The sequence below is a fragment of the Sminthopsis crassicaudata genome, chromosome 3 (genome assembly GCF_048593235.1).
Source record: "Sminthopsis crassicaudata isolate SCR6 chromosome 3, ASM4859323v1, whole genome shotgun sequence".
In the NCBI taxonomy this organism is placed as follows: Eukaryota; Metazoa; Chordata; class Mammalia; order Dasyuromorphia; family Dasyuridae; genus Sminthopsis; species Sminthopsis crassicaudata.
In genome coordinates, this window is record NC_133619.1 from 558,795,888 (window position 1) to 558,867,976 (window position 72,089).

The 72,089-nt window shown below is 37.1% G+C and overlaps 1 protein-coding gene across 1 annotated transcript; it reads right to left on the reverse strand.

Moving 5' to 3' along the window:
• Nucleotides 1-16,061: 16,061 nt before the first annotated feature.
• On the reverse strand, nt 16,062-59,656 carry RAB38 (RAB38, member RAS oncogene family). Its single transcript, XM_074304683.1, has 3 exons — nt 59,282-59,656; nt 37,963-38,243; nt 16,062-16,884 (listed from the first exon to the last, which is right to left on the reverse strand). The coding sequence occupies exons 1-3, from the start codon at nt 59,481-59,483 to the stop codon at nt 16,732-16,734; spliced, it is 636 nt and encodes a 211-aa protein (XP_074160784.1). The 5' UTR covers nt 59,484-59,656; the 3' UTR covers nt 16,062-16,731.
• Between the last annotated feature and the right edge of the window lie 12,433 nt (nt 59,657-72,089).

Sequence of the window (72,089 nt, forward strand, 5' to 3'; positions counted from 1 at the left end):
ATTTCCAAGATACATAAGCAATTGATTTTGAAAGGAAAGCTTTGAAGAAAGAAATCCAAGATATCAACAGCCATGTGAAAAGTGTTCTAAGTTGTTCATAATTAGACCTGTTCTACCTCACACTCATCAGATTGACGAAAATAACCAAAAAGGAAAATGATAAAAGCTGGAAGGTCTGCAGGAAAAAACTAGGCATACTTTTGCACTATTGGAGGAATGGTGAACTGGTCTAAGTATTCTGAAAAGGAAATTGGAACAATGCTCAGATAAATTGGAATCAAACTACAGAGGTCATTAAATGTTAGGCTAAATAAAACATGTTGTGTTTTAATCCAGAGCCAATGATAAACAACTGAAGATTTCATTTTTTGTACCAGAGGACCCACATGATTAGATCTTTGATTATAATTTCATCTCTCAAAATGTGGAGGAAGTGATGAGAGGAAGTGCAATTTTATACTTGATTCTACCCAACAAAGAAGACCTGGTTTCTGAACTAGAAGCAGTGAGATTTCTCTTAAGATCTACAGGTATCCCCAAGAGGCTAGGATTTTTAATATTGCTCCTCATGACAATCAATGTGTTTGCCACTGATTATCATTCAGTAACCTCAAGTAGCTCTTGAAAAAAGATTACCCACTCAGGTGGTGTATAGTAAGAACAACTGGTGAAAAAAATATTCTGCTCCCTGCTTCCTTCTGAAAGCCAGCATCTTATTTTCCTGTAAGTAGATACATAAGTCAGAGGGAAAGTGCACTTAGAGTATGATGACAGTGGCTCACTCATTTAAACAACGTGTGTGGCCAAAGAATAAATTCAAAATTCCTGGGTGCCACAAGTCCTTTCTTGAGTCCACAGGACCCATAGCACATTCTTTCCTATTCCAAGCAGTCCTAAGTGCTAAAGCTGCTTCCTCTGCCTCCCTCTTTGTGTTGTTTATATTTGTCCTTGGTGAGTCTCTGCTCTGAGTCAGATGTGTTGTCTCCTTTTGGTTACTTAACTCCAAGGACAGGCTCCACAGAGATGGGGTAAGAGGATGAAAGTGGAGGAGAGAGAAAAAAGGCAGAGAAACAGAGAAGGAAGTGAAAGAGAAAGACAGACATAGAGAGGCAGAGAGACAAATACAGAGACAGAGACAGAGAAATAGACAGAGACAAAGACAGAGAAATCCAGAGAAAGGCAGAGATAGAGACAAAGAGAAATAGAGACAGAGACAGAGATTGACAGAGACAGAGAAAGAGAAATAGAGGAGTAGACAGAGAGACAGAGACAGGGACAAAGAAAGAGAGACAGAGGAACAGATAGAAATAGAAACAAAGAGACTCAGAGAGAGAAAGAGACAGAGACAGAGAAGGAGATAGAGACAGAGATAAAGAAAGAGACACAGAGATAGAGATAGGCAGAGGCAGGCAGAGACAGAGAAAGAGAGACAGAGGAGCAGACAAAAATAGAGACAGAGAAACCCAGAGAAAGAAAGAGACAGAGCGAGTGAGCGAGAGAGAGACAGAGATAGATAAAAAGATTGAGACTCTCTTCCCTCTAGGGACTTTGCTCACAATGGAATTTTCAACTTCAGGATCAAAATCAGTCATTGGACTGGACTCCTCTAAACCAGTTTTATGTACAGAATATAATTTCACATAGACTTCACAGGCATGACTGTTTTTTCTGAACCAATCACATTTCTTTCTTTCTTCACCCAGTCAAGAGCCTGTATAAAGATCACAGAGTATTAACCATCTTATTTGTACACTTAAAACTCCATTATGCCCATTGATTGATTGATTGACTGATTTGGGGGCAGGGAAGAAACTTCACCTTTATATCTGAAAAAGAAGAGGAAAGCTAGAAATCTTTTGATAAATCCTTTAGATTTGGGAAGAGCAAATGTTAATAGATTCAGAAAAAGGTTAGGTAGAATCCTATAACATAAAATTCTACAAGGGAAGTCAGCCCCTGAGAAATGAAATGCTTTTAAGAATGAAATTTGGAAGAAGCAAAGAAAAACAATTCCAATGAAGATTAATGAAGGAATGAACTGGCTTGATGCACAGAGATGCTATCATCCATCTAAGTTTTTTTTTTTTTAAACATGGTATAAACTGAAAAAAATAAAATAAAATAAAAGGGAGAAAAGGCAGAAAAAACTTAAGTTCAAATGTCTGGCCTGGTCCTATGAAAATTGTTCCAAGGAGTACTAATAGAGTTGAGGATAGGGAGAAAAACTAAGAAATAGAAAAAAATATGGGTAGGTTTTGTTTTGTTTTTAGTAGATATAAAGGGGGAAAGAGGTAGGTGAAAAAAATAGAAATGTGGTTACTGCAACAATGGTAACTGATAATAAACAGAAGGCAGAACTGCTTAATTCTTTGGATTCCTCTTTCTCTTCCAAAGGTAATAATCTCTGAACTAGAAAAGGAGAAAACAGAAATAAAGAAGAAGGAACAGAAACTCATGAAAGACACAGAGATACCCGTAATGATTTCAAGCCACTATTGCTAGAGGAACTATGTCCCAGAGAAATTGTTTTTAAATGGCAGATGATTAAAGTCACTACTAGTAGTTTTTAAAAGATCATAAAGAATCAGAAGAATGTCATAAGACGATATAAAGGCAAATATAAAGGCAAATATATCATTAACAAAATAATATTTGTAAAATTTGACAAATTTAACAAAATAATTTACAAAGAGAGAATGATGTTTGCAAACTATAGGACTTTGATCCCTGAAAAATTCAAGAATGTCTTAAAAAGAAAGCCAAGACCTCAAAATCAGCTATCTTCATCAAGAACAAGTTATGAGAAACTAACCAAATTTTCTTTTTGGTTACAATTATTAAACTGGTGGAGAAGGGTAATACCATATTCTGCCTAGATTTTTGGAAAAGGATTTGGAGGAAATGTGGATGCTATGCTATGGACAAGATGGTGACATAAAGGCCAAGCATTATTAGAATTTCTCTGGAATTTGTTTTTTCACCCTATTCTGTTCAATATGTTTATTAATAAATTATTTGGGGTTATAGATTTAATAAATTTCTCAGAAGATGAATGGTAAGAGGGAGAGCTAACAGACAGGATGACATTCATAGGTTTTAATAGTGGATTAAATCTAAAAACATGAAAATTACAGATAAATGTAAAATATTATGCTGAGTTTTTAAAATAATTTCATAATTACTCTGAAGGAGGACTGGCTAAAAACAATTTGAAAAAAAAATTAACCACCTGGGTTTTAATAGAATGCAAGAACAAGATGAACCAATAGTGTAGCATAGTAAATAAAAGGCAATTTACAATACTTTGGGTTTCTTTGGATGAGACTTGTGGTTTTATAATCATAGGGAAATCCCAGTGAGGAACTTCTACCTATACTTAACACCTTCTGTGTAAATTATAGTATTGTTGCCTTAGACACTGATAGGTTAAATAATTTGCTTAAGATCACATGAACTATATGAATCAGAGGAAAGACTCAATTCTAAGCCTTCCTCATCTATTCATGGCTTTCTCTCAATGAAGACCTTAGCTGTTTTAAAGAGATATATGCTATTTAGAATATAGGAAGTGATAGTCCCACGACCATCATTCTGGTCAGACTACAAATGGGGTAACCTATTTTTGGTGCCATATTTTTAGGAAATGCATAACCAATATCCAAATTGTCAAGAAGATAACAACCAAGATAATGAAGGGCCTTTAGACCATGCCATATGAGGAATGATTCAAGGAACTAGTGATGCTTAATCTAGAGATTATATAAATGGACTGAGTGAGTGTCAAAGTAGCAAAAGCAGAGTTTGAAAGTGGCAAGTGAGTTAGATGTCAACTCCTTATGGCTCTATATATGGAGAACATGTAAAAGGAGCAGCTAATAGTGGAGAGGCGGTAAAGGAAAATAGTCAGGGACATAAATAACTATAATACAATTTAGAATATGTGTATAGGAGAAGTGTTAAATCAAGAACTATGAGGCATTTGTGGGTAGTGCTTTGACAGTGAAGAATCATGGAATCAGGAACTTCATAAATAATTTCTTCAACATAAGCCAACATAACAAAGAAAGTAATAGACTGTATATTAATGAACAGAAAATGAAGGATAACTAAGGTGGCAGCCATTCCAATGTATCAAATCATCATTAAAGTGAAGGGAAAAATCAATATTGGATTAGAAGGATAAAGATGAGTAAAAGATATTGACTGTAATTACAACAGCTCCAATCAGTGGCTGACTCTGAAAAATGGGCAATGGATAAAAGTAGACATTAACTCTGATTATCAGCATATCTTAAAGCTGTTTAGTTGATAAGAAACACTTGCAATCAATTTCAGAAAGGAAAATAGTTGAGCTGGACAAGCAGAAAGATATAGCAATGAAAATCATTCCGCATATAAGCTCATTTGTGAACAGCATTGTCTCACAAAATGGCAAAAAGGAGAAAAAAATAATACAGAAACTTGGTGTGGAATTCAATTAAATCATATCAACATGGAACAAGGGAAAATGATGATGATCAACTCAAAAGTTGAATTCAAATCTTATCTCTGAAACTGCCACCTGGGTGACTGCATGGCAGGCACTTTACTTCCTGGTCACACACTTTTTCTTCTGAAAAATGGAGTTTCCTATAAAGTCTAAAATCTATATTTCTTTGATATCAAGACAGAAAAAGCTGAAAGTAGGACAACAAAAAAGATTTAAATAATTAGGTTTGATACCTTTTATGGGATAGGAAGTCTGATCTGCTTTGTTGTACATGAAACACTTAGAGTCATACAAATTAAATGAAGCTTTCTCCAACCTTTGAAGACCACCTTCATAATCCCTGAGGAAAGTGATCAACAGTAAAGTTTGGTCTGAGGAATGCCTTTAGGGAAGACAGCAGCTCCTATATACTCCCTTTGAGAGGTCCTTCCCCTTGAAATGTTTATACATAGGAAGAGATCTTCCCACCAATTTATATTAGCTGTTCCATATTGACTATTTAATAGTGTCAGTGGCTCAGTTCTACATACAATCTACCACTCCATCTATATAACAATCTGTTATTCTCATCAGTGGTAGTGGAATGACCATAAATCCCTCTGTAATTTAGGGCATCTCTGAATTTTATAAAACTTATTCATGAGATACTTCCTCTCATCTTGACGTATCTTTTCTTTTTGAAATATTTCATGGTTATGCTTGCATATTAAAATTCATTTACTGTATAATTCACAATGGGAGCCATAGAAGATCTGCCCAAGATCTTCCTTCCCGCAATGTCAGAAATGAGAAAACATCTGATGTATGGTCCTGCATGAGAACCTTGTAAAAATCATGGCCTTCAGTTGTGCCATTTGAATTGATCTGATGTGGAAGTGACAAAAAACCCAAGCATCCCTTTCCATCCACTAGGAGGAATAATGAAAATTTGGTACATGGATGTATCAAGTATGGAGGATAGTCTCTCACAGAGGAACATTAATGATCTCTATCTTGCTCTGGAGTATCATGGTACCCAAGGTGGCATGGTTACCAAGGAAACTTCCTTTATCAAGTGATTTAATTGTATCCTTTCTCTTAGATCATTCTTTTCTTAACCTAATTCCACATATTCCAGTCCCTGGGAATCAAAGTTAACCGTAATATCTGGATTTTTTGGATCTGTCTTGGGGAATGGGTTTGGGAGAAAAGAAAGAAAGAAATTCCTTTTTCTGCTTTGCCATATTCAGTTACAAGTACTGGTACTCCAAACTGATAGAAGGGGACCCTCCTTTCTCAAAACTTGTTACTTTGGAAAATGGAGTGGCTAAATCTTCAGGTATTCACAGATTATTCCATCAAATTAACTATGGAACTACTTCACATCTACCAAAGAAGTAAAAACATATAAACACTTCTCCATATTTTATTTACAGTGACCCATTAAAATCTGAAAAGCCTGAACCATTTAGTAGATCCAAATTGGCCATTTCCAATGTGGTACTCTTTTATAGACTACTAATAGGTCTCTCATGACATGTATCTCTAAAATTTTCTCACTTTATGAGTTCTGAATTTAATCACACAAGAGTCTGAAAGAGATAAACTTTTGAAATTCTTGTCTGTTTTATTCCTTTTACATCCTATAATTTCATTGATTGATGAAGTTTGAGGGACTTAATCAATACTGTTGCTATTACTATCCATCCTTCAAAGTTCTCAAAGAGGACCAGTGAGATCAGGAAAGTGATATCTTGTCCTGCAAGTAAACTGGATTTAAGGGAGACAGATCTGGGCAAAGTCATCAACCTCACTCTCTCCTCCAGTCATCAGAGTCTAATGGGAGACCTTGGTCTTTTTAAGGTTGTTCCCAGGACTATTTGCCTGAGGAAACACCCAGTTGGTAATTAAAGGAAAAATTGAGGCAAAAGATGACTAAGTTTGGCTTCAAAGAAGAATCTACCTGGAATGGGAAGACCCTCAGAGTTCTTGAATAGAACAGAAATAATTAATATTTACACTATTTCTATGCCATTTGAATTGCACAGAACTCAGGTATCCCACATCAATGAATGAATAAAAGAAAGGTCATTTATTAAATGTCTACTATATGGCAGTCACCATACCAAAAAAAAAAAAAAAAACACTGACAAAAATATATATTTTTGTAATATACAAGTACATATAGTATACCCCATACACATAAACATATAAACAATTCAGCAACTCAGTGGCTTCCCCAGATCAAAATTTCCTTCTGTGGCCATCACTTATCTATACGTATTGTCTACTTCCTCTGTGGGAGCTGAAACTAGCCAAATAATGGGCCCCCTGCTTTCAGCTCTCATTCACCAGTCTGACTCTTAAGAAACCATCTGTATCCTCTCTGCTAAAACAGAGCAGGGACATGCGCTACAAAGGATTTCAAACCACTGGACCTCATTGATTACACATAGAAGACTGTATGACCTTTAATCAATTATATTTATGAGAATAACAGGGGACTCCCCCCAAAAACACCTTGTGATTTTCTATCACAAAGAAAGAGAAATAGCAAAAAGTGGTATATTGGGTGGGGAACAGGAGCAAGCAAAATCATAGTTGCTTTATTAAAACAAGGGTTGAGAAACCAGCAATTACAGACCTATAAATCTATATTCTCATTTCTATCATCATTTTGAGAAGCTATCCATGCATTGATTTATATATTATATAAAAATATGAGCAAAGAGCAAGGGAATGATATATACTCATAATAACTCTCGGAGGTAGATGCTCTTATTATTCCATTTTATAGTTGAGTAAACTGAGACAAAGATTAATTGATTTGCTCAGGTCACACAGCATCTGAGGTCATAATTGAATTGGGTCTTCTTAACTTTGGGCCCAATATTCTATATACTGCACCACTTACCTGTGTCTTGCAAATAGAGAATTTTCCATAGAGAATTTTCAATAGAAGAACACATCGTTAAAGTCACATATCTGACTGAAAAAATAGAGAACACAAAATCCTGCTGTATTTACTGTTTGTTGATAACACACACGTGCCATAACTTTAAAGGCTCTTGTTCAATGTGTATGTTCTCTTGCACATGTCATATTGATTGCAACTTCAGAGATAAATTTGTTTAAGTATCTTGGGATTTTCCACATAAAATACTGATGTGTTTCCCACGATCACTGAAAAATATCCTGGGCAAAGTCCAAAGGAAAGAGTACATATGGATGGTAAGATGCTGTGGATACTCTGGTGTACAAGTAACATGGTGCTAAGTGCACTGTCTTACAAATTACACTGCTAAATCTTCTCCTTACCAGGATAAAACCCCAAGTTCTTTCTATTTAATAATTTACATAATCTCAAAGCCCTAAACTAAAGGCTCTTACCTTTTTTGTGTATCATCAACTCCCTTGGTATTCTGTTGAAATTAATGGACTCCATCTCAGAATAATGTTTTTAAATTAAATGAAATAAAATACATAGAATTACAAAGGAAATTATGATTACAAATACTTATTATAACATTCTGAAAGACAAAAACAAGGTCTTGCACCCAGAGTTCTGAACCACTGAATTATTCTGATCATTTGGATCTTCTGGATGCATACTAGCTTATCAATGTCTTTTTTCAGAAAATGTAGCATCTATTACCGAACATGATATTCTAGGTAAAATTTAAATAAGGCAGTTCAGTGAGTTTGTCACTGTCCTCTTCTTAGGTACTATTTCTTTCAATGAAGCCTGAGTCACATTTTAAATAATAATGTCTTCAGTTTTTTTTTCCCCCAAAAAAGAACTGCTATCTAGTCATGACTTCTCCAGCTTGTATCTATAAAGATGATTTTAATTCAATTGAAATCTTTTAATTTACTTGTCTAAATAGAAGGGAATAATTCTGGCTTATAAGAATTGAGAGTGATTATTTGGTCATGACTTAGGAGAGACAAGAGAGTTGCCTTCAAGTATCTGAACCTTGTCATGAAAAACATGTTTTTTTCTTCTTGATCACATAGAGGAAAAAACTACGAATGGAGTTAAAGTGATAAAAAGGCAAATCTCATCTCAATATAATGTAAGATTTCCTAGGAATTAGTAACTTACAAATATACTAAGCTATCTCAGGAAATAGGAAGTTACCCATCTCTAGAAGTCTTCAACTGGAAGCTGTTTCCTATTTGTTGTGAAGTATGTAGAAGGGATTCATCAGATGCAGATTAATCTGACTAAAGTTTCTCAATGGTGTGATGTGAATCCCAGTTCTTTGAATATAAATTTATTACTCTTTATATTATATCATGCATGACATCTTTATTTGAGCTCAACTGTTAAATATGCTTTCGATATAACAATATTTTCAACCTTTTTTGTGTTACTTCAGTTGTGTCCATATTCATGGACACATGTTCATGATCTCATTTGGAGTTTTCTTGGCACAAAAATGTAGTAGTGGTTTGTCATTTTCTTCTCTAGATTATTTTACATATGAGGAAACTGAGGAAAATAGGGTTAAGTGACTTATTCAGGGTCGGTTAGCCAGTAGTTTTTTTTTTTTTTTAAGTCAGTATCTTGAGGCTAGATTTGAACTCAGGTTCTCTTAATTCCTAACTATTCACTATTCACCATGGCAAGTCTAGAATATATAAAATTTTATATACACATACACATATTATTTAAAGCTAGAAGAGATCCCAGAGATCAACTAGACCAATCTCTTCCTTTTACTGATGGGGAAATCGAGGTTCAAAGGAGAAATGAATAGACTTGTCAAAATAGAGGAAGGATTTGTACTCAGATCATCTGACTCCAAATTTACTACTCAATTTATTAATCAGGGATATGATTCAGCATGACAATTTTATTCACACTTTTTCTTATTCTGTAAATAAATGTTACCACATTACTTCATTTGTTGTGATTTGTTCAAGTAAACATATTCCTTAGTTATTTACTGTTGTTTGTCCCCTGTTGGCTTCAGTTTAAATCAACCTTTTTTTTCCTTTAAACTCTAACAGCATTCATAAAGCATTAAGTAACCCAGTCTGGCCAGTCAAAGGGGAATGTCTATAACTGTGCTCAGTATGTTGGGAAAGGATTTTGATAGATGAGAAACTAAATGTTCCACATGGTGCTTTGCATTCATCTTAAGTTATTTAGGCCTTTAAACTATTATGTGAAATGGAAAACCATCCCTGATACCTTGCCATTTATATATTTTTACTTTATTTGTAACATTATTAATATTTCCATCAAAATCTTTGCATGGACAATTTTAAAAGATCAGTTGCTATTTTGTCTATGATTTGTGACTCAAAGCCAACATATTTCTCTGCCCTTCCACAAGTACACATACCTAATTTCACTGAATCTTACATGCATGAGAAACAGATGTTTGTCTAGTCATCTTCAAATTATGTCAGTTTTTTTATAATAATCCTGATGTAAATTCAACTTGTGGTCTACTATGACTACAAAAGGGAGCATGACTGTATTAAAGAAAATAAAAGTCATACAGCACAAGTAATTCCCCTTTTTTCACAGGGTTACTGGCTTGGTGCATCAGAGAGGTGCTAAAGATATTATTTACCAAGAATTCAGTGAAGCATTTGACAAAGTTGCTCATGCTCTTCTTGTGGCCAGGATGAAGTCATGTGGACTGGATGATAAATGGTACCATTAGATGGTTTCAGAACTGACTGACTGCCTCGACCTAAAGACCAGTCATCTACGGGTCATTGTCAATCAGTAGGGAGGTCTCTCAAGTGCAATGTCTAAGTGACCATCTGTGGCTCTTTTTCAGTTCAATGCTTTTATCAATGACTTGGTTAAAAAGATAGGAATGCACACCTGTCAAATTTATAGATGGTAAAAAGTAATAGTTAACCCATTAGAAGATGAATCTCAAGCCAATGATATCTCAAATGGCTAAAACAAATAAAACAAAATTTAAAAGGAAGAAATGTAAAACAAAACAAAACAAAACAAAACAAAACAAAAAAAACCTCACACAGCATCCAAAAAAAGATGTCTTCAAATTTGTTTGAGCATCCCCCAAATCTAGTTTAGTAGTTTGCTGACTCATAGTAGGTGCTTAAAAAATGTGAAATGAATGAAAGTAGAAGCCAAAGTGTGGGCAGACAATAGTTCTTGTGAAAAAGGTATAGATATGGGATAGCTAGGTGGCGCAGTGGATAAAGCACCAGTCCTGAATTCAGGAGGACCCAAGTTCAAATCTGGTCTTGTACACTTAACACTTCCTAGTTGTGTGACCTCACTGAGCAAGTCACTTAACCCCAGCCTCAGGGGGGGAAAAAAAGGTATAGATATGTACAGGGAAATGTTTCATAAAGTAAAAGTTCAAAAGGAGTCAACAGTACAATATAGAACCAAAAAAAAATTTTTTTTTAATTCATTTTTCCAAATTATCCCCTCCTTCCCTCCACTCCCTCCCCCCCCCGATGGCAGGTAATCCCATACATTTTACATGTGTTACAATATAACCTAGATACAATATATGTGTGTAAATACCTTTTTCTTGTTGCACATTAATTATTAGCTTCCGAAGGTATAAGTAACCTGGGTAGATAGACAGTAGCTAACAATTTACATTCACTTCCCAGTGTTCCTTCTCTGGGTATAGTTATTTCTGTCCATCATTGATCAACTGGAAGTGAGTTGGATCTTCTTTATGTTGAAGATATCCACTTCCATCAGAATACATCTTCATACAGTATCATTGTTGAAGTGTATAGTGATCTTCTGGTTCTGCTCATTTCACTCAGCAACAGTTGATTTAAGTCTCTCCAAGCCTCTCTGTATTCCTCCTGCTGGTCATTTCTTACAGAGTAATAATATTCCATAACCTTCATATACCACAATTTACCCAACCATTCTCCAATTGATGGACATCCATTCAACTTCCAGTTTCTAGCTACAACAAAAAGGGCTGCCACAAACATTTTGGCACATACAGGTCCCTTTCCACTCTTTAGTATTTCTTTGGGATATAATCCCAATAACAGCAATGCTGGGTCAAAGGGTATGCACAGTTTGACAACTTTTTGGGCATAGTTCCAAATTGCTCTCCAGAATGGCTGGATTCTTTCACAACTCCACCAACAATGTATCAGTGTCCCAGTTTTCCCACATCCCCTCCAACATTCATCGTTATTTGTTCCTGTCATCTTAGCCAATCTGACAGGTGTGTAGTGGTATCTCAGAGTTGTCTTAATTTGCATTTCTCTGATCAGTAGTGATTTGGAACACTCTTTCATATGAGTGGATATAGTTTCAATTTCATCATCTGAGAATTGTCTGTATAGAACCAAAAAAATTAAACCACTATTATAATTTTAGGCTGCATAAATAGTATTTTCCTGCTCAGGTGCAGAATGATCTGAATTGTTTCCAGAATCAAAAGTCTGAGATTTTTCTAACAGCCACTCAATTTAATCCATTATTTTAAGTTTACTCCCGTATTCCATCCATCACAATAATATAAGGTTAGTAGAATAAGTATTAATTCTCTAATTATTGAATCCATTTTCCAGAGGAGGCAACTGAATCTTAGATAGGTTACATAATATGTCCACAATTATACCCAACTGGTCAGAGTGTATTTCAAACTCAGGTTTCCTAATTTTAATATTTTTGCATGATGTCTCTACACAACATTCTCTGTCTTACAATTACATATCTTATTCCCACTACAACAAACATATCACCCTGTATTTGTGCCTATTTAGCTGTAATCTGTTGGTTTTATCCTCTTTTTATTTGCTCAGGGGCATGAACCATTTGCTTCTGTTCCAAAAATGCCTCTGTCAACAATGTCCCTTTGTACTCACTATTAAGATAGAGTAGACAGTAAAATAAAACTAGTCTGAATGCATAAAATTTTCATGATAAACATAAAGCTATAAGGACATTGAGAAAAGAGTTGGGATTGCTAAATGTTAGTTTCAGCTTTGCCATTAATTCACTGTGACCTTAAGTAAATCATTTCCTTTTCTGAATCATAATTTCCTGTTATAAAATTAAAAGATAGGATTAGGTGCTCTCTAAAGGGCCCTCTGGTTATAACATTCAGAATCATATGAAATCATGGAGAAGAAAGTGAAAGGACATAATGAAGAATTCCTTCTAGATTATACCATCATTGGTATCAAACTTTGGCTTGAAGACCTACACTAAGGGAAATGTATCACTTCTTACTTTTCCTTTAGAGATTTGTTGATGTTTTGTGTTTATATTATAAATGTTGATATTTACTCTACTTCTTGAGAGATCTCTTGCAACAAAAGAAAACTATGGAGTAAAATTAACCATACAGTGATTAATGAATGTGTATGCAAATAGTTCATATCTGTAGCACTCCCCCCAATTTAAGAAATTAATAGAAATGTTTTCTTTCTCTCATACATCCGCCTGAAAAAAATAAAATATAATTACTTATATATGTAATTTTGAACTTTAAATCTATCAATATTTAAACCCTATAGGAAAAGATAGAAAGCTTATTCCATTTAAAATTACTATAGAATGTGGTCATATTATTAATATGATGGAGGACTAGATGTTTTCTGATCCTCAAAGACCTCTCAAACCCCAGTAAAATAGAAATTTTGTAAGAAAAAATAAAGGAACTTTAGCTGTTTCCATGGTTTAAGACACCAAAAAAAAAAAAGACTAAAAGCAAAGAAAAAACATGAACTGATACCTATCCTGAGCTCACTCAGCATTCCCCCACCTTGTCCATCATCTCACAGACAGGGAGGTTATGCTAGCTGACTCAAAGACCCAATCCAAGACTCTTACAATAAAACTCAATCCCACAACCAAGGTCTTCTTGGAGAAGTACCCTCCCCCAAATAAGGTACTCTTTCCAATTCTGTGAAAATCCAGAGTCCAGGCTGTAGAAGCTTACCAGTGCTTGACAGTGGCAGCATTTTATGTTATAAAAGATCTCTACAGGAGAGCAGAGGAACAGAAGGAAAGAAGCAGTCCATTAGGCACTTAGGAAATTGATTTTTGAACCCTAATTTCTATATTTACTATTGTTAAAATTTTACTTGATTTATTGAGAATTTTTCCAAACATTTAACAGTATGTTATTTTTCCTCCAAATTTTATGTAATTCTTCAATCTAGTAGATTTCATTATCCCTCATTTTGATTGTTTTTCCCTATAGGTTTTATTTCCTCAAGTATAACAGATTCCTGTTGAAGTTAGGAACTCATGATTTCATAATTACTTTGTGCTAGTAGTTAACTATAAGGGTTCTAGCACATGATATGACAGCTAGTGATAATTATACAGCAGTGTTTTAAGATTACAAAGAGCTTTTATTTTTCCCAACCACCCTATAAGGTAGATTCTGTAACTAATATTTCTTTCATTTCACAGCTGATGAAACTAAGCCTCAACGAAGTTTAAGATACTTAGTCAGCCACACAGTTTGGAAGCATCAGGGCCCATATTTAAGCCTTTAGATGGCTGAATCCAAGGACGTCAGCATCACATCTGCTCTAATAAATTTTCTAAAAGTGCAACTCATAAGTCAAAATGGGATGATATACTGCTGATTATGTAATATCAACTCTTTGAAGTACTGCATAGAAAGCCAAGTATGTCCTCCAAAGGTTTCATCACAGCTCTAAGAAAGTTCTATTGTAAGAAAAAAAACATAATTTGTTCCATCTGGAAGTTTTAAATACCAGTAGCTTATTTCCCACATGCAACATTCAGCATGAATCCTAAACTTACTAATATTCCTTATGTGCCTAAAAGTGCAGTAGTTTAAAAAAAAAGGAAAATTTTTATGAATATAAAAACATATTAAATCATCTTGCAAACTCTGGGAACTTCTTTAAGCCCCTCCAAAAGGTCATTAGAGCCAGGGATGTGCTAGAGTTAGCTCAAATTGATTCAGAAAAGCTGATTGTTAATTTTTCATGGAAGAATTTACATCTTGGAAATTAGCAAATGTTACAAATCAGAGCTTGATTGTTTTGTTAATTGTTACAACTTAGGAAAGTGATAGAGAAAATGTTAATGAAGATTAAATTTAAAGTTTATTCTGAATGAATTCTTTCTGACTCCAGATTCAATATTCTATTTGCTGTGTCACCCAGCTACCCCCAAATAAATGAGAACATTAAAAGAAATAAAGAACAAGGATAAGATGAAAATTTAAAGGAAGATAGAAAGGAGTGGGATTCCAGTTCTGCCCTCTATAAAGGCATTGGGAGGTATCTAGCACTTTCCAATCTGAAGGAAAAGAAAGCTAAGTGAGTAGTGTCCATCAAGGCTTGAATTAACAGCACAACAATGAGATCTGGAAGTAGTCTATGTCAAATACTGAGTTGTTCCTAGATGAAGATTATAATTCTGCCTACAAAAACCTTGTTTATATAGTGGACAGAGAACTGACCTGGAACTAGGACCCTCTGTATTCTAGTCCCACTTCTGACAAATACAGAATGGGTATCATTACCCTCTCAAGTATCACTTTCCCTCTAGGGAAAACTATGGTTACAGAAAAGTTAACTAAATTGCTAAGAGGAAATTTCTCACTAAGAAATCCTGCTACAATAAAATTTGTAGTTTGTTCCAATCCAGTCCTTACTCTCTTTGCAAAATAAATAAACTAATTTACCCACAACTTTTCAAGTATATATGCATTATATAAAGCAAGATAAGCTTGTCAATGTTTTGTTGAATTGTACATTTCATTTCTTGATTAAGAGCACAAAATTTTTTCTCTCCTTTCAAAGTGGAATAAACAAAAATGTTTCCTTAGAAGCAATTCACACACGAAATGTTATGATTTCACTAATTACTAGTCATGTGATAATTACAAGTCACCACAACTCACCAAGTTTCTGGTCACTGAGAATGGAGGTGAGGGGGTTGGATTTTATCACTTTTCTGTCACACTCCTGATTTAAAATGTAAGATTTCTATGTAATGGGAACAAACCCAGTTCTATTTAAGGTATTTTCAAAATTTCCACAGAATGAATATTTCCAATGACTTTCCTGAATTAAATCTTTTTTTTTTTTTTTTTTTTTTTTTTTAGCTGAGGCAACTGGGGTGAAATGACTTGTCCAGGTCAGGGAAGTGTTAAATGTCTGAGACCACATTTGAACTCAGATCCTCCTGACTTCAGGACTAGTACTCTATCCACTGTGCCAACTAACTGCCCCAGTTAAATCTTTCAAAATGCAGTGGTGACAAAACTAGGTAAGTCAAGAGCTGAGACCTGGACTCTAGTCCCAGGTGGTAGCTAGTAGAGGGCTAGGCTGAGTTAATAGGCCTGAACTAGAATCTTGATTTAGAAAAGCTGTGTGATCTGGGGTGGCAATTCCCCACTCTTTCCTCATTAGTTTGTCCAAAGTCGCACAACTAGTTGGTTTTGGATAAGCCACTTTCCTCTCTGAAAATTAGTTTTCTCATTTTTAAAAGGCAGTGGGGGCAACAGCTAACTTCCCAGTCTCCTCTGAATGATACAATTGCTTGAGTCAATGAAATAATCCTGAAAAATGTGCCTTATGTGTGTATGAAGAAGAAAATTACACAAAGAAACATACATCATATATTTCCATGTTTTATTTTTTTACTTGAGGAAAAAAAACGACATATAATATATATGTGATATATTATATATATATATATTACAAGTCAATATTAACCCCACAGCTTTAGTTAGAAGCTGGTAGAAAGGCACTAAGAGGGGAAGGTTTGTACATTGGCTTTCAACATTTTAACACAAACTGCTGAGGACAGGCAAGGGAAAGGACTTAAAGACCGACAATTAACTTTTTGTCATTCAACAAGCCATTTGGTATATATTTCTTAAGAACTAAGTCAAAGAAGACCTTATTTCTGCTTGGAGGGAAGATGTCTCTGAATAGCACCATTACTACTTTAAAGATTTATAGAGCAACTGTCATGCATTCCCTCACTTGTCTATAAAAGACAAAAGAACCAAGGAGGGTTCTGATCCCAACCCTCCCCTAACTTGATCGACAATTATGACCAGGAGGTATTGGGATTTTATAAAAGACTCAATTTTCTGAAAACTTGTAAACACTGAGTTGGCGATTTTTGAAAGGGGTTTTTCTCTCTTGTAGGACAGAGGGGGCAAATCTTTGCGCTTAAGAAAGCATATATTTCCCTATTCTGGTATTCAACAGAAACAATAAATAACCAGTCATGGGCTGATGGAGCAACCCTCAAGAGATTCTCAGAATTCACCAGCTTAGGGCTTGGAACAGCTGGAGCAACTGGAGATCCTGGAGGGAGGGAGGTGGGGTTTTATGATGTCAGTTTCCACAGACTGCGTCAGGTCACTCTCATTGGCAAGTATATGCTTCACCAGGCATCTGGAGGCTTCGTCGATGTTTATATTTTCCTAGGGGGGAAGAACAAACAAGATATTTGCTTAAGCAATATGCAGAGATGACCACATATAAGTCATGGTCCCAATGGGATCTACACACAAAAGATTGTGAAGGAAAACAATCATGTTGTACTAATTATCAGATATTAAAAGAATCAATTCACAGACCATAAAGCTAAGAATCCTGATGGTTCCTTTTAGTTCTGAATTGTATGATCCTACATGCAAGATCCTAAAATCATCCCATACTGAATTTATATAGATTAAGCAGTCTTTTTTCTTTCAAATATTGGGCTTACAGGACATTTATAAATAGCATAAAGTTAAAGAGGAATGAACATAGAAAGATCTGTGCAGATCCATTTTCATTCCCTATCAGAAAGTCCCTAAAACTCTAGTCCCCTATTAATTTTGGGTCGTCGTCGTCGTCGTCATCATCATCATCAAGATTCAAAGTAGTACTTTGCAAAAGCCTAGCTGAGTAACAAAAGCAGGCATTTATTAGGCATTTTATGGTTTTGAAAGATGGTTATAGACATCATCTCATCTAAGTCTCACAACAACACAATATGACTATCCCATTTTTCCATAAAGAAAGATCCCCAAGTGTTAGAAAGGGGATATAATTCATAAAAGGTATTAGATGTCAGAAACAAGACTTGAATCTAATTCTTAGGGCTTATGGATGATCATTAATAAATATGGTGCAAATTTACGCTTCCATAGGCCTAAATTGTGTAAAACTGCCCAGCATCTAAACTGGTATTTTCAGTCACATTTATACCTACGAATAGATATTACCACTAACAGCAAGATCTTTATGTATGAACTGCCTACACACACACACACACACACACACACACACACACACACACACACACACTGAGTGACTGAATAAGAATATGGATTATTTATGTTCTTACGGTATGAAGAGATACTGAGAATGCCTAATACTCTAAGCTGTCATCAGTCTGTTCACATGATGTTTTTATGGTTTAATCTTTGCCTCTACTAAGAATGGGAGTTTTCATACACATGGATCCCTTAAAAATAGGTTTTAAAAACCACCCACAAACTGTCCTTAAAAACAGATGTGTTAAAAACCAATAAAGGGCAATGTAGCTTGCTGTTTAATTTTAAATCAAGATTGAACACATTTTCAAATATGTTATTTTTATATAGCACTGTCTACAAGTTCCTATGAAAAGAACATATCTTTATTCAAAGTACATGGGTTCAAACAGTTACTACCTGTCTGACCCTAAGCAAACCTCTCTGGGCCTCAGTTTCCTTTTCAGTAAAATGGGTATAAAAATGTTTGCATTATACATCTAACTCATTGGGCTTCAGTGAAGCTCAACTGAGATAATAGTGCTTAGTATGGGCACTGTGCTAAACACACATACATATATATCTAACGTTTATAGAGTGCTTGCTATATGCTAGGCATTGTGATAAACAGTTTCACAATCATCTCATTTGACCCTCAAGGTGCCATTTTTTCCACTTTAAAGATGGGGAAATTGAGGCAAACAAATGTTAAGTGACTTGCCCACTTTTAAATATTTGGGGCAATATTTAAGCTCAGGTTTTCCTAACTCCAGATCTGGCACTCTGTCCAATGCACCATTTAGTAGTTCCAAAACCAGATACTAAAAATTTGTCAGTCTCTTACTAAGCTCAGGAGCACCCTTTTTCACGGCTCAAATTGCTCTTAAAGTGTGACAAAATCTCAAAGTTGCATGGAATATTAGAGGTCAACCTATTGCAATTATAAACTGATATCTTTAACAAATGATTATCTTAACTCTGCTTGAATTACCTCTAGAGATGAAGAATTTATTTCTTCCCAAAACAGCCTATTCCATGTAAGAGCAGCAATGATTATTAAGAAAGTTCTATTTGAACAGACCCAAAGTTTGCTCTTTGTGACTTCCCATCATGGCTCCCATATCTGATTTTTGGGCCCAAACTAATAATCCCTCTTCCACTTAACAATCCTCAAAAGACTTGAAGACAGCTCCAGTTCTTCAACTCATCTTCATATAATGTTTATGGTCTTCTCACTACCACAGCCAAACTCCTCTAGTAAGTTTCTCGTTTGCCAATTTCTTTTCTAAAATGGGCTTTACACTGAAAATAATCCTGGGCAGTTCTGACTGCTAAATTTCTCTTGCTGGATGTTAAGATCTTTCTAGCTGTACTTTCTAGCTGGCCACGTCACTAGCTAAAACATACTGAATTTGTAATACACTGCCCCCTCCTTCCCTCAAGTTCTTTTTCTTTTTCTTTTTCTGTGAAATAGCCAAGCTCCCCTATCTGGTACTTGTGAAGTTGATTCTTTGAAACCAAGTGCCAAGTTAAACTATTTAGACCTTTAAGCTATTTTGCCAAATGAAAACACAAACAAAAACAAAAACAAAACTCCCTGGCACACATGCAATATTTATGTTTTGTGCTCCCTTCACCATGATACAAGAAAGCTTGGGACAAAACATTTATATTCAGTTAAAAGCTGATATGGGTTCATCTTTCCTTTCTTTTTCCAAATAAACTAGCTGTAAATAAAACATAAACCTTCTATGTGGCTGTGGCTCTAAATTCCTCAGCCCCTTAGCAAGATTTTTCACAGTCCTGTGAAATTTAATTAGCACAAACACTTAGAAAATAGTTCCAATTATAGTTGTACAGAGAATGAAGAATCTTTTCAAATGCCACCACAAACTGATCTTCCTAAAGTACAAGGCTGACCATGTCTCTCCCTCCATTGCCTTCTGGATAAACTACAATGGCAACCTGTTATATTCAGGATCAAACATAAGCCCTTTCTTTGGCCTTTAAAGCTCTTCATGATCTGCCTCCTTATTACCTTTCTGGTCTTCTTACTCCCCTCCATATAGTCAGTAAGGAGTGACAATGGCTTCCTTGCGGTTGCCTGCACAAGATACTCCATTGTCTGCCTGTGTGCTTTTTCTTCTGGCCGTCCCCTGTGCCTGGATTTCTCTCTCTCCCATTACCCTGGATTCCATGACTACTATCTTTCAGAGCTTAGATAAAATCCTATCTTCTGCATAAAATTTCTCCTGATCCACTTAGCCATTCAGCTAGGCATTCTTTCTGAAGTGATCTCCAATTTACCCCAATCATTGAATCTTGTTTCTATACAACTCTTTGCATATTATGTCCCACATAAGACCACAAGCTCCTTGAGAATAAGGCACTGTCATTTTTCCTTTTTATCTTCAGATTTAACTCAGTGGTAGTACATAAAGGATAGTGACTTGATTTTATTCATCCCTCTGAGGCAACCCCTACAACAAAGGATGAACCAAAATCAACCAGTTTTATGGTGCAGAATGATAAACCTGGGGGTAAGGAAAATTGGGGTTCAAAACCCACCTCTTCTCAGTGACTAGCTGTGCGACCATGGACAAATCATTTAAAGTCTCTATATCTGTTTCCTCTTTATAAAATGAGAATGTTGAACACCAACAACTTCAAGTTCCCTACAAACTGTAAATTTATGATAACTTGGAAAAGCTAAATTAATTTTTTCAATACAAAGCTCTTTTTTCACTCCCTGCCTTAATAGAATTTTTTTCCATTTATATGTAAAGTGTTTTCAATATCCACTTTTATTTTTTCCCTTCATCCCCAAGTCTGTAAGCAGTCTGATATAACAGGTTATAAATGTGCAATCATATTAAACATATTTCTATATTAGTCATGTTGTGAAAAATCAGAAAAGGACAAAACCATGAGGAAACAAAAAGGTGAAAATAATAAACTTTGGTCTCCATTCATTCTCCATTGTTAACATATGGTACAGTGCTACTGTTTCTGTGTACAATGTTTTCCTGGTTCTCACTTCACTCAGCATCAGTTCATGTTAGTCTTTCTAGGAGAAAAGCTAAATTTTAAAAATTAATGGATTTTAGGCACCTTCTCATATGCCTTACATACCCAGAAGGAAGTAAAGAGACAATTATCTATTCTTCAATATGTTACTGAAAAATTCAGCAACTAAAATGATTTTATGTGACTCATTTGTTTGAATAACTCCTCCACCAAAATCTTCCTCTGATGTCTCACGTGGGCCTGGAAAATGATTCTGAGTTTTTGAGGACTGGACCAGCAAGCTTTAAAGATCTTAAAAGGAAAGATTTTGATAAGCTTAATGGAAAACTCTGTTTCTACTGCTTGAAGATCGGGAGAAGTTCATGACCAGGTTAGGAGTAGGCAGACAGAACAGTGGGCAGACTACTGAACAGACTTCTGGAAGAGCAGAATTGTGCTTAGATGCTTATTGACTATATTACCTTCAGCAACTCATAATCACAGGCATGTCAGAAGGGAACTTAGAGACAATCCAGCAAAATTTGCCAATTTATACTTGAGGAAACGAGCACAGAAAATTAGAATGATTTGCCTAGATCAAGGAGATACTTCTTAGTGTCTGAGGCAGGATCTGGGGCCACTTCATTTCCTGAAGCATTAGGAACTGTCAAGCTGGATCAGTGAGAAAATGAGGACTCCCCTTTAGGGTAGGTAGACTATGGTCTCTTTCTGAGGGACAGAGGATATGTCACTGAGGAGTTTAGGATTTTTCCTAAGAAGATAATAGGCTCAGTCTGTGACTATATAAATTCACAAGTGCTTCATAAATTCCAGACCAATCCAGGTCAATCAACATTAATCAACAAATATGAAATGTATATCCATGGGACATTTATGAACTCATGAATTTTCGTCATGTTTAGAAAGATGGTTGTAATATTTACACTATCTACTTTCAAAGTACCATTGTGAAGGTACTGAAAACTAAAGTAGCAGGAGCTGAGTTTATTGAGTCCAAAGGTTGATTCTCTGGGCTCCACTGGTATTATCTTCAACTTCTCTCTCCCAAATTTATTTGACCAAGCCTATATTTATGCACTAAGAATCAGAGAAGTAGAGGGCTGTGATTCTGTTCACACCTTAGTTCTCAATCCTATGAAGTATTTTTCTTGGCAGTTATTAGCATGTCAATTTTTTTTACAACATATGCAATAACCACAAACACAATTTATCACTTAAGCAGGTTTAACAGGCTTATTTTGATTCTAGCAGAGCTTGATGAAAAGAGAAGTCATTAAGTGAAATAAACAGATACCATTAGATTGAGCATGTAAATTTCAACATGGTCTAAGCAAGTAATTTCATTGTTTATGGAATCAGCTCAGAAGTAGTTTACTTTTCCCTTCTGTTGCGAGTTCAATGTTTTCACTGTAACTCTAAACACCATCCAGGCCTAACGCTGCCCAGATATCTCAGATGGTTAATAAGCTCCTAAAATTATAACTGATCCCAGTAGTTCTCTTATGTATAGCTCCCAACAGTGGACTTCAGGGGATCAGATGCTGCTAAATGTTAAATGATGATTATCCTTGGAAGCAGAAATATAACCAAAGATGAAACTACAAAATAATGGATCATGAGAACTGAGAAAGATCTCAGACATCCTCTTCTTCAAAACTACCAGGAAAAATACAGATGAGTGGGTTCAAGATAAAATATTAAGTGAGGTAGTAGAAAAATGTTGGATTTAGATTCAAAGAACCAGGATTTAAATGTGAGTTCTACTGCTTACTTGCTGTGTGGCCTGAGGAAATTTATTGAAGTGGCTGTTAGTTATATGGGTAGGAATCACCTGTGTCATTCATACCTCTATAATTCTGAGCAAGTCGCGTATATTGACTCTTTACTCCTCAGTTCTCTTACTATAAAATGAAGGGCTGAACCTTAAGACTCTTAAGTATCTTTCATCATGGTTTCCTGACAATCCTAATATCCATTCCTCCCAATTGATTAAGTGAAAAGAATAGTATAATAAGTATGCATACACACACACACACACACACACACACACACACACACACACACACACATACACACACACATACGTATGTATGTATAACATTTGTAATAGTTTAGATAAGAGAAAGAATATTTTGTTACCCAGGGCTTTTAGGCTCTGGGCAGAGGGTGAAGGGGAAGAAATGATTTATCAGTGACAATGGCAAAAACTCTCCCACTAAAGAGAATGAAGAGCCTGCTAGCCTTCAAATAGGATAATAAATTAGACCAAACTCATTAGATTTGCCCCCATTCTAGCGCTTTCAAAATATAACATAATATTTTACAACCAGAAAAGAGCTTCAAGATTACTTTGTCTAATCCCTTCATTTTACATAACAGGGAATTGAAATTGAAAATCGTGTAATAAAATTTTCAAGGTCAACAGACTCCAAGGCTGGCACTGGATTAAAATTCATAGCTCTACTACCCAAGAGGTAGCCAGATGGCACAGTGGCTAGGGTACCAGGACTAGATTCAGGAAGGCCTCAGTTCAAATGGGGTCTCAGACACTAATTTTGAGACACTGAACAACTCCCTTAACTCTGTTCAGTTTTTTCATTTGTAAAGTGAGTTGGAGAATGATATGGCAAAACATTTTAATATCTTTGCCTTGAAAATCCCAAAGCAAGTCACAAAGACACATGACTAAAAAGTGTCTGGTAACTACTATCAGCTTCTTGTAAGTGCTTCTCTTAAGGCTTCTCTCTGATATAACTTTACAGGTTCTCTTCTTTTATACACTATAGCACTAAGATCTTGTGCTAGTTTGCCAATTGGCAACCTACCACTTAGGGGATTACTGGATGATCTATAGGGTAAACATATCCATGTATTATCCTCAAGGAGAAAGGAAGCTCCCATAATTTTGGAAATGGCTCCTCGGTTCTGGGGCAGAGACTACCCAACTTCCCTGATGATACAATTTTTAATTCTTTAGCCATACAAATCACATTTAAACTACAGCAGAATGGCCATCTATATTTCATATAGAATTTTCTACTCATTTGTCAGTAATATGGACTCCAATCTTCTCTGGGCAAACATGATTTGTGCAGTCATGATATTCTGAGAACCATTTGACAGCACAGATTAAGTCTAAGGTGAACCAAAAGCTGCAGGAGGAGCAATGTATTTATCATGAAACCCATACAATGGCTCATTGAGATTGTAATGTCTGTGTTAGGTGTTGAAAAGTCAACAGCCTAATGCACATCAACCTTTGTCTAGAGAAGAGTAAGAAATCAATTTAAATTGTTTTGGAGCACTACTTCCAAGCAGTTTCTTTCCTCAGGATGACCTATTTTAATACAATTTTACTCATTAATCCATTCATTCATTCACAACAGGTGCATTAAATGCCAACTGTGTAGAGAGTGTTGAGTATACAAAGGTACAGACTCTGCTGTCAAGAAGTATAGACTACAATAAAAGGAAGATGTGCACAGATACCAATTCTATAAGGAAGACTGGTAGCTCGGCATACATAGGTTGGTCTGTCTAAAACAAAACTCCAGGTTTTTTAGCTCGGAAGGGAGAGCAGGCAAGAACTGCTGGGGCTGGCCACTTGATGAGCATTGGCCAGCCCTATGGGCAATCTCTGCTCACTCCTGGCCATCTCCAACCAGACAGCACAGACCTTGCTGAAGTGAGATGGAGGAAGCTGACCAGGATCTGCTGGTATTCGGTTGTCACAGGCTAGAGTTTTCTTGGTAATACGGTACATCCATTGGTTACCCATGCCTTAGGGGGGCTAGTGCCTTTACTTCCCGACCACAATCCAAACTCAGAGCATGGCTAAGGGAGGATATGAGCAGTGATAAATCATCCTGCAGCCCCAGCTGGCCTTGGAGCTGCATATCTGACCCTCTGTGACCAAACATTCATCAAGAGGGGAGACTTCCCAGGGATGTGTTATCTGTGAGAGAGGCTGGATAACCTCTGAGACCCTATGTCAAGAGGCATAGGAGGATGATTTCTGTGGATTCCCCCCCCAACATTTTATATTAAAGCTGGACACCACTGTTTAATTCAGATGGTGTAGGTACCTTTTTTTCTGGATTTCTAGAGCATCTTTCCTTTGGTATTATGGGAAGCCCAAGATGAAGTATATTAGTTCTTCAAATACTAGTCAGTTCCTGTTATATGCCATTTAGAGGTTTTATTATACCTGTTCACAGAGCATTTTACTTTGACTTCTGGAAACTCTTGAGTGAAATACAGCAACTTTCCCCAATCCCTAGGTAATTCTTCAAGGTATTCATTTGAGTCCAAAAAAGGTAGCATGCTTGCCACAGTTATAGGCATTTTGCCTATAGGAAACCTACTATAGGAAAACCTATGGGAATTTTTCCAAGTTCTCAAACTTGTAGGTTAGTCTGTTGGGCCTCTCAAAGTAAACTAAATAAACCAAAGCCTTATATTATTACCTATCACACTTAAAATTCAACATAAACACAAGAGGACCCTTTTAGGCCTGTGCTTGGCAGGGCTTATTAAATTTTTTCCACTCATGATCCTTTTTTCTTCTGAGTTTATGTAGACTCTGGGTATACAAGTACATAAAACAGGTATATAAATCAAATATTTAACTGATAATAAATCATGATTTTGTAATACTCCCCCACATTAGTTACTCAAATTCTATATGGAATCAAAACCCACGATTTAAGAAGCTTTGTTCTAAGGTACAGAGGCAGGAGGTTTAGTGTTATTATATATGAAGAACATCATGGAGATGATTTCACAAATGAGAAACCTAGGTCCATAAAAATGACCCACGTGGGACACAAAATTAGGTTTTTATCTATAAGTACACTCCAAAACAGACTAAATCATCTAAAGAAAACCTTTTTTAAATTTCAAGAATGGAGGTATCTGAGCTGGGTTTTGAATTCAGGTCTTCCTAATTTCAGGTTCAGTACTATATCCATTGTATCACCTGGTCACTTCTAATTACAATGGAGCTGCTCTTCCTTGAAAGGTTATCATATAGCAGAGTGATTTTTTTAATTTTTAAAAATAATTTTTAAAATTAATTTTATAATTATAATTTTTTGACATTACATATGCATGGGTAATTTTTTTTTATAGCATTATCCCTTGTACTCACTTCTTTTCCGAATTTTCCCTTCCCTCCCTCTAACCCATCCCCTAAATGACAGGCAATCCCATACATGGTACATGTGTTACAGTATATCCTAGATACAATATATGTGTGTAAAACCGAATTTCTTGTTGCACAGTAAGAATTGGATTCAGAAGGTAAAAGTAACCTGGGTAGAAAGACGATAATGCAAACAGCTTACACTCAATTCCCAGTGTTCCTTTACTGGGTGTAGCTGATTCTGTCCATCATTGATCAACTGGAACTGAATTATATCTTCACTATGTTGAAGATATCCACTTCCATCAGAATATATCCTCATACAGTATTATTGTTGAAGTGTATAATGATCTCCTGGTTCTGCTCATTTCACTCAGCATCAGTCCATGTAAGTCGCAGAGTGGTTTTTAGAGATTGCTCACTGTAATTTATAGTGACTTGTGATTCCCTGTGTCATTAAGGTAGAGTTCTATGTTCATTTCTAGAATGCTTATGAGGGATGAAACTGGTATAGTAGAAACAGCACTGACAAGGAGTCAGAAGGCTTAGCCCAATCACTGTAATCATACTGATAGTAACTTGCATTTTTGAAAATGAATATAGTAATAGCACCTTCCTTACAGAAGTGTTGAGAGGATCAAATGAGATAAATGTACAGCACTAAAAAAAATATGAATATTCTTATGACTATGATCATGTCAAACAGATGAGTACATATTTTAGGCCAAAGGAAGCCACTAAAAATTCTTCAAAGAGGGAGTGACACAGCCATAACCTATTCTTTAGGAATATTGTTTTCTTGGGGGTAATAATAGTAATAATAATAGTTTTACCTTAAGTGTAACACAGAGTTATATACTAAATCTTATGAATAATGAGTCAATTATAAGATGAGAATTGAATATTTTTGCTTACCTTCTAGAATTAAAAAAAAAGTTCTCTGCAGATGATTTGGGCAGCAGCCTATTATGAAATATAAAGCTCACAGAATTTATAGATATAAATTTCAGTTTGAGTACCAGATGGGCCACTTACTATAGGTTCAGCTTCCTCATGGGTAAAATGGTGGTGGCAATACCCAAAGTATCCACTTCAAAAGAGTGGTCATGGTGATTCAATAAGACAGTGCATATAAGTGTTTTATAAATGTGCTATCATTCTGTATCCTTGTACTCATGACCCAAGAGGTGACCTCAAAGTTAATATATTAAATATCTATACAAGCAGAAATCATGAAATGGAAAACCTTTGCTAATGAAATTAACTTTTGTAACACCCAACCTGGATTGATGTCACACATCTATGTTAGGGATAGTGACGGGAAACCACTACAACAATAATTATTAAGGATTTTATTTCTTACTCAAAAGACTATGTCCAAAAAAAAGCCACTGATTTGAATAAAAACATAATATATTAAAATTGTAAAATTATAGGCTGATAATAGAAAGCTAGGATTCTAAGAAACTTTAGATATTACCTAAAATTGTTGTTTCAAGGAAAAAGTTTTTTGTAATTATTATAAGTATTAAGCATTTGTAAGTATTATCCAAATAGCACTAAGAATCATAGTTGACATTAAGATAGCACTTTAAAGTTTGCAAAATGTTGTCCAGACAGTAAATATCTCATGTTGATTCTCACAAACCTTTCAAGAAGATACCATAGTAGTCTTATTCCTTTTGGGTGTTAAGGAAACTAAGGCTGAATGACATTAAAGGACTGACCCATAATCATGTGGTTAGTCCCGGCAGGAATCAAACTAAGGTGTCCCTGACAGGTGAGTTGCTCTTATTATTCACAGAGCTATTCTTATTGAAACTCTACTGTTGTGGGTGGCTCCAAGAACCCAGAGGACTTAGGGACTAAACCAATTCTGAGTGTCAAGCACACAGGGATGAAGGGTTTCAGGGTAATATCAGCAGTAAATATCTGGGTCAGAATTTGAATGTAGGTTATCATCATCAGTATGACTGCAGTGAGAGAACCAGGCCTTCTGATTCCTTACTACTATACCAGTTTCATCCCTTATGAAAATTCTCAAAGTGAATAGAGATACTCTATATGCCTTAATGACATAGGGGACCACAAGACACTATAAACTGTACAGTAAACACATAGCCACTTAATCCTGCTCCATAAAGAACCTTTAAAAAAAAAGGAAGGCCAATTTTAATCAGAGGCAACTAGGTGGTATAATGTATAGAGCCCAAGATTGGGAGCAAGTGAGTTGGGAGGTCAAAACCTGCCTCAGACACCTAGATAGCTGTCTACCTCTGAGTTAGTCACTTAAACTCTCTCAGCCTTAGTTTCCTGATCTGTAAAATAAGAGTAATAGTACTACCTTCCAAAATTATTTTTGGATTAAATGAGATAATACATAAAAAGCATTTCACAAACCTTAAAAAGCTAGTTGTTATTATGGACTATTATAACGTGGCAACATTTTGTTAATGAGGACTTTACTTTGCATGTATATAAACGATACTTAAAATAAGTATAGAGAAAACATTAGTAAATCTTCAAACAAATAATGACTTGCTTGAAAAGTTAAATAAAATGAGTGTTCCAAATCACTATTGATCAGAGAAATGCAAATTAAGACAACTCCGAGATACCACTACACACCTGTCAGATTGGCAAAGATGACAGGAAAAGATAATGATGAATGTTGGAAGGGATGCAGGAAAACTGGGACACTGATGCATTGTTGGTGGAGTGGTGAACAAATCCAGCCATTCTGGAGAGCAATCTGGAATTATGCCCCAAAAGACATCAAACTGTGCATACCCTTTGACCCAGCATTGCTGTTATTGGGATTATATCCCAAAGAAATACTAAAGAAGGGAAAGGAACCTGTATGTGCCAAAATGTTTGTGGCAGCCCTTTTTGTAGTGGCTAGAAACTGGAAAACGAATGGATGCCCATCAATTGGAGAATGGTTGGGTAAATTGTGGTATATGAATGTTTTGGAATATTATTGCTTTGTAAGAAATGACCAACAGCATGAACACAGAGAGGCTTGGAGAAACTTACATGAACTGATGCTGAGTGAAGTGAGCAGAACCAGGAGATCATTATACACTTCAACAACAATACTGTATGAGGATGTATTCTGATGGAAGTGGAAATCTTCAACAAAGAGAAGATCTAATTGATCAATGATGGACAGAATCAGCTAAACCCAGAAAAGGGAAATGAGTGTAAACTGTTTGCATTTTTGTTTTTCTTCCCAGGTTATTTTTAACTTCCGAATCCAATTTTCTCTGTGCAACAAGAGAACTGTTTGGTTCTGCACATATATTGTATCTAGGATATACAATAACATATTTAACATGTATGGGACTGCCTGCCATCTAGGGGAGGAGGTGGAGGGAGGGAAGGGACATAAGTGAGTGTAAGGGATAATGTTGTAAAAAATTACCCAGCCATATGTTCTGTCAATAAAAAAGTTATAATTAAAAAAAGAAAGTAGATTCAAAATTAAAAATCATATGTAACTAAGGGAAAAAAAAGGAAAAAAAAGAAAAGTTAGATACATTTTTCTGTAGTTAGCAGACTGGTTCCTCTTATCCACAAATTTCCATAGCAACTTCTTTTAGTGGTCCTGAAATTGGAGGTGAAAGTCAAGGTTGTCCTAATCCCAAATGTGATATTTGATAAAGCTCTCTGATTTTGGCCAAGACAATAAATAGGAAAGATGTGATTGAGATTATGCTTCACTTGCATTTCCTACAACAAATCTGTCCAACAGGTAATGCCAGTATGATTCCCATTTTATAGATGAAGAAAGCAAAGCTCACAGAGATCAGTTTGTGATTATTTAGGAAGGGAAGCTGTGATCACAAAGCACTAACATTGCTTCATCAACTATGCAAGATGGAACTTATTTCTTTTTTTGATGGTGTTGTTAGACTGGTAAATCAAGAGACTACTCTCGCAATGCTGTTATTGAGATGTTTCAGTCAGACTTTTCTTGCTCCCATTTGGAATTTCTTAACAGAGATGGTTTGCCACTTCCTTTTCCAACTCATTTTACATATGAGAAAACTGAGGCAGAAAATGACCAAATGATGTGTCTTGGATCACAGAGCTATTAATTGTCTAAGGGAGGATTTGAACTGAGGATTTCCTCACACTGAGCCAAGTACTCTATCCACCATGCTACTTCCTCTAAAGTGGTTTGTAAATGCTAAACTCCCATTATTCTTTCCCCAGGTCCTCAGATTGTTTTTGTCCCACAGGGATGTGCTTCTGCCAATACCTTCAGAATCCCCGATCCCTGTGGAGAAGGGAATCCGGGTGGAAGAAATCACCTTCTTTTTCATCCACAACTGTTCTGCCATCTAGAGAAGTATTGATTTCTTAGAAGAGCACACCAGGGGGAAAATCAATATTCCATTAGACATAGCTGAGGACTAGCCTAGTAATGCATCAGCAGCCTGTCTACTGTCCTAATATTAGGTCAGTATCCAGAAATTGAGTTAGATTGAAGAGTTCAAGGATATTTGGGACTAATTATATTATCTATACAATCTCATATCTGGAAAGCAATGGATAAAAAAAAAAGCCAAGAAATTGTAAATCCCCTTTCACTGAATTAAATCCTAATAATTTATACTTATGTGAAAGTAGCTTTACAGCTCACAAAACATTCCTCCCAACAGCCTCTGTGTGGTTGACAGTAACATATATAACATTTACCAACTTATAGGTATGGAAACTGATATACCCAGAGAGGTGAACAAAGGAAAAATAAGCCTACGGTGACATAACTAAAAAAAGGAGCTATGTCCTGATTAGTGCAAGTATGAAATGAATGAATCATTTGAATCAAAACAACATATTTTCATGGGGCTGGACCATAATCATAAATTCAAATAGTGCAAAATTCAATAGCAAGACCACTTCATGAGATTCCTTGTTCACATTGATGGACCTAGCTGAGCTGGGAATCTTAGGGGGTTCTTATGACCCAAAGTCTGTAATTCCTGTGACAAAACAGGGCCGTACAGTAAAAATTAAAAGCAGTGCCTGAGCACTCAAAGGAAAGTCCTATTGTTGGGACCCTGGATATCTTAGAATCAGCAGGAGTCAGATAAGCAAAAGTCTTTATTCTTGGTCTTCTGCAGTCATGGTCAGGGGATTAGATCTAGCAATCTTCACACCTCCTTCCTCTCTCTTCACCCCCACAAGAATGACCCTCCTCCTCCTACTGCACCTACTGATATCACTTTCCCTTCTTTGTCCACACCCACAGATCAAACAAGCAAAGATTTGAGTATGTTCATCTTCCAAACATGCTAATAGAGAATTGTCCAATTGGTAATTAGCCTCACCTGCTGGGTTATCCAAGTGCATCTGCTCAGTTTTAGCCCTTTACATCCTATCAGTTGGAGACTTTTACAACTCCTTGTAATACTAAGCTTGGGCATCATGCTTTAGTGAAAGAAAAAACCTCTAGACTTGGTGCCGAGAAATCAACTCCTTTGTAATATATTTCCTCTGTAGGTTTGGACAAATTATTTTATCATATCTCTGTGCCTCAATGTTCTCATCTCTAAAATGGGGAAAGTAACCTACCTTAAAATAAGTATGGAGAAAATATTAGTGCTATACCATACAAATGTAAATAGTGACTATCATAAGTATATTGTAAATCCAAACCTAAAGCTCTTTCCAAGATACTATTGTGTTACTCACAAATCCAGGAATATTCAAATGCACCAACCTCCAATAAAAAGACAAACCCCTCTCTGTCTCTCTCTCTCTCTCTATCTGTCTCACTGTCTCTGTCTGTCTCTCTGCCTGTCTCTCTCTATCTCTATCTGTCTCTCTTTATCTCTGTCTCTCTTTCTCTCTCTCTGTTTCTGTCTGTCTGTCTCTCTACCCCCCCTCACACACACACCCCACATGTAGATTCCTCTCTACCTTTCTACATATTTTGATTAACAAAAAATTTAAAAGAAAAAAAAAACCTTTCCCTTGATCCCCTGATGCTATCATCTTAAACACTTCAACCTCTTAATGAATAAATTCCTAGAGAATGTCATTTTTTAAACTTTTTATATACATGCATTACTCACTCTTCTGCCCCTTCTATTCTTGCAAACAACTACCCATAAGAGGCACTGGGTCACGGACTGTCACGAGGAGTAGGGTGTAGAAGACTAGAAAGAGTTCAGGTTAGAAAGCACTTGGAACGCCTGGCTCTCTGGGTTCTCCATGACCTCCCTCTGCAGCCCTGGATTCTGCTGAGGCCCTCTTCTGAATGTTCTCTCTTCCCCTGGATTTCCTGACACTGTTGTGTCTTGGCTCTACTCCTACCTGTGTTCACGTTCCTTCTTTGGCTCATCTACTTATTGGGGACTTGGTTAGTCACCTTTTCAAGCCTTAATCTATTTGTCTAGGTAAAAGTGTTTTTGTTTTGCTCATTTCCCTAGAGCACCTGGTCTAGCGTTCCTACATTCTTTAATGTTTATTACTTATTTGGGCACATTATTCCTTTTATAGATTAGGGCTTCACTCGTGACCTGATTTTTTTTGCCTGATAAATTTATGACTATGGCTATATAGGTTTATTAAAAAGGTACATAAATCAAACATTTACTGATAATAAGTCCTAATTTTGCAACATCTATAGTCAGTTACATGACCCTTATGGAATTGCAACCTTCAGTTTAAAAAGCTTTGTTAGATTATAAATTTAGAATATAAACTTCTGAGGATAGGAACTATATAAGTTCTTTTCACTGTAGCCCACAAATAAAATTAATACATGTGTGTTGAATATAAACATTTTAATTTTGTTTGTTTTATTATAGTCCAACCATATTATTTCTCTCAATAAACTTCAGTGGCTCTTATTACAACTAGAAAAACAATAGTATGTTGTTGAGTTCTCTTATAAGCCTCACTAAAGGTAAACAGAGCTAGTGCAATGAAGGAAAAGGAGTTTTAAACAAGCATAACAAATATGATGCTCGTGATAGATTTTAGGAGAATAACTATTACATGTAAACTATATTAGCACTGATAATCAGACTAATCATTCTAACATTAGTGAAGACAAAATATGGGCATTATAATAACTGCAGGTATTAGAAGCAGTCTCCCTCAGCTTGGCCATAAAAGTCAAAATAATAGTAGGGGTCTCTGAAACCTAATTCTGTTGTGAGACTTACCATGGCTCCCTTGAGGTTGGGGTGGGTAATTCAAGGCACCAAATAAGACATGAACATCTAGCTATATATTTCTGGGAGAGCAGGGTCTAGAAAACAGTGTGCTCGTTCATCTTGGCCTTGTTGGAACAGCTTAAAAGTCAAGTCAGCAAGCACTTATTAAGCAAAGGAAAGACAAAACCAGGCCCTGCTCTCAAAGAGCTTACAATCTAACTGAGGAATGACAGGTAAACAGATAGGTAGAAACCACATCTATAAAGTAAAAATTAATGATAATCTTGGAGAGGAGGTACTAGTGTTTAGGGGAAATGGAAAAGACCATGCAGAATTTGGAAAGAAGAAGACAACTATGTCCAAGGAGCTATGAAACTGAGCACACCCTTTGATCCAGCATGTCTCTACTAGATCTGTATCCAAAAAGATATTAAATGATTTACCCAAGTTCATACAACTTTTAAGTGACAATGCTTGGATTTAAAACAAGATCCTCTGACTCCAAAATACAACTTACTTTTTCACTGCCTTTAAAACGGCTTTCAAATTAAGTTATAGTCTAAAAGCATACCTAAAAAGACTTTGGATGCTAATTAGCTAAAGATGGTGGCCTGTGCTAGGGGTGGGGACGCTAGGATGGGGCCTTGCTGTGCTACAGACTGCTCACTTTCCTAGGAGGCTTCTGGCTTGCAGAAGGGCCTCACTGGTGGATTGCCCCTGGCTTTGAGCTTGCCTAGGCTCCCTGCTGTGAGGTTGGAGCCAGCAAAGTGGCTACTATCACTGCTGTTCTTGGACCTTTTCCCCTCCTACACGAGAGAAGCAGACTTTTCCTGTCTGTCTGTTAAGCTCCTGGATCAATTCTGAGGTTTCCTAGTTGTTAAGAGGGGAATTTGGGAGAGCTTCAGTGTTCCTTCCTCAGTCTGTCACCCTGGCACTTTGTCAGGGCAATGTTAAAATACTAATGAACAAGGAGGGGCAAAGTGGTCCAGATATTCACAGAAATGTTGAGAAAAACAACCCTGACTTATATCACCCAAAGGGCATTCCAAATATAGCCCGTCATTGCCTCGGAGACTGAAAGCAGAAGTTGCATTTGATTGTTCATTATTTGCTATCTATCTCTCATGACCCAGAGCTCATAACCCATCCCTAGTTTCCATGACTATTGCAGCTCAAGAGATACCTCTTTTCCCAGACCACTGACTAGTAGTACACTATGTGCTACATTGGCTCTTGTCTTCAATGGCCCCTTAAATCTCACAAAATTCCTGAAGTTATCACAAGTTTAAGTTTTCTCCAAGTATCATATGTGCTTTACAGGGACAGACACTGTCTCATTATTTTTTGGATCCTTTCCCATGCCTCAACACTCTGCTCAAAGATTATATAAAATTGGCAATCAACACCAGACCACATACCGTCCTGGATGGTGAATTAGCCCAAGCCAAAAAGGATGACCAAGGAAATTATGGCCATCTATTACTACAAAACTAATATGGGTATCTGACCTTGAATAAAACATTCCGTCTTCTGACTCTGAACATTTTCACTGGCTGGCCTAGAATTTTCACTCCCTGGCCTAGAATTTTTGTCCCCTCCCATCTCTGCCTCCTGGTTTCCTTCAAATCCCAGCTAAAATCCCACCTTCTACAGGAAGCCTTTTCCAGTATGTCTTCCCCTATTATCACCAACCTAGCTTGTGTAATTCTTATTTGTATATAATTATTTGCAAGTTATCTTCCCCTTAGACTGAGCTTTTGAAATCAGGGACTATTTTTTGCCTTTCTTTGTATGGTTAGCAAAGTGCCTGGCAGATGTAAGACATGATAAATATTTACTGACTGGCTGACTGACTGAATTTCATGTTGGAAGAGATTCAGTGGCCAGAGAATCCAATCCATACCTGACAAACAAATTTCATTACTACATGCCCAAGATCATCCACAATATGTCCAAACACCTCTGATGAGAGGGATTATGATACAACAGTCTTCGGGAAGTCCCAGGAAAAAAGGAGAAACATCAAACCTAAATTTTCTTCACAATTTCTCTATGTTGTTTCAAGCCCTCCTCTCTGGGACCAAGCATTCTCCCTTTTTTTTCTCAAACAGTATTTTATTTTTCCAAATACGTATAAAGGTAGTTTTCAACATTCATTTTTATAAGATTTTGTGTTCCAAAATTTTCCTCCCCCTGATTTCTTCCCTCCACAGAAAGCAAATTGACATAGGTTATATATAAACAATCATTTTAAACATATTTCCACATGTGTCAATACAAAAAAAAAATACAATAAAAGAAAAAAAATAACTATAAGAAAGAAAAAGCAAACAAACAAATGGGGGTAAAAAAGTGAAAATACTATATTTCTACTCAGTCTCTATAGCTCTCTCTGGATGCGCATAGCATTTTTTTTTCAAGTCTATTAGTTTTATCTTGGGATTACCACATTGATGAAAAGAGCTAAGTTTATCATCACATGATCTAGGTGTTATTGTGTACAATGATCTGGTGCTTCACTCAGCTCATGTCAGTCTCCCCAGACCTCTCCCCAGACCTGCTGCTGGTCAGTTTTTACAGAACAACAATATTCCATAACATTCATATACCACAATTTATTCAGCCATTCTTCATAGACATTTATTCAGTTTCCAGTTTCTACAAAAAGAGCTACAAAACATTTTTGCTCATGTGGGTCCCTTTCTTTTCTTTAAGCGTTCTTTGGGATACAGACCCAGTAGAAATACTGCTGGGTCAAAGGGTATGCAGTTTTATAGCCCTTTAGGCATAGTCCCAAATTGTTCTCTAGAATGATTGGATAGTTTTACAACTCCACCAATGGGACCAAGCACCTTCTAATTTCTTTATAATATGACAACTCTTGAGGACAGCCACCATATCCTTCCTTAATATTTTCTTCCTTGGACTAAAAAGACCCAGTTTCTTCAACCAATTGTTATATGGCATAGATTCAAGGCTTTTCACTATACTAATGATCTAGTTTACCAATAGTACCCAGAACTGAATCAAACTCCTTATATAAAATCTAATTTTATATGTAATCTAACATATACAATACACACACACACATTTGTAAAATCTTCATATATAATCTACCATGTCAGAATGTAACATTTTCTTACTCTCAAAAGCCAAACCTCTACTTAAATAATTCAAGACTGCAGTAGGTTTTTGTTTTTGTTTTTGTTTTTTTAGTTTTTAATAATGTGTTATCATGTGTTCACTTTATAGTCAACGGCTATATGCTAAATTTTCAAATATTTTTCTAGAAAAATCTCAATCTAATCTTTCCTTTCTCATCTTTGTGCTCATAAAGTTAATTTCTGGAAGCTAAGACTAATACTTTACATAGATCCCTATTAAACTGTATTCTATTTAATTAGGGCAAATTTTCTATTTGGCAGAAATCTTAACCTTTTCTCACAGTCTATTAGCCAATGTTTCCCAACATGTGTCCCTTCTTTGCCTTTAACCAAATCAATGATAAAAATAAATAAGGCAGAAAAGAGACCATTCGAATACAGACTTCCTTCTAATTTGGCATAGAAAAATTAAGGACTCTTCTTTAATTCTGGAAACTCAAACACTTCTGGACACATCTCACAATACTCATAAAGGAATACCAAAAGCAATTTTACCATGTACTTCCAAAAATCTAAGTAAACTCTATGCTTTAGTCTACCAGTTTAGTGACCCTATCAAAAACTAAAGAACTTACATTATTCTTGGCCTGCACTGTTCTTGATAAAGCTGTGATGGTTCTTTATGATAATTGTATCTATAGGTTAACTAATCATCCCTTTAACAGCTAGATTGTCCATTTTACTAGAAATAAAAAATAAAGCTCAGGAGCCTTTAATCTGCACATTTAATTTTTTCCCTTATTTTGAAAATTGGGACATTTGTCCTTTTCTGGACATAACACATAACAATTTTCTTATCTTCCAGAATCTTTTGAATTTCATAAAATAGGGTCAGCAATTTAAAAAAGAATCTACAAGTATTAATTAAGAGTCCCTAATAGGGGGGCAGCTAGGTGGTGCAATGGATAGAGCACCAGCCCTGAAGTCAGGAGGACTTGAGTTCAAATCTGGCCTCAGACACTTTCTAGCTGTGTAACCTGGGCAAGTCACTTAACCCTAATTGCCTCAGCAAAAAAAAACAAAAAAACAAAACTACAATATGCAATGTACTAGCATGCACTAGCAATGTATTTAGCATGCTAAATGCTGGGAATACAGAAAAAAATTAAATGTTACTGCCCTCAAAAATAATCTGCCATCCATCACTTCTGCCAATTTTTTCAGTACCTAAAAATGTAGTTCATTTGGCCAAAAGATCTTACTTTATCTGGGGTGTTGTAAGCTTTTAAAATTTGTAATGTGTGTCTATAATGTATAAAGACATTTGGGCTTGAAGTCAGAAAGACTCATCTTCTTTTGTTCAAATCTGACCTCTGACACTTTCTAACCTGGCAAGTCACTTAATCCTATTTGCCTCAGTTTCCTTATCTGTAAAAAGAACTGGAGAAGGAAACAGCAAACTGTTCCAGTATCTTTGCCAAGAAAACCCCAAACAGGGTCATGAAAATTCAGGCAAAACTGAGGCAACACAACAATTATTTTTAAAAATGCATCATACATACCTATATATTTATATATGTACATTGGAGAACCCTAAAAATAACTGTTCCACAATGATTATATAGGATATTTTCAAAATAGCTACTTCCTGAAAAGTCAATGCCTACTTGCTATTCTAATGGCTTTCCTCTGTATTTTATTCTTCTATATGCTATAGCTGCTTTTTCTATGTGAAGATTGCAAAGCTTCACCATAGAAACTGGGAAATGTGACCTTTTTTGGCATCTGATAGTATGGGTTAAAGCTTTACCTTTGCTGATGTTTCAAACCATCCCACAAAGCCATTTTCCTTGCAAAACTGGTCCATCTTGAGTCCATTGTTGAGGAGCACATCTTTCCCCTGGTCGCACTTATTGGCTAAGAGAACTGCTGACACGGGCTTGCCATTAGGGAGAGTTAATTTGGAGTCCAAGTCACTTTTCCACTTTGTCACTGCCTCAAAAGTGGCTGGTCTGGTGACATCGAAGACTATAAATGCTCCCATGGCTTCTCGGTAATAGACCCTTGTCATATTTCCAAATCTTTCTTGGCCTGTCAGAAAAAGCAGAGAGTACACATTGGTAATTTTATTAGAACTCTCTAACTCCCAGGTTGTAGACCAGCAGGTTTTCAAGGAGTGTTCTACATATCAAATCTAGAAGTGTACTTTTAAACACATGATTTGGAAATAAACAGATAATTTGTCTGATGGTCAACGTCAATAAGCATTTATTAAGCACCAACTATATGCCAGATTATGTGCTAAGCACTGGTTATACAAAGAAAGGTAAAAGACAAGCTCCATCCTTAAGAAGCTCACGATGGGGGACAAAACAGATAATTACTTACAAGGTATATACAGGATAGATGGAATCTCAGAAAGAAGGCACAGGCAGTAAGGGGATCTTGTAAAAAGGTGGTGTTTTAGCCAAAATATGAAGGCTGAGGAGAAGAGCATCCCAGGAAGGGGGAGACAGCTGGTGAAAATGTAGCCTGTGATGATGACATAGGAGGAATGGCACTGTACCACCGGATCAGAGTACCCATGAGGTATGTGAGAACAGGAAAGAAACAAGTTAGAAAGAGCTTTAAAAGCCCAACAGAGGCTGAAGCAGAGACATGGGAGAGAGACTCCACCAGCAGGAATCCAGGTGTGAGGATATGGGAACATACAACAGGTTGGTAGCAATGTCAGAAGAGCTAGGGCCATGTACCAGAGATTTCTGATAAAGATAAAATGGACGGAAGTAATAGGTTAGATATGGGGAGGTAAGAATAAGGAGTGAAGAATGATTCCTAGCTTCAAGACCTCCAGTCTTATTCTTTGAGGGCAGGTGTGTATATGTGTGTGTGTGTGTGTGTGTGTGTGTGTGTGTGTATGTATGTATATATATATATATATTATATATTATATATCTTTTCTCTAGATATGTATTATCTTTCTTAAATATATATATATAATGTATATACATATATATACACACACACAATTTCTCACATCTTTTATATTTAGATATATTATTGCATAGATTTTATATCTAGATATATTATCTCTCTTAATTCTATCTCATATTATTTATTATTCATTTCTTCATATCTGTTTTATCTCCATCACTGATCTTTATAATCTATCTCTATTGTTTTTCATAGCTATCTATTATCTCTCTAATATTTGTTTTTTCTCTCATCATTCTCTCATATCTATTATCTCATATTCACCACTAATATCTCTATCACCAATCTTTTATCAATCAATCAATTAATCAATCTATCTATGTACATATATGTATATAGGGGAGAAGGATCTTCTATTAGCTTTTCCATCAAGCTTCTGTTTCAGTGCATATTTATGATTCAACCTAGAGAAAAGAATGGAACTCCAGACTGCTTACGAATTCATATGACTTTCCTAAAATGTTAAACTAGAACTTCCAAGTCAATTCACAAAAGCAAGCGTTTAGTATATTTAAGACACCACAGTCACAAATCATGAGATTTCAGAGAGAGAGAACAAGCATTAAAATATCTTGTCCCATCTCCTCATGATAAAGATGCTGAACTTGATTGGCAAATGATGCTGCCGAGGACCATCTGGGTAGCAATTAGTAGAACTGGGCTTCTAAAATCTGTGGCTCCAATTGGAATTATTTTTCCGTAATACCATGCTGTTTATTACCTCTTGGACTAAGTGAGATCTATAGTTTGTGCTATAATCAAACACCATAAATCTAAGCAGTCTAGTAAAGAGTGAAGAGGACTTGCTAATTATTTACTACTTGTATATAATTCTCCCACCTGTGTGTCTTTGTACATGTGACTTCCTCACTCTTAGAATTCACTCCTTCCTCATCTCTGCTACTTAGAATGCCTAGCTTCCTTCAAAGAATAGCACAAGGACCACTTCCTGCACAAAAGCTTTTTACTGATAATAGTCATTATTTTTTAAATTCACTTTGTATTGGTGGTTATATTAACCTATCTGTATACAAGCTATATAATCTCTTAGAAGAATCAATCCATAAACTTTTATGAAGCACCTACTATGTACCACACATTGTAGGACTCCCTGAATATAAAGATCACAACATTGTTTTCTCTCATATTCTCGGTCGGTCACTTTTTTTGTTGGTTGGTCATTTTCAGTTGTATAAGACTTTTTGTGACCCCATTTGGGTAGTTACTGGAGTGGTTTGCCATTTTTCTTTTCCAGCTCATTTATAAGTGAGGAAACTGAGGCAGACAGGATTAAGTGACTTGCCCAGTCACACAGCTAGTAAGTGTTTGATGCCAAATTTGTGCTCAGGTAGAATTTCTATCAATTGCTTCACCTACACATATATTGTCAATACCTAGCATAATATCCTGCACACTCTAGGTGAATAATAAATGCATACAAAATATGATGAACTGAAGGCTATCCAATGTACCAATATATTACACTTAACAAGCATGCTTCAAAAAATTCAGAAAATTGTGAAATGGGCACAGGATAGTCCTGGCAACACTTATTGCAAAGCCTGTAACACAAAAGTAATATTTTTATTTCTGTATTTTTTAGGGCAGTCAATGGAATGATGTACAGGGCAAGGAGTTGGATAAGAATCCATTCATATGACACATTATCCCTGGAATGAACTTCGACTTTTTCCAAGTTAGGCTGGGGCTTGTATGTCTGAGTGTGAGTGTGTATGTACTGAGGATACACTGGTTTCCTTTGATAAAGCTCATCACAGTTGTGACATTTCAGGAAAAACATACAGTCATTCAGAACTCTAATTGCTTCTGGGTTTTTTAATGGTCTTATGATCCATTTCCGTGAACTAATCAGATGAGGGACTAAGTCATGTGCTACTCAATAAGCTCCTTGTGAGGAGGTTTTTTCACTTTAAAGTAAGGTGGCCTTTGAGAAGAAAGATTGTGTTTCATAGCATAAGTTTTATAATTTCTTTTTTTCAGATTGTGAGAATCAAATGCACATCTCTGTACTTATATTCATGTACATGCAGGGGGGAAAGGATGTGGGGGGATGGGAAGAGTCAAAATATAAATAACTGGTTTTAAGGAGGGAAACTGATTGCTGTGTATTTAGGTCACTGGGCTGGCTGCTTGTGAAGTTTGTCTTTTAAGTTTTTTTAGTAAAGAGGTCACCCTCAGACTACAGACAGCATGGATTCTCAAATTTGGCATCAGAGGTTTGGAATAGGAAAGGCTCTCAGAAGTCATTTGATCCATCCTTTACATTTTATATTTGAGCAAGCTAAAGTTCAGGTGAAATGATTATCCTAAGGTCAAAGACCTAGTTAACAGCAAAAACAAAAGCATTTAAACTCAGTTTTAAAAAAAATCTGTTTTATACTGCACTCTACTTTGTCCATTCCTCTATCATTTCACTTCAACAATTTAGTCATAAAAACATAAGCATAAGATAAACAAAAAAATAAACATAAGTGCCTATATAGTGTGATAGCACCAATATTTGCAAGCTATGATTCCAGATTCTGGTAGAAAAGATAGATGAAAAAAATTACCATCTTCAAAGAGCTTATGTTAGGTTTTCTATGAAAACTTAAGTTAACATAAAAAGGACAATACGGCCCCTCTTTGTTATTTATTTTCTATGTGCAGGTAAAGATTTGAAGTATGCTGATTATTTGTGAGATAGACCTTTACTAGATTTAATTTAGTGATTAACCTGGGTGATTAAATTATCAAAAAGCATTGCGTAATGGTCCACTCTTCTATGTAGATACAATCTATGTCTGTCTACTACACCATCACAAACGACCAAACAATGAAAATATTGGTTTCAGATTTTGTTCCATGAAGGTGAAATATATACTTTAAAAGCACACTTTTAAGATTGATTATTTGCTTTTAAATAGTGAGCTTATTCTCATTTCTCTTCATTCCTTTTGGATTTAAATATATAAACCAACTCATAGTAAGAATCCAAGTTAAAAAGCTAATTCTTTCAAAAGAATTCAAATAAGTTTGTAATTTTTAATTAGAGTATGAAGTTAATTGTTTTGACAGTTTATAATTGTGTTTTTAAACGCTTTTTATCTTTCACCTAAGCATCTCAGAGTACTTTAATAATTAATGCTTATTCCACTGAGAGAGGATTCTCTCCTTCTTCCATACCAGGAGACATAGGAGAGTTGTGATTTTTTTTAAAAGGTACATGCCTAATTAGTGACAAAGGTGATATTAGAATTCTGGATGCTAAATGCCTATTTCTAGTTCACAGACACTGACCAAAAATTAAAACAATGAATAATTTAACTCACTTGTGAGCTACCTTAGGACAGGAAGCCTCTTTATAGTCTCTTAATAATAAATATATAATCCACTTAATAAAAATCTTTACTCCCCAATATTTTTAGTCCCCAATATGTAGTGACTGGCACATAGTAGGCCCTTAATAAATGCTTAATGACTGACTGACCCTTCTCATTTTACAGAAACCGAATCCCAGAAAAATAAAGCGATAAAAAACAATAGCTAGCATTTCTGCAATGCAATATATCAACTCAGTGAGCTATGGTCAACGGTTTACTAATGTCTCGGCTGGATTGGAAAGCCAAAAGTTCTAATCCCTTATTTTAGCTCAATGTTCTTTCCACTGTGCTACTTTGTGAAACTGTTTTGTAAAATTTGGGTTGACTTAGCTATTAAGAAGAGATAGCATAGGTTACTTATATTAATAAATTTAGTTGTGCATTGAAAACATCCTGAAGAATTGCCTCCCCTCTATATAAAACAGACTTGTCTCGACATCAAGTTTCATTCTGAAAGCAACAAAATTGGACTTCACCACAGGAAAAGGATGGACACAGGAACATAATAGCCTTTTTCTCACATATAGCAGTGGGATACTGTGGAAAACAATCTGGCTTTGGGGTCACAGCAAGTGGATTCACCTTCTGCCTGTGTAACTAGAGAAGTTATTCAATCTCGAAGCAACAATTTTTTATCTGAAAAATGAGTTTAGAACCACGGAACCTCGAGTCCCAACCAGTACCAGATTTGTGATCCTGTAACCCAAACAATAATCTTTTGGTAAAAGAGATAAAGGGGCAGCTAAACTGGACTGGATTGGTCTGGAAGGCATGAGAGTAGGGTCTGAGTTCCTGTCCTAGCAATTCCTGGCAAGTAAATAATCTCTTTGGGTCTTCATTTCCTCAGATTAACTATAAAATGTGGGGTTGGGGATCCTTCCATTATAGAACAGGTTTACTGTGAGAAAAACAAATTGTATAACACTTGGTCATTGTGAAACATTATCTTGGAACAAGATTCACTGCATTGAAGGAGGCCTTTGGGATCTCTTTATTTTCCTTACTCAAATCATCAAAGCATCTTAGATATCAATCAACAAGCCTTTATAAAGTGCTTACTATGTGCTGAACAACAGGGATGCAAATAAAGAGAAAATTAAATTGTTTTAGAGATGTAGTGAAAAGCTGGTATCCATTAATAATAGTTTAAAAATATACTGAATAGTATGAGATTGTATGAACTTTAACACAAAAGGTGAGGTTTCCATTAATAGTAATCTTAAAAATGTATTATCAGATTTCAAAATGGATTTTAAAAGATTTTAAACAAATACACATACACCCTTTTAGCTTAAAAGAAGTAGGGATGGCATATTAGATAATATGATGGCTTTGGAGCCAGGGAAGGCTGCCCTGCCTCTTGTATTTCTTAGCTACATGACCTTAGAAAGGTCACATTTTTCTGTGCCTTGAGAAACTTTCTATGACTCAACTATTAAGTCACAGAGGACTAGCAAACTAATTCTGAGTTGGTGTATGGTTGTAAAATATTTGATCTTTGTGAAAATTATTCTGGACCATGATGTACTGAACTGGAATACAGCCATTAGGATTTCTCCATCCCCTCCAAAGTCAAAGGATCCTTGGTTTCAATAATCAATAAGTATTTATAAAGTGCCATGTACAAAGCTGAATAATGGGGATGCAGATGAAGTTAAATAAATAGATTTAGAAGTGTAGTAAGTTTCTGAAGCTTCCCTAAAACTAATAAAATCACAGATCGTAATATAGTTTTACATTATTGAATTCAACAAGCATTTATTATATTTCAAAATGTAGCAGTCATGGTGCTAAGTATTAAGAATATAAAAGCAAAAACCAAATCGTCCCTGACTTTGAGAAACTTAGATTAATAGGAGAAAATAGTACATATTAAAAAAAACAAACACCCTTAAGCAAAAGGCATAAAAAATTAATGGATTTCTTTTTCATAAAACCGATCCTACTTTTCTTGTTCTTACATATTGGAAGTAATGAAATTATAGACAGAAACTGACCTAGATTTTTCCAGTCTGATTAACTGTGTGGTGACTATTCTGAATGGTAATGGGGAGATAGTTGAGATTTGGATGAAAATCCAAGAAAAGAAGACTGATAAAAGAATATTCAGAGAGAAAGGAGGAAATATGACAAAATAATGTCACAAAATCCTGTGAAAGAGAGATTATGAGAAGAACAGGAGACAAGTCAAGAAGGATGAGGACTGAGAAAAGATGATCAGATTTGGCAATTAAGAGATTTCTGGTAACTTTGGAAAGAGCAGTTTGTGTTGAATGATGAGGTTGGAAGCCAGAATGTGAAGGTGTTGGTGAGTGGGAGGTGAGAAAATGAACACTGACTGTAGAAAAAATTGTCTCGAACTTGGGACTGTGAAAGAAAAGAAAGATGTAGTTCCCAGAAATGGTAGGGTCCAGTGAAGATTTACTGAGGATTTTGTTAGCAGTAGGAAGGAGGCAGGGGATAAGGAGAGATCGACAATTAGGAAAACACAGTGAATCTTCCTGAGACTGAGCCTAGTGCTCAACCCACTGTGCCAAATAGCTGCCCCACTTACATATCAATATGTATATACAGATATAGGTGATTTTGAAGATAAGGCAGGAGGAGCTCTCACAACCAGGACAGACTTCATGTAGTGCTTTGAACTAACCTTACATGAATCCGGAAAGATGAAGGCAATATATTTTATTCTAGGTATAAGAGGTCACCAATGCATGAAAATCCAAGTGTCATTTTTGATGAAACAAGTTCAATTTGTCTGGGCCACAGTGTATATAAAGGGGGGCAATATGTAAGAAAACTGAGAAGGAAGGAAGTACCATGTTGTAAAAGGCTGTAAATGCCAACCAGGAGTTTATATTTGATTCTAGAAGCAATAAGATGTCTCTGTGTTTATCAAAAAAAATGAGGGTAATGAGAAAGGGCCTGATCTAGGGTGCTGACAGTGTGAGACAAGAAAAGGGGCAGATGAAAGACATGGCAGAGCTTAATAACTAGCTGGATTTGGGGGTGGAGAGAGGTGAGTAAAAGGAAGAACCAAGTGTGAACCCAGGTCACAAGGAATATGGATTGTCCTGTGCCTGCTGCAAATACAGAGTGTGGGGGAGAGGCAAGTTTGCAAGGAAGGACAATGGAGATTGAAACTTCTGGACAAACAGCTTGAAATGTGCAGTAGGCCCTTGATGATGATGGCCTAGAGTTCAGCAAGGAAACTTTGAATCTCCTTGAATATGCTGTCCTTCCATTCTCCATTGAATCCTAGATATCTCAGTTTCTTAAATTGGTTGTAATCCCGTATGGGGTCTCATAACTGAATGTGGCTGGTGGGGGGGGGGTTGAGAAACTTGGATTTATTATCAGTAAATAATTTGTATAGCTATATACACAGAGTCACATAATTTCCCAGCAGAGTCAAGCGTGGAAAAAATTTAAGCCCTGCAGTGTATAATACAACTTCCAAGTTCCCTAAGTCATTTATACAATAAAGCTGCGTCTTCTTAGCATAAATCAGTAAAAGTAATTCATTTATGCCTAGGAGCTATGCCTACAAAGAAGCATTTCTCACTCACTGTGCATTCTAAACCCATGCATTTAGTATCTTAATTTGCTCTTTCACTCACTAACAAAAACAGAAAAGAAAGAGAAAGAGAACAAAAGAAAAAGAGAAGGAAGGAAGGAAGGAAGGAAGGAAAGAAGGAAGGAAGGAAGGAAGGAAGGAAGGAAGGAAGGAAGGAAGGAAGGAAGGAAGGAAGGAAGGAAGGAAGGAAGGAAGGAAGGAAGGAAGGAAGGAAGGGAGGGAGGGAGGGAGGGAGGGAGGGAGGGAGGGAGGGAGGGAGGGAGGGAAGGAAGGAGGGAGGGAAGGAACAGGGAGGGAGGGAAGGAAGGAAGGGAGGGAGGGAGGGAGGGAGCAGGGAGGGAGGGAGGGAACAGGGAAGGAGGGAGGGAGGGAGGGAGGGAGGGAGCAGGGAGGGAGGGAGAGAGGGAGGGCAGGGAGGGAGGGAGGGAGGGAGGGAGGGCAGGGAGGGAGGGGAGGGCAGGGAAGGGAGGAGGGAGGGAGAAGGGGGAGAGAGGGAGGGGAGGGAGGGAGGGAGGGAGGGAGGGAAGGAAGGAAGGAAGGAAGGAAGGAAGGAAGGAAGGAAGGAAGGAAGGAAGGAAGGAAGGAAGGAAGGAAGGAAGGAAGGAAGGAAGGAAGGAAGGAAGGAAGGAAGGAAGGAAGGAAGGAAGGAAGGAAGGAAGGAAGGAAGGAAGGAGGGAGGAAGGGAGGGAGCAGGGAAGGAAGGAGGGAGGGAGGGAGGGAGAGAGGGAGGGAGGGAGGGAGAGAGGGAGGGGGGGAGGGAGGGAGGGAGGGAGGGAGGGAGGGAGGGAGGAAGGAAGGAAGGAAGGAAGGGGAAACCATTAACCTGAAAATGTGCATTTTCTATTGATCTGATCTAATGAAAAAAGCCCTGAGAAATCAGGAGACTTGGATTCTAGTTCTGGCTTTGACCCTAACTACCAGAGTGTCCTTAAGTTAGTCACATAATACCACTGTTTTGTCATCTGGAAAATAAAGAGGTAGAATCATATGATGTCTCTCTAAAATTCCTTGCATGCTTCTAAGTCAAGGATGTTAGCCTCTTGGGGCAGTATTCTATCAGTCTCATTCTTTCAGGAATTTAATTGGTTACCAAAAATAAGTAGACATTCTAAGAATATTTTTTAAAGTATTCAGAAATAGAATACTTCATTTGTAGCATAAAAATGAGGAAGGATATTATAGGTTTGCTAAATAATTAGAATTAGACTATGATTTTCAAAAATCATATACACTCTTATACATTGCATCTTACCTGATGCTCCCATTTTAGTCCAAAGAAGATTTAAGACAATAATCACTCTTTCCTTTGCAAGTAGTTATTATACCTATTATAAAGATTGTAAACACTGAGGCTGTTAGATAATTTTCCCATGGATTACAGTTATCAAGACTTGAACCCTGGACTCCTGGTTTTAAGTCCAGTGCCTTTTCAACAACATAACTTCTTCTCTATGGGGGATTAATTAAGTTTCTAGCTGCAAAGCCCTTTTGATGATAATCTGAGCTAATTGGGTCAATAAGCATTTATTAAGAGCTTACTATACTGTTCATCTTTGAGTCTTCTGGCTCTGTCTGATGCTCATGCTCTGGATTAGCAGCTCTGGCTGTCACTGCCACCAAACAACTGGGCAGAATGGAATGTGATGAAGTTTAATAGAGATAATTAATGTCTCGTATTTGAGTTTAAAAAATCAAGTAACTAGGCAGAAGTTCATATGAAAAATACCTTGTAGTTCTAGTCAACTTAAAGTTCAATATTAACAATGTGATATGGCAGTCAGAAAAAGCTAATGAGATCTTGGGCTACATGATTTGTTCAGTCGTTTTAGTCTTGTCTGACTTTTCATGGTTCCATTTGGGGTTTCTTGGTGGAGATACTGGAGTGGTGTACCATTTCCTTTTTTTTCTCCTTTTACAGATGAAGAAACTGATGTAGAGTCAAGTCAGACTCTTTGTGACCTCATTTGGGCTTTTCTTGGCAAAGATACTGGATTTGCAATTTCTTTTTCCTGTTCATTTAAGAGGCAGTTAAGTGATGTGCCCTGGGTCACTAATAAGTATCTGAGGCCACATTTGAAGTCAGGAAGATGAGTCTTCCTGACTCTAAGCCCAGAACTTGATCCACTGCACTACCTAGCTGGCCCATGATAATTTACAGTTATTTACATGCTCTTTCCTCCTTTAGAGTACAAGCTCCTTGAGATTTGGGATTGTTTTTTTCTTCTTTGGATTCCCAGTGCTTTGTACAGTACCTGACAGTCACAATGACTTAATAATAAATGTTTGCGGACTGACTGTCCAGTCCTATATGTCAAAATTAAAGCAATGGGAAGAAGCTAAAAATTTAGGTTTAATTTAAGGAAAAGCTTCTTAACAGAGAGCTCTCCAAAACAAGAATAAGCTACATCAGGAGGCTCTGGGATGTGATCTTAGTGAAAGGTTTCAGGAGAAGTGTGTATCTTTTGTCAGGTATGTGGACATTAAGGTTCTTTCCATTCCTAAGATGCTGTAAATCTATAAATTCTTCATTCCATTCCCTTGGTTGTGACTCCACCAAATTATTTTTCTGTTTCTCAGGGGAAGCTTTTCTGTTTCAGTGAATAAAACTGATTCTATCAAAGATGCATATCATCACAGTAGAAACCACTGTCTGAAACAATAGATTTCTTATTAAACTATTTTTCTTTTGCATAATGCAAAGAGTTTGAAAAGGGCTTCTAACAAATCATTGGTTTCTTAAGGTCAGGACACGCAACTGGATTCAAAATTCATCTGTAAGATACTGATCACAGTCTTCCATATGTTCTTATTCTGTATGGGGAAAAGGGAGGGACTGGGCCTGTGTTTTCATCACTGTAAGAAATTCTTGGTGAGGAAATTCCCTCTATAAAAGCAATCAGCAAATGAGTCTTAGAAAGTATGCATAGTTGGTTCCAGAATCGGAGCCAGTACATGTGGAGAAGCTGAAACTGGGTTTTCCAGGATCCAAGCTCAGATCCCTATCCACTATACAGAGCAAGTGGCAATCACAAGTTGTGGCTGATCACCTATGGAGAAAGAAAACTCATTCCTTAAAAAAGGTCCAGGACAAATGAACGGATGCCCATTAATTGGAGAATGGTTGGGTAAATTATGGTATATGAATGTTATGCAATATTATTGTTCTGTAAGAAATGACCAGCAGGATGAATTCAGAAAGGCTTGGAGAGACTTCCATCAACTGATGCTGAGTAAAACAAGCAGAACTAGGAGATCATTATACACTTCAACAATGATAATGTACGAGGATGTATGCTGATGGAAGTGGATATCTTCAACATAGAGAAGAGCTAATCCAATTCCAATTGATCAATGATGGACAGAATCAGCTACACCCAGAGAAGGAACACTGGGAAATGAGTGTAAACTGTTACCCTTTTTTGTTTTTCTCCCCAGATTATTTTTACCTTCCGAATCCAATCCTTCCTTTGTAACAACAACAACAACAAAATTCAGCTCTGCACATATAGATTGTACCTAGGATATATTATAATATATTTAATATGTATGGAAATGCCTGCCATCTAGGGGAAGGGGTGGAGGGAAGGAGGGGAAAAATTCGGAACAAATGGGAGTACAAGGCATAATGTTGTAAAAAATTACCTATGCATATGCACTGTCAAAAAAATGTTATAATTATAAATTAATTTTAAAAAAATAAAAAAATAAAAGGTCCAGGAAGCACCACTGCTGAATTTTTCACATATACTGTAGGTCTGCATTATACCTTAGTTATACAAAATTATTGAATCTTCGAATTGGAATCTTATCTAAATCATGACTATCATCCCCTACAAAGACCACCAGAGGTGAAGAACTCATTACTTCTTTCCAACGTTCCACACCTCAGGGAACCTATCTCATTTCTGGACAACTCTCATTGTTAGGATCTGCTTTCCTTACGATAGCTTGAGAGCAGCTTGTCCATAATTATCAATCACCAAGTGTTATCACACATACTAAATTAGTGCACCTAGTCCCTTAATATATAAATAAGTTGTATTCTCTATGCCAAATAGTGGTTTCCTACTGTTTTTCATATACCTCATAGCACCTAGTCCACTATTAGGTAAACAGTATGAGTCCTTCATTGATTAAAAAAAGGAATAAGGAAGCATTGATTGTAAAGATGAAGTAAACAAGGTGGATTTATAAAGCTCACCAAACTGTGGCACACTTTGAATTTCTACTACCAGCATTGCTCATTTATGAAAATAGACTATTTCCCTTTTCAAGAGATACTTGGGGGGTTGTAAGTGGTCTATTTTCATCTCCTGTTCTTATGCTAATTCTCTCTGATTCAAGCTCAAGTTCTCTTATTGAGTCTAGGAGCTGCCCCAATCATGTAGGATTAAAATAAAAACTGAAGTAAGCAAATCAGCAGAGAAGGGTAATAAGGTTAGACCAATACCAGACAGTCTGCGGAACTCATCATGAAACTTAAGGTAGACTTTATATAACATACAGGCATATATTATCAGCAACCTCATTCCCCAGAATCTCAGATACACTCTACAGATAACAGTATTCCACCATCTGGGTGTTCTATTTTCATTTCTTCAACATGCCAAGGGAATTCTGGAATAAAATATTTCCTCTGTATAGAGATTGTTTCATTTTCTGTTTCTACTCCTAGCACCCAGTATAGTGCCTGCCTGAGGTTTTATATAAGGTCAGTTAATCAACAGGATCTTGAAAATCATCTAAATCTACCCCATTGCATTTGATTAAAAATAAACTTGAGACAAACTTGATTAAAAATAAACTTGAGATTTAAGAGGTGCAGGCCTGATCCTAGAGCCCAGAACTTCTAAATCCTAGAAAAATATACATTCATTTCTCTAATGATAACTCTTCACATTTATATATACATGCATGTACATACACATATATGTGTGTATACACACATATATGCACACATTCATGCATATGCATACACACACTATGTGTGTATACATATATACACACAAACATATGTATGTATGTGTGTATACACACATACACACACACACAACTCTTAAAGCCCTTTTCTGCCCCCAGACCTGCAAGGTACATAGTGTAAATATTATCATTCACATTATAAATGAGGGTACTAATGCTCAGAAGAGTTGAGTGATTATCCCAGGCCCACCCAGGTGAAACATAGAGGCAGTTATCTGCTTCACTGGGTACAGTGCTTCTTCACAAGGAGTCAGGAAGACTTGAACTAAAACCTACTTCAAACATTTTTACTAGCCACATGATACTGGGTAAGTTACTCTCTGCCTGCCTCAGTTTCTTCCCCTATACAATGAGGATAATTACAGAACACGCTTCTCAGGACTGCAGTAAAGATCAAATAAGATAACATTTGCAAAGCATTTTGCAAATCTCCAAGCAATGTATAAATGCTAGCTACTATGATCATTATCATATGAATCCCAGACTCTGGGCTGCAAATCTAATACACACACAACTAATATTTCCACGTTTAGGAGAGGGGTTGCACATTGAAGATATGGACGTTAAGTGCCAGTTTGTTTGGATTCTCAAGCTTTAACCCCTTTGGAGGCTTAAGGACATCACAAGGAAGTAATAAAACTCTTGAAATGTAAGATAATATCAAAAAGGTCAAACTTGGGGTCTCCCTAGCCCAGTATTTTTGATAGTGACACCTCAGATGTGTCATGACAAGTAGACAACTTGAATCTCAACAAAAACGTTTCAAAACACCTTAATTTCCTTCCACAGGAAATGTGACCTGCTTATCTAAACTGCAGGACAAGATCTCAATTTTCCATGGCCCAAGATTTGGAACAGGTAAGAACTATAAGGGCAGCCCAGAGAATATTCAAAGATAATTAACCCCAACCCTGCTGCTTCCAACTCCATAATGTTTATGTTCTTTCAAGAACTCATTCCATACATTATTTCTTCAAACTTTAAGAAAAGTATATTTCACCTTGGATTTCATAAATCTGAATTCAGAAATTTCTGCACATGATAGATTGCAAGTAACCTATGAATGAAGTGCCATGGGGAAGGAAATGTGGGTGCAGTGGAAATAGTACTGACTGGTTAAAATGCCATTTCCAACACTTTTGAGTTGTGTAACAAGGGCAAATCACTGCACCCCTACAGAAGAGACTTAGATTATCTTAAGACTTAAATAACAGGATGTAGGATCACTGACAAGTATCACTGAGGCCATTTCATCCAACTCCCTCATATTACATTTAAAGAAACTGAGCCCCAGAAAGTTAACTGATTTGCCCAGACCACAGACTTGTGAAATATTACAATCAGTAAGTATCTGAGTATTAGAGGACAAGAATCCAGGTCCCCCTCAAATCAGTCTTCTTTCCACTGAATCCTATGTGTACATCCACACAGACACAAAACACATGTACTCTCATATGTGTGTGTGTGTGTGTGTGTGTGTGTGTGTGTGTGTACAGTATTGTAAAAGAACTATGTACAAGTATGGTGAGAAAACTGATTTCAATGGGGAGGTCAAAGAAGGCTTTTTGCAGAAGCTGCACTGAAGGGTTAGAATGTCTACAGGGGAAGATGGAAGAAGAACTAGAAAGGGAGATGAAGCGACTCACTCAGTAGTAATTTACATAAGTGCTTGGCACTCAGGATTTTCAACACTTAAATGGATGGATATGTTTTCCAAGTTCATGTCTATTGTGTCTATGAAAATCCTTATCTAAAAAAAAGTTTAGACTTTGAAAAAGAGACACAAGGGCCACTGAAGTGTCATTTGGCTTAGCCTGATCCGATTTCCTCAGTTGCTCTACCTGATCCCCAAGGATTATGCCACATCTTAATATATTAAAATTATTTAATAATTCCCCCAAACAAAAAAATCCCACCCACTCAATAAAATATTGATTTCCTACTAAGACGGGGTAGATCAACCTAAGAATTTTTTTGCTGGTGATCTCTAGGATCTGGAATCTACCAAAAAATTCCAAAGCAAGTTCCATCCTTCTCATTTAATAAAAATTTTGGCAGTCATTAATATTAACTTCATAGAATTATAATAAGAGATAGCATCTATATATTGATTTAAAGTTTGCAAAGCATTTTACAAGCATTAACTCCTTTGATCCTTCACAACAACCCAGTGAAGTTGGTGCAATTATTATCCCAGTTTTGCAGATGAGAAAATTAGGGCTGAGAAAGAACTGCCATGGGCAACAGTCAGCAGGGGCCTGAGAAAAACTTTGAACACACTTTTCCACAGAAGTCCTTCACTCTAGCCACTGTACTAACCAGCTGCAGCTATAGAATGTTCGTTTTAAGCGACCCTAGAACATCAAAAGGTGACATGGCTATCCCCCATGTCTGGAATGCTTTCCCTCTCTCCACTCCAACAGACTTCTGGCTTCCTTTAGGTCCCAACTAAAATCCCATCTGCTACAGGAATTCCAACTCCTCTTAGAGCCAGTGCTTTCTCTTTGTTTACTATTCCTATTTATCCTGAATAGGGCTTGTTTCGTATATATGTGTTTGCATTTTTTCTTCTCTATTAGACTGTAAGGTCCTTGAGGGCAGGAGCTGTCTTTTCCTTCTTTTTGCATCCTCAGAGCTTAGCACAGTGCCTGGCACACAGTTGGTGTACAATAAAGCTTTATTAAATTGGATTAAATGAAGAGTAATCAGAACTTGCAAGAACATTAGAGGCCTTGTAGAATTGTACAAGCTCAAAGTTGGAAAGGACCTTAATGGTAACTGAAACTCAAGCTTCTCAAACTTTGGTTCGTGACCCCATATAAGGTCTTATAAGTAAATATGGGAGGTGTGAATTTTTGATGTGTTACCAGTAGATATTTGTTTTGTATATTTTTTTATATATCTATATACCTGAGGTCATGTAAAACTTATCAGCTTAAAAGGGATCATGAGTGGAAAAAGTTTTAACAAGTCATGATCTAGAATAATGATGTCACATTGAAATATACAAAAAGGGGGGCCACAAAACCATATATAAAGATCCTTGTGACCCACATATTACCTCTAGGTATTGAGAATGCAAGCTTATTAAATATAGGGACTATCTAGCATGCTTTTATTTCCATCTCCAGCCATTAACATGGTTGCCTAGCACATAGTAAAGATGGTCTGGTTATGTGATATGAGTAAATTACAACCATTTAGATTCTCAGTTTGCTCATCTATAATCTGGGAATTATAATATTCACGTTACCAAGTTCAAGACAAATGAGGATGGCTGAAGGAACTAGTATTAAAAGCAAAGCACAGATAGTTGAGCAATTAAGTGAATATAGCTCAGGGCCTGAAGTCAAGAAGATCAGAGTTCAAATGTGAATTCAGACACTGAGAATCTGAGAGTAATCCTAAGGTAAGGGCAAGTTCCTTTCCTCAACTATAAAATGGAGATAATAATAGCATCTATCTCCTAGGATTGTGATGAGGATCAAAAGAGAATATTTGCATAAAAAAGAAAGGATTTTAGCATAGAACTTGGCACTTAGGCAACATAAATATCCTAATTCCCTTCCAAAATTGATGTGAAGATCAAGCAATGTAACATGAAAATATGCTATATAAATGATAGCTGATATTATTATTATTATGTAAGTATTAGGTAAATATTATTATAATTGTGTTCAGATGTTTGAAGGGCTCTGCAAAGAACTTGAAAGGTCATTAATCAATTTTTAAGTCCTTAGGACATTAGTCATTTTGCAGAAGACTGACTGACTTGCCCAAAGTCACATGAAGAGCAAATTGGATTTGATCATACTTTCCTCTCCAACTCTACCTCTAAAGCCAATGGTCTTCCCACAAAGCTCTGCCAGAATGAACAAACCAGTTCTATGCTAGTTATGGACAATGGGTGGGCATTGCAAAAAAGGGAAATTTAGGCAAAGTCTGATTAATTCACACTCTTCAAGAGATAGTGGGCTCCTCCTTATAGTAAATCTTCAAACAAAGGCAAAATAGTCACTTAGTAGATGACATAATGTTTTGAAAGAGTCTTGTTTGACATCATCTGGAACAGAACAAACCAGCCAGATAAAGCTAGTTTTATCTAAACTTCCTTATAGTTACTGTTATTCCCATTTTACAGATGAAAAAACTGGAGCTCATCTGGCCCACAAGCTAATAAATGTTAGAGGATACAAAACACAAGCACTATCCACTGAAGCAGGTATACTGGAAAGGATCTATTTTTTCAGTTATGAATTGGACTAGAGTGCTGACGAAGACCTTTCAAACAGGAAAACTGATTCTTTAATCTATAAATGTAATTTTTTTATATTCTCTTTTTAAAAAGTTAATGAGGGAGAGGGGACCTGTGAAACATTTTTTCAGCAGGGAGATAAGATTTTGAGGGTTAAAAGATTTTGAGGATACAAGTCTGACTCTAGTTTCTACCCCTTAGCCATATGACCTTGGAAGAGTAGTAAATTTATCTGAGTTCCCATTTCTATAACTAACATGGAAATACAATAAGAATTGGTACTTGCTACCTCCCTATGGCTGGGGATCATTATACAAAAAACTTTTTTTAAAGAGATGTATGAGCATTAAAGTTTAGATGATGGAATTGGGCCTATGAGATAGGAGGATCTGACACACTTCCTCTGATAGACTGACTGTGATGACTGTGAGTGGGTCAAGTGACCTGTGTCAGTAGCCTAAGAAACTAATTATCTATAACTAAGTTACACACATCAGCTTCCATGATGGAAAGCATGTCTACACTGGAAACATCCTCACAGATGAAATCAGAGCTACAGACCAAAACTCAAATCAAAACAAGCAAAACAAAAAATAAATTGGAAGCTAGTAATACTGTCCAAGCACAAGGTAATTAACTCTGGTGACACTTTTCTACATCCAAATGTTTGGCTTATCCTTTGAATTCTTGCCCTTTATCACTTGGATTTCATGTCAGCAAATTCAGTTGCTTTAATAGTTTTATTCCATTATGTTCCTTAGATGCCTGGTTAAGGTGGCAATGATTTCTATCCATAGGACGCAAAGTATTTTTTCAATTTCTTTTTTTAATAATTGTTTTCATCTTAACCCCCCCTCACACACATCCCTATGCAGATTACTCCCAGATCTATATATCTAGCTTTAGTCCCTCCTCATGCTTCAGTATCATAGGATCACTGACCAACTGGGCATTCTAATCTGGATGTCTTAGACAATCCTCAGCCCCACATATACAAAACAGAACTCAGGATCTTGCCCCTAAAACCAACCCCTCATCTAAACTTCTCTATTTTTCCATTTTTCCAGTCTCCCAGAATTGTAATCTTGATGTTATCCTAGGCCTCCTGAATCTCCCTCATTCCACATATATTAATTGCTTTTATATCTCCATAGCATCGCTCACATTCAACTTTTTCTCTCTACTTACACAGCTACCACCCTCATCACCTCAAAATCAATGGTGTCAAACTCAACAGGTCACTAATCATACACAAGGATCCTTCTTACTTCATATTAACTTGTTATTGTTTTTATTGTATTTTTATTTATTTTGTTAAATATTTCTCAATTACATTTTAATCTGGTTCTACTACTCTAGGGAGTTATGGGTCTCATGTGGCCTTAGGCATTTTGTTCAACAACTCTGACTTAGATTATTTCATAATTAATTGTTCTTCTGGTCCCTTCTCCAGTTCATCCTTCACGAGTAGTTTAAATGATTTTCCTTAAGCTTGATCCTCTAAGCAATATACTATTGTAGATCCCTAATGCCTCCAAAATAAAATATAAAAACTATGTTTAATTTTGAAAGCCTAGCTTTCCAGATTCATAATAGTACTCTCCCTTCTGGACTGAGCAATATAATCAAACATTCCCTTTTTACCTGTGCTTCATAGAATGTCTTCCTTCAAGCATCATGTTAACTGCTATCTAGGAGAGGGGGTGGAGGGAAGGAGGGGAAAAGTTGGAACAGAAGTTTTTACAAGAGTCAATGTTGAAAAATTACCCATGGAAGCGAATGTAAATTGTTAGCACTACTGTCTATCTACCCAGGTTACTTATACCTTCAGAAGCTAATACTTAATGTGCAACAAGAAAAAGGTATTTACACACATATATTGTATCTAGGTTATATTGTAACACATGTAAAATGTATGGGATTACCTGCCATGGGGGGGAGGGAGAGGGAGTGGAGGGAGGGCAGGGATAATTTGGAAAAATGAATAAAAAAAAAAAAGAAAAGAAAAATTACCCATGCATATGTTTTGTAAATAAAAAGCTATTAAAAAAAAAAATCATGTTAAGCAGGACCTTTTACTGGAAGCTTTTCTTGATCCTCCCCCTGGTAGTGTTCTCCCTTCCTAAGAACCCTGTATCTGATCACCCATTTGTCCCCTTTATGTTTATTCTGCATATTCTTATATATGGACTTACCCCCTTAGAATTTAGGCTTCCTGAGAGTAGAAATTATTAGTAAATACGTGTTAATTAACTGAAAAACAATTTTTGTGCAAACCTAGCATTGTTAGTTTGGATTAGGCCTATCACATAATGCACATAAGTGCATTGATAAAGACTGGATAATCATTTAAGAGATTTATAGGCAATTGCTAAGCACTCAGAATGATTTCTACAAGTTTTAGGTGCTAAAGTGTCAGAACTTGAATCTACAACTTAGGTGGAATTTGTAGAATCACATTAAAGGGTAACTAAGAGGAAAGAAGGAAGAAAAGTAAGAGGGAAACTTAAACAGAGAGAGATCCAGGTCTCGGAAGAGGTGACGAGTTGTTCTTGTTGAAGGTCTTCAAGCAAAGCTGAATGGCCAACTTGTTTGTACTCCACGCTGGCCTCTGGCTGCTTAAGTACCTCACAATAATGGGGGACTGGGGATGCCTTAGTTCTGTGATTCTGCATTACAGAAGGATGTTCAGGCAGTCTGGGCTAGAGCCTCCCTGGGGTCTCTTCTTATTGAGATTCTGAGATCTGTAAGAACCCTCACTGTTGTCCTAGGCCCTAATTCTGGACTTAAGAGAACAAAACTTTAAAGGATGCCCCCAAAATCTTATTTTCCTAATCCTTGCATATGAAGTTCTCCGGCTGAGGCAATGAATCCATGACTGGCTGCCACAGCAGGCCGAGGCATGCCTTCACAATTTGCCTCCAAAGTATCTTCAGTCAAGTCTCGCCAAGTTTTTAAAGTAAAAAATGAAAAAAACAAAATTTCTAATAACTTCTCTCTCCTTGACTTCACTGGTATTTTAACTCTTTAATAGCTGGGCACACATGAAGTGAACGCCTAGTGTAAAGACGCCAGGGGTGACATCTCTACCTGAAGCACGGATGAAAAAGGCTCAGCAGGAACTGGATAAGCCTGACACAGTTTCATCCTAACTCCAGAAGCAAAATGCAGGTCAAGGCTGGCGCTCCCCGGTGTGAGGACAGCACAGTGGGCCAGTCCCGCTTCCTTCCACCGGCTCACCCTCTTGCAGCTTGTCAGTCACTGTCACGGGGGAACGACTCAAGCGGGAAATATGAGCAAACAAGGGGGAACAGAGGGGAGGAGGGGGGGGGGGGGAAACGGCTGGAAAGAGGGTTATGTCTCAGGCCTGGGTTCTCCCCGTGGGAGCAAGAATTTGCAAACCTGGAAGAGAAAAGAGAAAGAGGGAAAGAGGGGGAGGGGAAGAAGGGAGGGAAGAGAGAGATGCACGTGTGGACATATACAAATACATATGAAGGACACATGTATGTGTCAGCATGCACGTGTGTATCCATGCATTGGTGCACACGGAAATATTGACAGGGCTATATACAAATAATGCTGAAATGTATTTTGCTTGATTTCATTACAAGGGTCCTTTTCCCTTGAGAAGGCGGGATTGGGCGGAGGAATGGGGGAGGGGCAGGGGAAAGTGGGATTTTTCTTATTTGAAACAGAAATGTGAACATTTAATTTGAAAATGAGAACACCCCATGTCCCAGAAAACGGGAACTTCTGGAAAATCTGCCTGAAACAAACCTAAGGATGAAGTGACTTAAGTCCCTTTGCCTAAGTTAGAGTTGAGGAAACTTTCCGCCTCCCCCCTCCCCGAAGTTCCGCACGGCTCCCCGAAGTTCCGCAGGCAGTGGCCTCCCCGTGCCGGGGATCAGTTTTACGGCCGGGCCTCCGGGGCCGCACTCACCCGCGATGTCCCAGAGCTGCAGGCGCACGACGGTCTCCGGGTCCCACTGCAGCACCTTCAAGGCGAAGTCCACGCCGATGGTGGCGCGGTAGTGGGAGGAGAAGTTCTGGTGCACATAGCGCTTGATGATGCTGGTCTTGCCCACGCCCAGGTCCCCGATGACCAGCAGCTTGTAGAGATGCTCCCGCGGCTGGCGCTCCATCGTCCCTGTGCGCCCTGGCCGCGCGCGCCGATCGCATGCCCCGCACCCCGGCCCAGCAGGGGCGCCGCCCGGGACACAGCGCGGCGTGCGTGGGAGCGAGCGGCGCGTGTGCGTGCCTCAGAGAGGGAGACGGAGTTTCTCGGGAGAAGCCGGGGGAGGAAGGGAAAAGAAACAGGGAGGAGGGAGGAGGCGGGGCAGGCGGGGCTCCGTTCCCGGGACCGCCCTGCCCACCCCGGGCCTTAACGCGGTCTAATATGCAAAAAGCGGAGGTGAGGGAAAACTAGAGAGCGGCGCGCGCGGAGGGGGGGGGGGGGGGGGAAGAGGGAGGAGAGGGCGCGGAGGAAGGAGAAGAGATGTAATTGCAGCCTAGCACCTCGGGAGATTTATGGAGAGGGTGGGGGGTCGATTGAGGAGGTTCTTAAACGCAAAAGAACCAGAATAGAAACTCCAGAAACTTTCCTCTTTTATTCATCTTTCTGTCTCCCCTTCTCCCAAACTCCACTAAAGACCTCATCCGACTCCGCACTGTGGCCGGGAGGTGACCGGGGGGGGGGGGGGGGGGGAGGGAGGAGAGGGCACGGAGGAAGGAGAAGAGAAGTAATTGCAGCCTAGCACCTCGGGAGATTTATGGAGAGGGTGGCGGGGGTCAATTGAGGAGGTTCTTAAACGCAAAAGAACCAGGAATAGAAACTCCAGAAACTTTCCTCTTTTATTCATCTTTCTGTCTCCCCTTCTCCCAAACTCCACTAAAGACTTCATCCGACGCCGCACTGGGGAGGAGGGGCTGCCACCTTCTCCCCGGGCTGAGCTGAAGGTCGTTTCAGACTCGATCCCGTCAGACTTCTACGAGTGTTACTTCCTTGGTGGAACACCAGCGGTTCCCCGGCTGCTGACAAGCTGCTAATCAGTTTCCTTCTTCTCGAGAGACTAGTGGACAGTGTGACTCATTTTGGTTTTTGAAAAATAAGCTAAAGTTCCCACAGAGCGGAATTTCTCATCCTTAATCCAGACAGTGTTAAAGTAATCGAATAACCTCCCGTTTTCCTCTGCCATTCTACAAGGGTAGGTGACGGGCTGACGCGGCAGGGGGCGTTAATTAAAATAATGAATGCTTCATAAGCTTAGACAGTCTCCCATTGGGTGTTTTCTTGGTAGTTTGCCAGTTCCTTCTTCTGCCCATTTTACAGATAAAGAAATTGAGGCAAACATATCTGAAGCAGGATCTGAACTCAGACCTCTCAATGAACCCGACAATTTTCAAAAACTAAGTTAACACGGTTCAGTTATTGATGTGAGTCTGTGGATGCAGTTTCTTTCCTGAGAGCTGTCTACACTGATGGGATCGGAGGGAAATGTTTTAAATAGTAGCCAAAGAAGAATAATAACAACAAAGATAATAATAATAGATATTTGTAGAGTGCTCTGCAGTTTACAGAGCACCTCATGTTTTTGATGTGGAGCAAAGGTTTGAACAATTTTGTGTAAGAAGATGGGAGCCAATTATTGGAGTTGTTTAAAAAAAAAAAAAAAGCTAAGCTTAAAAACTGCCTCTTCTAACAACCATTACATAGTTATCAGATACCACAGCACCTAAAAATGCCCAGATCACTATTTCAATAGGAAGTCGTGGGAACTTTAAAATGGCGTTAACCTATTTTTGCTTCAAGTAGTAATTATCCTTTTATCCAGTTAGCGATCTGGCCACGAATGCGCTTCCCTACTTGTCCGGACCTGCTTTAACTGGCTTCGCAGACATCTGTCCTGGAAGCGGGGCTCCAGAAGGGAGTCAGGCAGGAAATGACTTTTGTTTTATCGGAGAAGAAGGGAGAGAGGATTGGGGTTACAAAAACTCTAAAGGAATGATTACGGACATTGTTGAGGGTTTAAATTAGGTAAGCTCTTCTACAGAAAGTGAAAGGAGAAGTATGTACGTTTGACAAGTAAACACTGAATTGTAGGATGGAATCTGAAATTAGGGCCAAATGTTGCAATTCTGTTTTAAAAAGGGGAAATTTCGGTTTGATGTATGCAGAACTTTTCAAATGGGGACTATTCAAAAGTGGAATGGGCTGCCTCAGGCAGCACTGAGTGTACCTTCACTGCAGTTCTTGAAGCAAGGACAGCTTGATAGACAACTTGGAGGAGAGGATTCTTGTTCCTGCGGGGATTGGCATATAAGCTAGCAAGTCTCTTATATCTCTTAAAATTCAATGGAAGGCATAGAATATCCCCCAAATTTATCTTCAGCAACAGTTTTGATCTCCACTAAACATTTTTGTTGTTGTGTTATGATTATTTTTCCTCATCTTAATAATTATTGAATTAGGGCCATGATTTTTTCAGAAGCAATGGGTGTTCAGTGTCTGAAGGACATTGCTAATAATGTCCTTAACCTTGTTCAGATCTCACCCTTACAAAGAATTTAATCTAATGTGGAGAAGCCCAGTGTGCTCTACACAGGTATGAGTGGAGATACATTAGATTACTAGATTGCCCAACTTGTCAGTTATTTTTTTAAATTTTCGTGAGTCATATGTAAAAAAAAAAAAAAAAAAAAAAAAAAAAGCAATATTTTGGGAAGTTTTGCATATACATTTTTTTTACATATTTTCTTATGAATCATATTGGGAGAGAAAAATCAGAAGAATAGGAAAAATCACGTGAGGGGAAAAAAGAGAAGAAAAAATATAAGAATATAACGTTGATTTACACTCAGTCTCCCTAGTTCTCTCTGGATGCAGATGGTGTTTTTCATTCAGAGTTTGCTGGGATTGCCTTGGATCACTGAACAGCTGAGAGTGGTCCTCAAACTTTTTAAATAGGGGCCAGTCCCCTGTCCCTCAGACTGTTGAAGGGCCGGACTATAGTCTCCGCCCCTCAGCCCATTTTCCATAACCCGGAGCCACATAAAGACCCTCAGCGGTTGTGGACCCTAGTTTGAGAACCCCAGGCTGACAAGTCTGCCATAGTTGATAATTGCACAATCTTGCTGTTTAGTTTTCCTGGTTCTGCTTGTTTCAATTAGCATCAGTTCATGTAAATCTTTTCAGGCCATTCCAAAGTCAGTCTTCCATCATTTTTATAGAACAATGATATTAATCCATTATCTTCGTATACAATAACCTATTCAGTTTTCCCCAATCGATGGGGAAAACTACTCATCTCTACTACATCTACTCATTCTCCAATTCCTTGCCACCAAAAGAAGAATTGCTACAAATGTTTTTGCACATCTGGGTCCTTTTCCCCCTTTTATTACCCAGTAGTAGCACAGCTGGATCAAAGGGTATGCACAGTTTTATAGCCAGAATGGTTGGATCATTTCACAACTCTACCAACAATGCGTTAGTGTCCCAGTTTTCCCACATCCCCTCCAACATTTATTATCTTTTCCTGTCATCTTAGACAATCTGAGAAATGTGAAGAGGTATCTCAGAGTTGTTTTAATTTGAAATGTTCTAATTAATAATAATTTAGAGCATTTTTAAACGATAAACATTAACTTTTTAAAAATTTTATAATTATTTATACTTTTTGTAAAGCAATTAAGGTTAAGTGACTTGTCCAAGGATACACAACTAGCAGTAAGTGTCAAGTCCACATTTGAACTCAAGTCCTCCTGACTCCAGGGCTGGTGCTTTATCCACCAGGCCATCCAGCTGATCCATCTTCTCATCAATTGTTAACCAGAATTGGTTGCCAGCCACAGAAACAGTCATTCTTCTAAGAGTATATAAATTGTGAGCCTTTCTTCATGATTTGCCTTTGGCATTTAAGAGTATTATTGACCCATGAATCCTCTGCCATTTAATTATGTAATCTTTGATAATTTAATTGACCTCTCAGAACCTTGGTTTCATCTGTAAAATGAGAGGGTAGACAAGATTTCTGCTAAGGTCCCTTCTAGCTCTAAATTCTATCATCTTTTTCAAATGACAGGTTTGTATAATAGGAGAACCAGCTCTAGAGAAAGGGGTTCTCATTCCAACTTTGTCTTTTGGGGGAAATCATTTAAACTCACTTTCCTCATCTTTAAAAATGGAAATAATAATACTTATTCCCTGCTCATTTCCCTGATCAGCTTTACTTTCTCACCAATATTGTCTACTTCTGTTCTGGTCCTGCCCTCCTCACTGATGAGTCCTTGACCTGAATGACCGTATCTGGAGGAGCTCCAGCCACACTTGCCTCATTCCTAGATCATCACATTCTGGATTGCTGGACTTCCCCACCAGCATTACCTCTGCGTGGGCACTCTTTGCTCCTCTCTTGTTTATGTTATGTATTCTATTGACTTATAATCTCCTTTAAAATAAGGATCATCTCATTCTTTTGTTTTTATATTCTTAGCACTTAGAACATAAGTGCTTTAAAATTCTGTTTATTACTTATCTATTTATCATTAATCTATCTATCTATCACCTATCTATTTATCTATCATTTTTTTCATGAACAGCACAGTGGAGACAATCAGTCAGTCCTGACTTGGAGTCAGGAAGGCTCATCTTTCAGAATTCAAATCTAGTTTCAGACCCTTACTAGCTATATAACTTTGAAAAAGTCACTTAATCCTGTTTGCCTCAGTTCCCGAGTTGGAGAAGATACTAACCTTACATGAAATCACAGTTATCATGAATGAAAACAAAACAACAAAATTATTTCATAATGATATTGTGAGAATCAAATGAGAGAGAGAACATATTTGGTAAAAGTCCTTTGTGACCATCAAGTGTCATATGGGTATAGATATTGTTATTATTATTATTACTATGGTAATAATAATAATACAAGTTGCTTATACTTGACTTTTAAAATGTCATTTAAAGCTCACTTTCCTTTCTCTTGTCAACCCACTAAATAAGAGTGGCAATTAGGAATGAAATTATCCAAATTCAGATATCTCGAAGATAAAAAGGGGATCAAAAGATAGCTCAGAAACTAACTTTGGCCCACCAAGAGCTGAGTTGATTCTACTTCCATTTTGAGAAGACTTAGGAACCTAGTGAAGCATTAAATAGAGATGGGAAGTAATTAAGGTTGAGTTGATATGTCCAACCTGTGTGATAACATAGACAAAGTATCAAGACAGATAAATTTGTTATGTTTAGTAATTGAATCCCAGTGTCAGAAGAAAATTCTTGGATTTTCAAGCTGAAAGACACTTTAGAAATCATCTCTTGCAGATCTTAAAGGAGGGAAAGGGACCCACATGTACAAAAATGTTTGTGGTAGCCCTTTTTTGTAGTGGCAAGAAACTGGAAAGTGAGCAAATACCCATCAATTGGAGAATGATTGAATAAATTATGATATATGAATGTTATAGAATTCTATTGTTCTGTAAGAAATGACCGGAAGGATGATTTCAGAGAGCCCTGGAGAGACTTGCATGAATTGATGCTGAGTGAAATGAGCAGAACCAGGAGATCATTACACATGGCAACAACAAGACTATACAAGAATCAGTTCTGATGGACATGACTTTTCAACAATGAGATGATTCAACCAGTTCCACTTGTTCAGTGATGAAGAGAGCCATCTACACCCTGAGAGAGAGGACTGTGGGAACTGAATGTGGATCACAACATAGCATTCTCACTTTCTGTTGATGTTTGCTTACATTTTGTTTTCTTTCCCAGTTTTTTTTCCCTTCTTGATCCATTTTTTCTTTTGCAGCAAAATAACTGTATAAATATGTATACATATGTTGGATTTAACATATATTTTAGCATTTTTAACATGTATTGGACTACCTGCCATCTAGGGGAGGGAATGGGGGGAAGGAGGGTAATATTTGGAACAAAAGGTTTTGCAAGGGTCAATGTTGAAAAATTACCCATGCATATATTTTGTAAATAAAAAGCTTTAATAAAATTTTAAAAAGAAATCATCTCTTCTAACCATCTTGTTTTACATATCCCAAAAACTAAGGTCCAAAGAGTTGGGTCACATAAGTAATAATGTTAACTATTGTTTCTAACTAGCCAAAACGGGCATTTAAGAAAGTAAGGGAGAAGGAAAAGGAACAAGTATTTATTAAGCTCCTACTATGTGCCAGGCACTGTGCTGAATTCTTTGCATATATCTCATTTGGTCCTCACAACACTTATGAGATAGGTAGTTATGAGATAGATACAGTTCAAGAAACTGAGGCAGACCAAAATTAAGTGAATTGCCAAGGGTCACACAGCTAGTAAAAGGTAATATTTGAATTTCAGTCTTCCTGACTCCAGGCCAAGTAAATAATCACATTTCTGACTCTTAGATTCCCTGCTTCAGACAAGGTTGATTCATGTATTGTGTTTTATAGGAAACCTTTCCAGATCCCCGTATTTCTTAGTTCTTCCTTCTTCCTTAAATTTTCATGAATATACTTAGCTATTTCTGTGTTCCTCCCCCCCACTGGAATGTTCTTTGAGGATAAAAGTGGTTTTCTTTTTGTCTGTATCCTCAGAGTCTAGCACAGAGCTTTGTGCACATGAAGGATGCTTAATAAAGATTGATGGGATTGGTGTTTGATTAATGTCAATAGGCATCTCACATGATCAATGCAATAGGAATTCACAGAAGGAAGAAGGCATAGACTGGTTGAGGCAGGGAAGGGCAGGTAAAAAGAGAAAGCCTCACAGAGGACATGGATCTTAAAGAGAAAGGAGGGAGTCAGAGAAGCATAAAAGGAGGGAATAAGACTTGGAGGGAAGCAATTGCAAGAATAAAGAATAAAGTGATAAAATTGTGGAGATATTGTATCATAAATAAACCTGAACTCAACAGAAAATTTAGCAGATAAGTCAACATCAAAAAGTAATTTCAAGGGACTCAATAAGGACAAGCTATTTATGTTTTACATGTGGAAATATAAACCATATGTCTAAGACTGTCTTTAGTAATTGGATAGTCAAAAAAAGATTAGTGTAGAGCTTAGTATGATGTGATTCTAGAAAGCAAAACTGTAGAAAAAAGGTAAAAACAGTAATTATGTTATGCAAATGAAGTGTAAGAGCAAGAATTGACATAGAGGAATTAGTGGAGAAGGGCTGGTAGTTCTGAAATACTACTCATATCAGGGATGGGTTTAAGAGGGAACAATACATATATAGGGATATAGGGATATCTGTATCTATATCTATCCATCTATCTATCTATCTATATCTGTATATACCAAGAAGAACATAGCACCCTCCAAAATCTATAAAGAAATAAGAGGTAGAGGGAATAGGATAAGGTGGGGTATAGCAGAATGTATGGAATAAAGGGAGTGGGATAATCTATGTAGGTTAATGGAAAAGGGATAAAGAGGGAGGGAAAAAGATAGAGGAAGAGAAATCAAGAGGGATTTTTTTTTGGAGGAAAGTTAAAAAAAAAAAACAAGGAAAAAAAGAAATGTTAGAGATGGAAGAGATGACATCATTCATTTAGGACAATCCCCTAACTTTACAAATGAAGAAATTGAGACTATGAGAGGTGAAGTGATTTATCACATCCATAATGATGGTTAATGGTAAAGCCCAGACTAGAACTGAAGTGTCCAAGTCCAGCAATCATTTTTTAAAATAAACTGCCAACCTATTTTCAGCAGTGTATTTTAACAGGAAAGAAGTAAGAGATAAAAGTATAAAAATAAAGTGGAAACCTTATTGTAGAGGCTTTAATGCTAGACTTGGGAATTTAGGCTTTTATCTTATTGAGAATGGAGAACTATTTCATGTTTTTCTGCAAAATGACATCGTGAAACCATTTTTAGGATAATTAATCATCCTACAGTATGTAAATTGGACCAAAAATAGGAAAGATCAGAGGCAAGCTGAGCAACTAAGGCTGTTTCAATAGTTCAATCATAAAATGATAAAAATCTGAACAAGTAGTAGAGTCAGTTTGAAAGGAAAGGAAGGGATTTGTGAGAGAGACACCTTAAGGGAAGAATCAACAGGTATTATTCACTGTATAGATATATCCAGGAGAATGAGGAAGCAAAGATCATAAAATTGGAAAGATTCCTAGATTTAAGGTTTTAGATCTGGCTCTGAACATTATTAACCTTGGGACCAGAGCTAAGTTCTTTATCTCCTGGGGAGTGTCAGTTTTTTCATCTTCCAAATGGTGATAATGATCACTCTGATCTCACTAGGTTATAATGAGAAAATGCTTTATAAGCGTTTTGTTTATATGTGAATTGCTATTTAGTGCAACCTCTCACCACATTTATTGAACAATTACTTATTAAATACCTACTTCTACAAAGTACTTTTTCTAGCATTGAACGAGATACGTGGTGAAAATAATATAAGCCACCATACATTTACAAAGTTCACCTTGGAGAAAGAGAATAAGACATAAATATAAATATATATCTATATATAAATAATAGCCACATTACCTGGCAAGTGCAATAGGGAGCCACAGGAAGTTTCCTGTGAAAGCCTAGGCTTAAATGAGAATCAGGGAAGCTTCTTGGAGAAGGTGATATTTGAGCTGAGTTTTAAGGACAAATAGGCAAAGAGAAATAAGGCAGAAGTTTTAGGTGTAGGGAAAAGTTGTGGACGTAGGCACATGAGTACATGAATGGCATTCAGGCAGCAGAGAGCAGACTAGCTTGACTGGACCATCAGGTACATGAAACTTAGCAACATAAGATTGGAATGCTTGTATGTAAAAGACCTAACAAAGGTGAGAATATGAAGATTGCCAGGTAGAGGCGTGGCAGGATTAAATTCATAATTAAGAAAGATTATTCTGGCAGCAGTAGGAGGGACACTTTATGGAATTTCCAAGCTTTTCAGCTGGGAAGTATGAGGGCCAACTTTAAAATAAATAGGGAAGTCAGGGAGGGAAGCTATTTTGGTGGCACAAGAGAACAAGTTTAATTTTGGAAATATATGGGTTCAAGTGATAGTATTGATGCTTTATAAGAATCTCCTCCGAGGTAAGAATCACTCTAGGTTAGAACAAATCCTGTCTGACTGGTTGGATGGTGTTGCACTGATTGCCACCATAAAATGAGTGAAGTAACTCCTGGGATCAGTAGGATCAAGATAAGGAATTTCCCCAGAAACAAAGGAAGTAAAACCTAAAAACACTAGACACCTGACATAGAACTCTAACTATCTACAGACCTGGAAATTAGTCAGCACCATTTATGGGACCCTACAGAATGCAGAGGGAAGCCTTTAGGGTATTAGAAAGGAAATCATGGTCACAGGGTCTGCAATTAGGGAAGCTAACACCTCATAGAGAACAAATAAAAAGTATAACTGTTACACATAAAACTCCAGTCCTCCTGCTTCACCCCTTCCTCCTCCTCCTCATTTTCTTTCCCCTTTCTTTCCTCCTTCTCTTTCTCGAATTTCATCAACAAAAACATTTTGTGGAAATTTCTTTTCTCTCTTCTTTTATAAATACCTATATAATATCCTCAATTTTTCCTCTTGGTCCGTGAAGCCTAAATACTTATTAACTAACCCTCTATAGAAACCATTTGCTAGCACCTTGTATATACTTAAGAAAGTGATGGAGCAAATTTTGTTGATGCAGATTACATTTGAAATGGTGTCCGGAACATTTGCCTCCCCACCACCCCCCAGAGCTAGTTAATAAAATGTGCTAGTTTGTTGCTGCCAGTCACCTCAGTTTATCTCAATTATGTTCCACAAAGTGTCTCAAAACAAAATTATTTTCCTATATCTGCTAAATATAGAGATAGACTGGTGTAATGGATAAAGAGGTAGCTTATGAGTCAGGAAGCTATGTGTTCAAATCCTGACTTTGACATACTGGTTTGCTGAAGTTGGGCAAGGTTTTTAACATCTGTGTCCCCAGGCAACTCTATAAGACTAAGTTACAGAGAATGTACCATTCTCTCTTAGTGGAGGACATTTCTTACAAAATTCTTTATGCTGGTGACATCCCAGGGCCAGTAAGAGGGGGGAAAAATCCAATGATACATTCTTCACAGTGCTTTAAAGAAAAGCCTCAGGTCATGGTGATTTAAAAAGCCAGTAAAAAGGGTTAGAATGTGTTCAATAATGAAAATAAAGTTTACAAAAACATTTGTTAAAATAGGGAAAATAAAGCAGACAAAAACTCCAACAATACTGCATAATAAATCAGGAAGCTCCAATCTAAGCCATTTACTCCAATGTGAATTTGTCCAAATCATTAATTCTTTCTATACTTCAATGATCTCATTGAGATCCCTAGAGAGGTTGGGTCATTATGGGCCAATTTGGGAAGGTATCAGATAGTTTTAGAAGCAGGGAAGAATGTTATTTGGGAAGGAACATCCCCACAGGGGAGTGGGATTATGAAAGGATGGATATAGGATGGATATCAGCTTGAATAGCAAAGGAGACTAGGAATCAGAGTATAACATAAAGACACTAAATAGCCAGGAGAGATTTGTTGGAAAGCCTTGAATCTGACTTCCATTTGGTGGAAAAGCTCTATGGAGCAGTTACAGGATTCAGAGCAGGGGAGTAACATAATTCAAATGTCACCTGGGGAAGATAAGCCTAACAGTTGTGTAGGCCTGAGATTGAACTAGGAGACTTTGCATCATTAGGCAAAGAGGAGAGAGAAATCAAAACAGACTGAATCTATTAACATGTAGACAGGGGTCTCTTCCTTTAATGCAGTCGTCTCAAAATAGCAGAACACAAAAGGAGGGCCCTTTGATGCTGTGGCCCTAAGGGGCCCAAGGTTTGACCCAAAGAATTGGAGGCTGAGAAGCTGTTACATCCCACCCACCCAGGGTGACCAATTATGAGCTTCATCTTCAGCACAACCACACTAACTCTTCACCCTTTGCAGCCTTACACTGTCACATCCTCCCTCCTCCCTCTGTGGTCCAGCTCCAAACTTTCTCTTTCTAAGCTAATATTGATCTCCAAGGACAATAGTAACCTAATCCCAATCAAATATGCATTGTGCCATTGGAAACATTTCTCTCTTTCCCTAGCCTCCACTAAGTATATGCATAAAGATAAAAAGACTAATAGAGATACATGATTAAAAAAATAACATCTATGCAAAAAAAAAAAAATGACTGGTGAATCTGTAATTGAAGTCCAGGATTCCAAAGGAATCCTATTTCTGTATTTATCCTTACTTAATCTACTCATGATCACTACATTCAGAGGTGGATGGGGTCTCATTATTTTAAAGCATTTGTACATGCTTGGAGCTTCCTTCATCTATCTCATTTTCAAATCCCCTGCAACCTAGCCTTCCAAGGCCATGCAGAACAAACCTAATTTGTTCAGGGCAGAGTTGGTTATCTGAGACTATCATTCGTGTGGCTTTGTTTTAGAGTTCATGTATCTTTTATATTTCTCCAATATATTTCTATTTCTATACTGCCAATAAACTAGATCAACTATGAGGCTCAGCTATTTTGAAACTTGAGATCAAATTGGCAAAAAATAAAAAAAAATGATAAAGTGAAACTTTTGAAAATAATGACAATAATTTCTGACATTTTTGTAAGGATTCTGCATGAATTATTTCACTTGAACCTTGCCAAACTCCATGAAGTAAGTGCTACAGTTATAATCTCTATTTTACATATGGGCAAACTGAAGTTCATAGAAAATACTTGATTCATCCATGGTGACAAAGGAACATAGCACCTCATAGAGCACATAAAACAAGTGCAACTATTACTGTAGGGTCTTTCTGATCTCTTAAATCTGCCATTCTGTCCAATGGATTACACTGGATTACTTTAATGCTAGATTTATGGCTAGAACAGACTTTAGGAGGTCATCTAGTTCAATTACCTCATTTTGCAAATGAAGAATGAAGACACAGTTGAGAGAAACTACTACGAGCTAAGGTTTGAACCAACGTCCTCTAACTCTAAATCTAACATACTTTCTTACTGTATAATGCTGTCATAGGATGAATGTCATCTCGTCATGGCAAGAAACTGGAAAATGAGTGGATGCTCATCTGTTGGAGAATGGCTGAGTAAATTATGGTATAGAATGTTATGGAATATTATTGTTCTGTAAGAAATGACCAGCAGGATGAATACAGAAAGGCCTGGACAAACTTACATGAACTGATGCCGAATGAAATGAGCTGAACCAGGAGATCATTGTGCAGAGGAACAATAAGTATATGATGATCAATTCTGATGGACATGGCCCTTTTCAACAATGAGATGAACCAAATCAGTTCCAATGATCTGGTGATGAAGAGAGCCATCTACACACAGGGGGAGGACTGCAGGAACTAAGTGTGGATCACAACAAAATATTCTCACTCTTTTTGTTATTTTCACTACATTTTGTTTTCTTACTTGTTTTCTTTCCATTTTGATCTGATTTTTCTTGTGCAGCAAGAGAATTGTACAAATGTTTGCACATATTGGGTTTAACTTATTTATATTGGATTGCTTGCCATCCAGGCGAAGGTGTGGATGGAAGAAGGGGAAAATCTAAAACATAAGGCTATGCAAGGGTCAATGTTGAAAAATTATCCATGCATATGTTTTGAAAATAAAAGCTTTAAAAATAAAAAAGGAAAAAAATGTCATTTCATCTATAAATTATTTAGTCAAGGACCAATTGGAAGAAACATGAAACAAAAGTATTCACTTTCCTCAATCCT

What these genes read in the sequence shown, in the direction of transcription:
- RAB38 (XM_074304683.1), bottom strand. Translation starts at nt 59,483, where the DNA reads ATGGAGCGCCAGCCGCGGGAGCATCTCTACAAGCTGCTGGTCATCGGG. An exon ending in GCAGCTCTGGGACATCGCGG is followed by an intron (nt 38,244 to 59,281) that starts GTGAGTGCGGCC and finishes TTTTTCTGACAG; the next exon opens with GCCAAGAAAGATTTGGAAAT. An exon ending in GGTTTGAAACATCAGCAAAG is followed by an intron (nt 16,885 to 37,962) that starts GTAAAGCTTTAA and finishes CTTCCCCCCTAG; the next exon opens with GAAAATATAAACATCGACGA.